The sequence below is a fragment of the Cydia amplana genome, chromosome 2, assembly GCF_948474715.1.
Source record: "Cydia amplana chromosome 2, ilCydAmpl1.1, whole genome shotgun sequence".
Lineage (NCBI taxonomy): Eukaryota > Metazoa > Arthropoda > Insecta > Lepidoptera > Tortricidae > Cydia > Cydia amplana.
The window spans coordinates 5,274,702-5,346,790 of record NC_086070.1 but is presented as its reverse complement, the minus strand read 5'-3'; the positions used below and the strand labels follow the sequence as shown (position 1 = coordinate 5,346,790).

The 72,089-nt window shown below is 36.6% G+C and overlaps 1 protein-coding gene across 1 annotated transcript; it reads right to left on the bottom strand.

Moving 5' to 3' along the window:
- Positions 1–33,698: 33,698 nt before the first annotated feature.
- On the bottom strand, positions 33,699–47,365 carry LOC134655235 (uncharacterized). Its single transcript, XM_063510688.1, has 12 exons — positions 47,308–47,365; positions 47,088–47,258; positions 46,603–46,790; positions 45,251–46,067; positions 42,632–42,832; positions 41,650–41,794; positions 41,354–41,510; positions 40,569–40,736; positions 39,317–39,515; positions 38,704–38,809; positions 37,405–38,357; positions 33,699–33,829 (listed from the first exon to the last, which is right to left on the bottom strand). Exons 1-12 carry the CDS (start codon positions 47,363–47,365, stop codon positions 33,699–33,701), a joined length of 3,294 nt encoding a protein of 1,097 aa, XP_063366758.1.
- Between the last annotated feature and the right edge of the window lie 24,724 nt (positions 47,366–72,089).

The following is a 72,089-nucleotide window of genomic DNA, read 5'->3' as shown; positions in this document are numbered from 1 at the left end:
TTCTAAACTTATTTATTATAGTAAACAATAACGACCAGAGATGGGTAAAAAAATTAAAATTGCTGTAGGTATCTGACGCTAAAAATACCTTCATAATAACTTTAAAAAATTTAGCTTGTTACAAGAAATTTTATGTTAATAACTAAGATTTTTGTTTTTTTTTTTTACTTTTTTTTTGGTTCAAAAATTGATTCCCTATTTTATGTTGTTTTATGGATAATACGATTACATTATTTTTTTAAAGTATAAGATTATGGATTAATATGTGTTTGATATCTTCATATATTAATTTTCTGTAGATAAAGTGAATAAATTAATGTAGATACTACCCTCGAAATATGACATTGCCGCTTAAAATCTTTTTACCAAGTGTCCCCAAATCTGGAAGACTTGATCCCTTCGGCTTAGACATCTGATTACCGGAAATACAACTTCAAAGCATGGAAGATGCAATATATATATGTTTGCTGTGTATTTTACAAATTATAGATGCATTGCTAATAGCGATCCTAGTTATATAATCAATGAGAATCTGGTATGGGGAGACATGGTAAAAATCTGTTTACCATGTGTCCCAAGAACCAGGGTCACTTGATCCCCCTAGGATCAAGGCTCCCGACCAGGGGTAAACAAGTCTCCCTTACATAGGGGACACATGGTAAAAGTCAACAGTATGGGTTTTCATTAAATAATGGTCTAATTTATTGCACAAATCTGTTCTAATTCAAACTATTAATGAAGAGATAAATTCTGAATCGTATGGTCTATAAAGTTTTTCAATACTACAAATAGTTAAGAAAATGTATGCTAAAAACAAAAGGGGTGATCAACCCTCCCCAGTTTCCCCTATATATAAATGCAAGTGTCCTGACTGACTGACTGACTGACTGATTCATCAACGCAGAGCCGAAACTACAAAAGCTAGAAAGTTGAAATTTGCACACTAGGTTGCATTTATAAAGTGTACAAGAGATAAGAAGCGATTTTGAAAAATTCAACCCCTAAGGGGGTTAAAAAGGGGATGAAAGGTTGTATGGGGTTCAAGTTTTATTTTAAGCTAGGAATTTAAAACTTTGGAAAAATGTATTATATTAAAAAGTAAGAAAACTAATTTCAGCGTTTTCGAAAATTCATCCCCCAAGGTGGTGAAAAAGGGGTTGAAAGTTTGTATGGAGATCAAATATTTTTGTGAGTGTGGGACTTGAAACTTTGTATATGGAGATATTATTATAAGACGGGAAAAGTAATTTCAGCGTTTTTGAAAATTCATCCTCTAACAGGGTTAAAAAGGGGTTGAAAGTTTGAATCCATTACAAATGCTTTGAAACTTCTTAGAAAGGCATAATAGCCGATTATAAAAAAAAAGTAATTGCAACGTTTTTGGAAATTCAACCCCTAAGAGGGTTAAAAAGGGGATGAAAATTCGTCTTAGGGTGCAAATTTTATTTTAAGCTAGGAACTTGAAACTTTGCAAAAAGGTATTAAATTAAGATACAAGAAAACTAAATTCAGCGTTTTTGAAAATTCATCCGGTGGTGAAAAGAGGGTTGAAAGTTTTTATGGATATCAAACATTTTTTCGAACGCGGGACTTGAATCTTTGTATTTGGGAATATTATTAAAAGACAGGAAAAGTAATTTCAGCGTTTTGTAATATTCATCCCCTAACAGGGTTAAAAAGGGGTTGTAAGTTTGAATCCGTTACTAATGCTTTGAAACTTCTTAGAAAGGCATAATAGCCGACTACAAAAAAAGTAATTGCAACTATTTTGAAAATTCAACCCCTAAGGGGGTAAAAAAGGGGATGAAAGTTCGTCTTGGGGTTCAAATTTTATTGTAAGCTAGGAACTTGAAACTTCGTAAAAAGGTATTATAATAAAACAGAAGAAAACAAATTTCAGCGTTTTTGAAAATTCATCCCCCAAGGTGGTGAAAAAGAGGTTGAAAGTTCGTACATCAAATATTTTTTGGAGTGCGGAACTTGAATCTTTGTATAAGGCCATATTATAAGAAAAGTAATTTCAGCGTTTTTGAAAATTCATCTCCTAAGGTGGTGAAAAAGAGGTTGAAAGTTTGTATGCACATCAAATATTTTTTTGAGTGCGGGACTTGAATCATTGTATAAAGTCATATTATAAGAATACAAGAAAAGTAATTTCAGCGTTTTGGAAAATTCATCCCCCAAGGTGGTGAAATAGCGGTTGAAAGTTTGTATGGAGATCAAACATTTTTTTGAGTGCGGGACTTGAATCTTTGCATAAAGATATATTATTAGAATACAAGAAAAGTAATTTCAGCGTTTTTGAAAATTCATCCCGCAAGGTGGTGAAAAAGGGGTTGAAAATTTGTATGCACATCAAATATTTTTTTTAGTGCGGGACTTGAATCTTTGTATAAAGGCATATTATAAGAATACAAGAAAAGTAATTTCAGCGCTTTTGAAAATTCATCCCCCAAGGTGGTGAAATAGCGGTTGAAAATTTGTATGGAGATCAAACATTTTTTTGAGTGCGGGACTTGAATCTTTGCAGAAAGACATATTATTAGAATACAAGAAAAGTAATTTGAGCGTTTTTGAAAATTCATCCCACAAGGTGGTGAAAAAGGGGTTGAAAATTTGTATGCACATTAAATATTTTTTTGAGTGCGGGACTTGAATCTTTGTATAAGGACATATTATAAGAATACAAGAAAAGTGATTTCAGTGTTTTTTAAAAATTCATCCCTTAAACGGGTTAAATAGGGGTTGAAAGTTTGTATGGAGATAAAACATTTTTTTGTGTGCGGGACTTGAATCTTTGTATAAAGGCATAATTATTATTAGAATACAAGAAAAGTAATTTCGGCATTTTTGAAAATTCATCCCTCAAGTTGGTAAAAAAGGGGTTGAAAATTTGTATGGAGGTCAAACGTTTATTTGAGTGCGGGACTTGAATCGTTGTGTTAAGGCATATTATTAGAATACATGAAAAGTAATTACAGCTTTTTAAAAAATTCATCCCCTAAAAGGTTTAAGAAGGGGTTGAAAGTTGATATAGAGTTCAAATTTTATTTAAAGCTAGGAACTTCAAACTTCGTAAATAGGTAGTTAGATAGTAGGTTTTACTAAATAGTGGACTTGAAAATATACTGGAGGTTGAGAGGGATTATATCGAGAACAATTTTATTCAGTTAGGGGCATTAAACTTCGTAGCCAGGTTGTGTATAATAATTAACAAATGATTAACAGTCCCTACTGCTATCTTTTGCTGCATAATATTCTAAGCTAATGTAGAATATATAACCACCAATATACAAATCCACGCGTACGAAGTCGCGGGCAACAGCTAGTTAATTATAAGAGGCAAAGTACGATCTACTTAATAGCCTGTTTGTCAAACAATCATTTCCAATAAATAGTTCACTACCTACCTAATATTAATGTAAGCAAAAATTCTCACACAAAAGAAGAATGGTTTACCTATATCTACTTGCTTTTGCAAATTTATTTGCGAAATTAAACAGGATATTTATCATAAATTATAAATATTATAATAGACCCTACTGGCAATCATTTTAATGAAATTTTGTGCTTATAAGCAATTACAATACGAGAACATTTAACAATATTTGTCCACTCAAATGATAACTGGTAGAAATCCCTTAAAGGAATAAGTTCGCCTTTATACTGCTTACCCTGTGCCATATATTTGTGTTTATTAATTACTATAAAGAGTTTATACATACATACATACATACATACATACATACATACATACATACATACATACATACATACATACATACATACATACATACATACATACATACAATGAATTAAGGGTGGCTTATCCCAATTTTAGATTCCAAATAGTTACATATATGTATATTGTTTGTTATTATTAAGCCTAGTTATAAATAAGAAATTGTTTATGCTTATATAGTTAAAATTAATTGCGTCATGTCATAGACCATAGTATTAATAAGTTTTTTTTTATTTGTATCACGTGTGGAACGTTATATAATAATATGAAGAAACCTTCGCTGTATTTCTGAGTGCCACCAAGCCAATTTCAAGACAAAATTTTCCGCCACCTCAAACGCGATAAGATGATGCAGTCAATTCGTGCGAGAACGAGGCAATTTCAGCACACGCGGGACTTGTTACAGAAATTACGGTTTAATTTATTCGAAAATGTGAATTCCATACTGAAATGAGATGTTTACATGTTTAAAAAATGTGACACATGTTTTTAAACCTCACAAAAGAGAGATTTAAGCTGACGAAATGTAATTTACTTATATGCTTAAAATTTTGGAGATGATGATTTCATCAACCGATCCATCACGATTAATAAAGATTAAAATGAGATTGTATACTTTAGCGGCTCGGCCTACACATATATTGCTTTAACAAGCAGATATTCGCTGATGCGTTTTATGACATTTATATGTAGACTTTTAAGATGTAAGCTTTAGGTATACAGACGGGCTTGGAATATCAATGCGATATTATCATGATAACTGCAGCGAGAGAAGCGCGAAATCAAAGCAACTCTCAGGTAGTGTAAGTTAGTGCAACACGGTTGGATATTTTGTCGCGCAAGATTATAAAGTTATCACGTCAGTAGCTTAAATAAGCATATTGTATTGCTAATAAATACCTCACTATACAACATAATCTGAATATTCTTTGACACAGGGCGTCCTGCTACGTTTTGATAGATTTGGATAGGTAGCTATAGTAAAATAAATTTAAACATGTTTAAAACTTTCAAGAAATTGCGTGCACGAATACCAGAGACACAATCAGTTATCGAAATACGTACTTGTAATGCAAAATTCAACGTTTATTCAAAGTTTATTCAAAATTCAAAGTTTTTACCGGAATCGCAAGCGGTTCTCAAACTCGTCATAAAATAACCATAAATGAAGTAAAAAGTTTCCTAATTTGTATCTCTACGCCATACTGTTTCGCGAAATTTGCAGCCAGTTAACGTTTAGCGGGTTCCGTTTGAGAGATAAATCAGGGGAAAAGGAAAATGTTGTACCCTGAGGCCAATTTGCGGCATCATTTAGATGGCTCTCTAGCGCCTACCAATTCTTACGCTGTAAGTAAACAATAGTAACATGTATTTATGCCGCATATAAAGTCCGAAATAGTATGATACCTAGTTTACTAATTAACAATAAATATATATTAATTTTATTGTTGTCATTTAAATTTAAATTAACTCAATTGGGCACTGAAATTATTTGCAAGATTTTATTTAAGGAAACTAATAGACATAGAAAGTATAAATAAATGCTAGTAACAATAATGAACTACTATTTTTTCACTATGTATTTTATGTGTCAGAAACGAAACGAAAACGACAATTCAAGAATGTACCTAAAATAAACGCGTTTATTATCGACGCTAAAAAAGAAATGTATTTTAACACGTCCTTTTATCCCAGAATACTTCACAATGATTACCTACACAGAAATCCAAGAAAAAAGCCTGAAAAATGTCCATTTGATATTTATAGAACAATCAAAGTTCCTTTTGCAATGTTTTGAAACATTTTTACAATGATCTCAATATATTTATTTTACGGCTTGACTGTCCATGGTTGCGTACGAGAGTTTTTTTTTATCTGAAGGGAATTGGTTGATAAAGTGTATGTATGGCTAAAGTCTCATTTAAGTACGGCACAGGGTCTTACGACTGCAATCTGTAAGATAACTTTGAATCAAGATATAAATCCGTCATTGTTTTATTGTAAACAAAAAAGTACATACCCTATATATTCTAAGTCGCTTGGTTCTATTTATGAACTATTGCATAATTTGGCCTTTAGACCAATGTTTTATAAAGATACAAAGCACTCGATCCTTTATGATTATAACAAATATTAATTTTATAATTCTTTCAATTTGGTGTACAGATAGTGTTTATTCTGGATTGACATTTTTTGCTAAACTTCTTTGCAACCGAAGTAGAGCGACCCAGTTGTTAATGATCCTTTAGGTACTTCACTCAATGGTAATTAAATCGGTGAGTCCACCTATTAAGTGCTTAACGCATTTGGCTGAGCATCGTGGTAGGTTAGACGTTGCATATAACTTAATCTAAGTTGCTGGCCCGACCGTGTTAAGCATCGTCAGTTCACTTAACTTTCCTTTAAATATTCATATCTTGCAATAAATCGACCCCATGCCGCCTTGCTCGCTCACATATTTCCTATGTGTACTGCTGTGTATGTTTGTGCTAATGTTGGACCGTAAGTAAACCTAGTCCAAGGAGTGGCTGTACGTCGTGACTACGAACTGCAAATGCTCGGGAACGCGAACTACCCAAGTAACGGCGCGGGTTGATTTGTACACAGTTAGAATTTTGCTCCGGCGCGGCGTCTGAGAGGTTACATTGTTGGGTTGAAGTTTGTTGAAATGTTTAACTTTTTTCAACAACTCAATTCGGAAGTACTTTCTGGATTGTGAATTTTACACAATCACGATGAAATACCAGTTTTAGGAGCCATATTGGTACTGATTTACTTTGTTTTAAAGGTTCTCAAGAACGAATTTCGTTAAAAATACATTTGGTATAAATCGTTTTATGAGGGATCCCGTTTTCCAACAAACCAAACAGCTCACCAGATGTTGAGTCCGTAATGCGTTTTAAAGGTATATTCATGCAAGTCTAAACTCTGAACATATTTTAGATAACAACTTCCGGAACTAAAGAGCATTAATATTGAGTTCGTGGGTTCCCAAACTTTGTCCGTACCGTGACACAAATCACCTCTTTGCCGGCGCTGTTGCCATGTCACGTCTATACTAATGTAATAAAGAAGGAAAGTTTGTATTGATGGATGTTCGTTGTATTTAGGTTAGGTCATCTTTTGAATTATTCGTCTGATTGGTTTTTCTTAAGTTTAAATTTTAAGCAAAAGTAAATTTTCTAATTTGAGATACTATCTTTCTAAATTGACGCAGCGCGTTATATCATATCTGTTACTTGCCTTTTCACAGTTAGAAATATTAACGCGATAACAGAAAAGGTATCGCATACAAAAACGATATGTATTGAACAGCACAGTACCTATAACGGTGCAGGCAGCTTTACAAAGGAGCTCACTCTAAATTGAAAACTGAGAATAGATAAAGTATTGAAGATACATACATCTCACTTGATAATCCTACACTATCTTTTGCACTGGATATTTTAGATTTTCAGACAGGGAAGTGGGAAGAATGAAAAGTTGTATTTGAAAGATTTATGTGTGACTGGAAGATATATTTGAAAAGAAATATTATATTGCTACATTCCGCACCAAATTAATACTAAAGATTCGACTCCTCGACGGAAAGTGACAAAACCACCGAAAATAAATTGAATTAGTATATACTTTTGTTTACAATGTAATGTTTTTTCAAATTGAACGTTTTTATTTTGGCAGTAATGCAGCAACTAATGTCAATAATTTTATAAATCAATGAAATTGTCAGTGACAATAACGACCCCGCGTCTACGACGCCACAACAGTAATGAAAAAAGCGGCCAAGTGCGAATCGGACTCTCCCATGAAGGGTTCCGTATTTAGGCGATTTATGACGTATAAAAAAAAAACTACTTACTAGATCTCGTTCAAACCAATTTTCGGTGGAAGTTTACATGGTAATGTACATCATATATTTTTTTTAGTTTTATCATTCTCTTATTTTAGAAGTTACGGGGGGGGGGGGGACACATTTTACCACTTTGGAAGTGTCTCTCGCGCAAACTATTCAGTTTAGAAAAAAATTATATTAGAAACCTCAATATCATTTTTGAAGACCTATCCATAGATACCCCACACGTATGGGTTTGATGAAAAAAAAATTTTTGAGTTTCAGTTCAAAGTATGGGGAACCCCAAAAATTTTTTGTTTTTTTTTCTATTTTTGTGTGAAAATCTTAATGCGGTTCACAGAATACATCTACTTACCAAGTTTCAACAGTATAGTTCTTATAGTTTCGGAGAAAAGTGGCTGTGACATACGGACGGACAGACAAACGGACAGACAGACAGACAGACAGACAGACATGACGAATCTATAAGGGTTCCGTTTTTTGCCATTTGGCTACGGAACCCTAAAAATGAATGTCGCAACAGTATGCAGTTGTAGTGGCCATCCGAATGTCACCTTTACGGTAAATCTGCTATGTGGAATGTACTAAGGTGTTGCGGATATTCATACAATCTTAATTACATACGTATTAAAGTAGATAAATAATTAAGTATGCCTTACCTACAGAATGACTGGCAATTCGACCTATTACCAGTCATCCTGTACTATGGAATATAGTTAATAATTTCTTAACAAATAATTTCGAACGAATGGTTTCATAATAGGTTACGTTTGACCCAGAGAGATTTCTTACGCAACATAAAATATTATGCCGCTTTTATTCTCCGAGAAGGAAAAATAAATAGGACGTAATTCGTTTGATCTACATTTCTTTGAAGCGAATGATGAAATTGAGATAATAAGGGCAAAGATAATTCGAAATGTAGATTGACTTTGCGAAGGCTGAACTACTATCATATATTTCGTGTGCAAATTACTCGCGTATTCAGCTTTCATTTGTCAGAGCAGTACGAGTTAGTAGTTTAAGTGACATTTGGGAGAGTTATAGTGTGCTTCTAGACTTCCTCCATCTCATTTGTACGGGGCGTTCCACAAACTTGGGTTTAAGACCCTGTATACATTACATCCCTCAAAAATGACAAGAGTTTAACCAACAATTAATTGAAAGTTATCGGTATCCTTATTAGGAATAACAAGACAATTCTAAGATATTACTGACCTGCGTTTTAGGGAATATTTAATTATACGTTGTGAACATTGGATAAATTATAACAAAAATATTATGAAAAAAAAAAACAATTTAATTACGGCGAAACATAAATAAAAAAGGTTGATACCATATTTTTGGAGTGGTGCTACTATTTTCCGAAAATCGTTTTTTCCTAGTTGCGATTTATGCCATTCGCAAATTTTACCACTTTTTAATTTCTCAATAAGTTCCTTTCCCGATAGCATCTCTAACCAATTCGCATATTTTCCTATATATTTATTTTTCAATAGATTATTTCCCTAACAGGATTTCTAACCATTCGCAAAATTTCCCGCTATATTTCATTAGTTTACAATCACTAAAGAGTGTTATTCGATAGAGCCTAGTTAGGTACGACGACGAGCGAAGCGAGGAGGAGTGTATTAGGTGAACTGCGGACAAAACAGTGCGCCAGAACCAACATATTTTATTGAACAATATTTATTTACATTACAGGTAATAAGAAAAGTTATCCAAACTATTCGAATGGTTTGGAAACGTATCAAGAAAATAAGCTATTGAAATATAATTATAATAGGAAAATATGCGAATTGGTTAAAAATGCTTCCGGGAAAGGAAGCTAGTGAGAAAGAATAAAATGGTAAATTTTGCGAATAGAAATATAGAAATATTCGATTTTCAGGAAATAATCGCTAAGTACTCTCTTATTTAGCCTTAATACGACTATTTTACCCGGAATATTTTTGTGTACATAAGATTACAGTAATGGCTGATGAATCTATTGAGACTAGTTGACTTATAATTTATAAAAGGTTTGCTATTATTTGGCTGTTTTTTTTGGGTTCCGTAGTCAACTAGGAACCCTTATAAATAGTTTCGCCATGTCCGTCTGTCTGCCTGTCTGCCCGAGGCTTTGCTCCGTGATCGTCGAATGCTAGAAAGCTACAATTTAGCATTGATATATAAATCTGACAAAGTGGTAATACAATTCATATCAAACAAAATTAAAAACAATTTAGGGTACCTCCCCTACCTACTATCCCCTAGGGATGTATTTTTTTGTTTCAACCTTTTGTGTAGGATATCGTTGAATAAGTCTTTTAAAACGAATACAGGGCTTAAATAAACATTTTTTGATAAAGTGAATATTTTCGGAAATAAACGCTCAGAAATAAAAAAAAATTGGCCTTCCCTTACTTTTGAACCATTTGAACCAACTCAAAGTGCAATGAAAGCATTTAACGCCATCTACCTACGTTTTACCTAATAAAAGACATCACTAGATTGTGCTAATAATCCATTTCTGCGCGAAATATATCCAATTGTCTAATCCCAATTTAACGTACACGTTTTTTTTAAACAGAGCCAAATGAAGCCAAATTTTGGCGCTCTCGTTCATATCGTGCTACCTAGAATCTCCCGACCTAAAACGTCTCCACTTACTTTGCCATCTAAACACTCTTGACCACTGCACTGTCATGTGCACTTTCCAAATGTTATTTACTTTAACATTTGCGGCATTTCCGTATGTAACTGAACTCTATACCGTAAAATGGGGTGAGTAGGGTCAAAACTGAAATTCAAACCTCGAAAACATTTTATTTTTACATATGAAAACTGAATGGTGTATATAATAAGTGTTCCGGACGTTTGTATTTTAGTATTTATTTTATTTTGGGTAGTTCCATTTCATAACTTTGACGATAAAGATGAAAACCCACCTCACCCAGTAGTGCCTCGTATTTGGGGTGAGAGGGGTTTTCATACAAAGGTGATTTTGGAAGATTGTTGGATCGATTTTAATTTTATTATGCGTATTAATATAGCTCCATTTTAAACTGGAATACATTATTTTTGTAGCAGTAGCCTTAAAATCCCTTCTCACCCCCCTCTCAAACCTTCTCTCCCCATTCATAACCCACCTCTCCCCGCAAAACCTACTCACCCCGTTTTACGGTACTCAGTTTGAAATGTGCAAAGTGATATTGCTCATGTTCTATTCCTTGTTGCATAACTTATATTAGAATATGTCAGAGATCTAGCGTGCAAGCAATATTGGTTGTGAGACATCACTTCCTTGTCGCAAACAGTGGCCTTTAAGTAACTTGAAGTTACATTTTTAAAGTTATTCACGAGAATATACATATATTATTAAATTGTACAACGGGACTTAATCGCGTATGTAAGTTTTAAGATAACCACACACACACAGATAGACTTAAGCCAGTCTTCTCCGAGACCACGGGGACAACGCCGTCCTCGAAATGTCGGAGGTAAATCTTAAAACTTACATTCGCGATTAAGTCCCGTTGTACAATTTAATAATGTGTAAAAATCGTGAAAGTTTAAATCAGTATACATATATGTCTAAATTGTCTATGTACAGAAGTCTCCCCATTTTAGTTTACCTTAAAATAAAAAGTAGTCAGGTTACTTCGAGTCAACAATTGGCGAGAGGTCACACAGGACCGAGAAAAGTGGCGCTGTCTTGTGTCGGAGGCCAAGCCCTGAGCCAAAGAAGGAGATAGATAGTTAAGTTAAATAACATCGCTTTTCTAATAACAAAACTTCCCTGAGACACAGACATATTAAATATATTAAAAACGACGCTCCTCGCTACGGACTGAAACATGTCGAGCGTTTTCAACTTAAAATACGTGAGTGACCTGTTTTAATATATTTAATACTAGCTGTGCCCGCGGCTCCGCCCGCGTGGAATTCGGTCTGTGTCAGTAAGCTAATTCATCCCTAATTTCTCTTTCTCTCCCCTGGAGGCGGAACTTGAAGTAAAGTTGACAGATGGATACGATTAGCGGGCTGAAGTCCAGATAAAATATTTTACAATTAGGTAGGTACCACTAAACAAAATTACACTCCAAACCCAATAGTTTTTTTCACCCTTCCCCAGCTTCGCCCAGGCTGTAAGTACCTAATCACAGAACAATAGTATAAGTGTTTAAGTGCGAAGGCCGAAGGCCGAGCTCCACGTAGGGCCGCAGGCCCGAAGCGTCCAGGCGGTCAGTGCTTAAACACAGAACATGAACAGTATAAGTGTCTAAATGCGAAGGCCGAAGGCCGAGCTTCGTGCAGGTTCAAAGGCCCGAAGCGTCCAGGATGTCAGTGCTTAAACACAGAACAATAGTATAAGTGTCTAAATGCGAAGGCCGAAGGCTGAGCATCGTGTAGGGTCGAAGGCTCGAAGCGTCCAGGATGTCAATGCTGAATCACAGAACAATGGTATGTGTTTAAATGCGAAGGCCGAAGGCCGAGCTCCGCGTAGGGCCGAAGGCCCGGAGCGTCCAGGATGTCAGTGCTTAAGTCGTAATAGTAGTCGCTCGGTAGGGGCAGTTTACGTGAAATTTTGGTGTGGATATCTAATGCGAAAGCCGAAGGCCGAGCTCCATGTAGGGCCGAAGGCCCGAAGCGTCCAGGATGTCCGTGCTTAAACATAGAACAATAGTATAAGTGTCTTAATGCGAAGGCCGAAGGCCGAGCTTCGTGTAGGGTCGAAGGCCCGAAGCGTCCAGGATGTCAATGCTTAATCACAGAACAATGGTATAAGTGTCTGATTGCGAAGGCCGAAGGCCGAGCTCCGCGTAGGGCCGAAGGCCCGAAGCGTCCAGGATGTCAGTGCTTAAGTCGTAGTAGTAGTCGCTCGGTAGGGTGCCCAGAATACCACCTTTATCAAAGTAGGCTTAGCTTTAAAAGTGAAAAACGCGAGCGTAGCGAGCGCGATTTTTTTTTTAATATAAAAAAATTGAGAGAGGCTATGTCAGGGGCACAGCCGCAATGGTTTACGTGAAATTTTGGTGTGGATATCTAATGCGAAAGCCGAAGGCCGAGCTCCAGGTAGGGCCGAAGGCCCGAAGCGTCCAGGCTGTCAGTGCTTAAACACAGAACTCACAGAACAATAGTATAAGTGTCTAAATGCGAAGGCCGAAGGCCGAGCTTCGTGTAGGGTCGAAGGCCCGAAGCGTCCAGGATGTCAATGCTTAATCACAGAACAATAGTATAAGTGTCTGATTGCGAGGGCCGAAGGCCGAGCTCCGCGTAGGGCCGAAGGCCCGAAGCGTCCAGGATGTCAGTGCGTAAGTCGTAGTAGTCGCTCGGTAGGGTTCCCAGAATGTCATCTTTATCAAAGTAGGCTTAACCTTAAAAGTGAAAAACGCGAGCGTAGCGAGCGCGAATTTTTTTGATAGAAAAAATTGAGAGAGGCTATGTCAGGGACACAGCCGCAATGGTTTACGTGAAATTTTGGTGTGGATATCTAATGTGAAAACCGAAGGCCGAGCTCCATGTAGGGCCGAAGGCCCGAAGCTTCCAGGCTGTCAGTGCTTAAACACAGAACAATAGTATAAGTGTCTAAATGCGAAGGCCGAAGGCCGAGCTCCGCGTAGGGCCGAAGGCCCGAAGCGTCCAGGCTGTCAGTGCTTAAACACAGAACAATAGTATAAATGTCTTAATGCGAAGGCCTGAAGGCCGAGCTCCGCGTAGGGCCGAAGGCCCGAAGCGTCCTGGATGTCAGTGCTTAATCACAGAACAATAGTGTAAGTGTGTAAGTGCGAAGGCCGAGCTCCGCGTAGGGCGTAAGGCCCGAAGCGTCCAGGCTGTTAGTGCTTTAACACAGAACAATAGTATTAATGTAGGTTAATGTGTGTGCTCAATGAGTTTAGGAACTCCAGAGGGTCTGTTGTAACGTTGCCATCATCCAAGACAGCGTTAATGGATTTAGGTATATACTGCCTGTTCACCTTCGATTTCCGCCAATATCCGCGCATGTGTAGGTAAGTATCCAGTACTCGCTGATGTACCACAGTACTTACCGTCGAGCGCGTCTGTCGTGCGAATCCGCTGAGCGGTCAACCGTTCTTCGCACTGCGTGAACGTCTCCGAGGCACGAGATTCTTCCTCAGATTCCTGAGACCGTGCTACCTTGTAACCTCAATACGTTGCGAAAATTTCGCGAAAAATTGTTTTTTTTTTGTCCGAAAGGTTATGGTAACGCGTTTAAAATGCAAGTCCCAAATTGTTTGACATTTACAAAGACATATACCTAATATTTAAAAACTTTCGCGTTTTGAACACATATTAACTCACATTTATAGACGGGCCTATCTCGAAATTTATTTTATTACCTTTATTTACCGACGTTTCGACACAGGTTTCACTGGTCGTGGTCAATCAATCAATCTTTGGGTGTTATGGCTCCATCGATATTGTCGATGATTCCGCCAACGTCAAGGTTTAGGAAGGCACGTGCTTTATGAAGACAATTGGCCGGTGAATATCCACGACGCAGTTCACTCAGATGAGAATCAAATGTAGATCTACCTACAACCAGGACAAAACAAACATACATTATTAAAACTAACTACTACAAATACAAGTTATTGTTTTTTATGTGTTTAGCTAAGACGTTCACAAAAGGGGAGGTAACTAATGTAAGGAGGAAATTAATGTTAACCGGACGGGGAATTTTAGGGGGGGCAGCCAACTGATGTCCCAACAAAATGTCAAAACAAAGATTTGTGCAACTACCCGACGAAAAGTGTATGAAAAAGTTTGGGGTAGACATCATATTTTCAAACCACCCACTTCAAATAATGTTAATTATTGTCAATAGAATATGATTTAATACTTATTTTCAAAGACGTTTGACATCGACTACGAAAAATGTTGTTTTTTTTACAAAGTACCTATACAAAAAAAAAAAGTTTACACCACTTTCTTAAGTTAGCGCCATAAGATTCAGGTGCAAACATAACTTAATTGAGTGTAGTGGCCACCCCCCCCCCCTTTTAGGGGTTGAATTTTTCTAGCCTAAAATGTGGCCAGGGATTTTCTTGACAGATTAGTAAAGTTTGCATCAAAATCCGTTCAGCCGTTTTCACGTGATGCGCGGTCAAATAAACAGATAAACAGACAAACAGACAAACAGACAAAAATTCTAAAAACTGTTGGAACGTGTTCTGTTATCGATTCTAAGTATCCCCAGCCAATTTTTTTTCAAATATCTTCCATGTACAGACTTTCGACCCTCTTCAGCTTTATTATATGTATAGATAACATCGCTTTTCAATATTCTATAGAAAATGCCATAAACTACGGTTGACGTTATGACAAACGCTTCCGCTTTGTAGCAAAAAGCTCTTACGAATTGAAAATCGTTAGCAGTGAATATGTTATCCACAAAAAGAAGAAATTGAACAGTCGTAGTTTCCGCCTTATCTACTTGAATAAGGTAAAAATATTGCAACTATTACAATCATGCTGACGCCATATGCATATACATTCTACTAATTGTTACATGCAAGCCCTAAATTAGCTCGAGCCTGCATTAGCCTTATTGGACACGCTACAATCAAGAGATTGAATCATAACCCCGAGCCCGATTCAGATTCAACCATTTGTTATTATTTTGAACTGATTATATGATACGAGCTTGACGATCGTCTTGGTGATTGGCGCGCATATCTCGCACGGCGCTCGCTTCATTCCATGCACCAATCAGCGTCAGCGACCTTTAACCTTTTGGACGCCAATGACCGATATATACGCACCGCAGGTCCAACGCCAAAGACGTATTAACGCAACTCGTGCACTGATCGCGCCGCCCGCCTCGTCGCTCGTTGCGCGCGCGCTGACAGGGCGGGGGCGGGGCCAATAGCGACTAAAAATTCGAGTGAGTGAAACCGTTGTCGTATAAACAGTTTAAAATATGTCTCACGAAAGTTTAATATCGATGACTTTGCACCTCTAAGTGAACTATAGGTAAGAGCAAAAATACCCCCAACAATGAGAATGTTGTGCCCCGTATTCAAAGCTTCGTTTTATATAAAACAACATTTCATAAAGTTGATTTACTGATGAAATACTTATGTCACATGAGATGTTCTTCTTCATATTCAATTTGTCTGAATATTTAAATGAGGAACAGTTTAAAAAATATTCAAGATTTCCTTAAAGTGAAGCCAATTTTGGAGCAAAGTAGGCACGTTTTACGGTTATCTTTTTTATGGCAAACATCTTTGAAGAAAAATTGCATGAAGCTCAATTCATGCCTTTATGATTCATTTTAGTGACTGAGGTTTGGTTGGTTTGGTAAAATTTTATTAGCAATCAGGGTTCTAAAAGTCTATCTTGTTGGGGCTTTTCCCACACTATATTTTCTGGCACATAGTTGGAATCAGGGATGTTGCGAATATCCGCATCCGCAACCGCGGAACTTCCGCATTATTTTCAACATCCGCATCCGCATCCGCATCCGCATAAAATCGATGCGGATTTAATGCGGATGCGGATGTGGAACAGGTCGGTACAGGAAGGTCTTAGCATCGGCGTAAGTGCTAGACTGCTAGGTAATTTAGTCATAGTCAAAACCTATTAGAAATGAGCAGTCAAGCGTGAGTGGGACTTAATGTACGGAGCCCTTGGAACGCGAGTCCGACTCGCACTTGGCTGGTTTTTGAAATAAAAATTACTAAAATGTAATATTTGTCGTTTTTTATGGTACTATCTTGACATCCGCATCCGCATCCGCATCCGCATCCGCATCCGCGGATGTGAGCCTTTAAAAATCCGCATCCGCATCCGCGGATGTGAGCCTTTAAAAATCCGCATCCGCATCCGCATCCGCGGATGTCAAAAAATCGGCATCCGCAACATCCCTGAAACGCTTTCTGCTCTAGCGTGAGACAGGTCATAGGTTCTACGAGCAATGAGCCTGCCACTGCACTAATTGGGTATCCACCAGAATGTATTGTGAGCCCTAAATACCAAGTCCTATGAATATAGAACAAGGCGTTTGCCTGCATTAGCGTTAATGGACGTGCTGTAATCAAGAGATTGAATCTTACGCCAGGCCGTGGTTTGCAATGCTAACCTAACTAGTCAAGCGGCGAGGATGGACGTTAGGATACAATGAGAGTAGATGCAACTGCAAAAGCAATATAACTTATACATGTTAAACTGAAATGGATGTCACATACTAAAGAAAAACTACTTCCTACTACTGGCTGAAACTGCCGGTTTGCACAGTAGTGTGATTACTTAGGAACACAAATCAAAATATGTAATAAAACAATTTGATTTGTTCTCTAAAATATTATATGATTAAATTACAGCAGATGATTGTGACAATTTTAATACTAGGTATTATTGTGTAATTTTTGTTAGAATCATTATCGATATATTTTAATTTCTATAGCTTTATTTACGAGGAAAATCATTTTAAGAACTTATTAGATCATTTCATGTTGGCTACAAAAAAATACTTTGGTACCCTAAATAAAAAAATCATGCTTACCAAAAAAAATTACTGAACACCAAAAAAATAAGGCCTAAAATTACAAAAGTACCACCGTTTTAATTACGACTGCACTTCAAATTGTATTCAAATACCAAATATATTGAACGATTACCAAAAATCATTAATGATCACCAAATCTTGAAGACCAAATTAATGCGATATTTTCACCTAATTAAACCGATTACCAAAAAATGTATACATATTACCAAATAAAGTAAAATGATGCCAAAATTACTAGCCCCTGTCTGTCTGTCTGGCTGTCTTGGTCTTACAGAAAAGAAATGCTACTAGAAAAGTGAGTTAGGTTAGGTTTGAACTGCGACCCTTACAGAAAAGAAATGCTACTAGAAAAGTGGGTTAGGTTAGGTTTGAACTGCGACCCTTACAGAAACGAAATGCTACAAGAAAAGTGGGTTAGGTTAGGTTTGAACTGCGACCCTTGCAGAAAAGAAATGCTACTAGAAAAGTAGGTTAGGTTAGGTTTGAACTGCGACCCTTACAGTAACGAAATGCTACAAGAAAAGTGGGTTAGGTTAGGTTTGAACTGCGACCCTTACAGAAAGAATTGATACTAGAAAAGTGGGTTAGGTTAGGTTTGAACTGCGACCCTTACAGAAAAGAAATGCTACTAGAAAAGTGAGTTAGGTTAGGTTTGAACTGCGACCCTTACAGAAAAGAATTGCTACTAGATAAGTGGGTTAGGTTAGGTTTGAACTGCGACCCATACAGAAACGAAATGCTACTGCAAAAGTTGGTTAGGTTAGGTTTGAACTGCGACCCTTGCAGAAAAGAAATGCTACTAGAAAAGTGGGTTAGGTTAGGTTTGAACTGCAACCCTTACAGAAACGAAATGCTACTAGAAAAGTGGGTTAGGTTAGATTGTTAGAACTACGTCTGTTATAGAAATAAAATGCTACTAGAAAAAGGTGACGAAGTGGATTCATTAATTTAATAGGATAACGATATATTAAATATTTGCACATTTTTAATTAAAATGTGGTTACAATTTTGGTGGTCATGTACTATTTTTGTGTTTACAATGATTATTTTGGAGTCATTTGCTTTAATAGGATAGCAAGATTTAAAAATTTGGTTATAATTTTACATTAAAATGGGGTTCTAATTTTGGTGGTCATTTAATAATTTTGGGTTTACAATGATTATTTTGGTGTCATTTTCTTTAATAGGATAGCAAGATGTAAAAATTTGGTTATCATTTCACATTAAAATGGGGTTTGAAATTTGGTAATCACTTACTATTTTTGGGTTAATAATGATTAGTTTGGTGTCATTTCCTTTAATAGGATAGTAAAATGTAATAAAATTGGTAATCATTTCACATAAAAATGGAGTTATAATTTTGGTGATCATTCATTATTTTAGGGTGGTAAAATACATTTTTTTGGTATCTGGGGGCACGGCAGTGCCCCCGCCAAGTCGAGCGCGAAGCAAACACTGCCGTACCATCCTTTACTGGAACCATTTCGCCGCATTTTCAGGCCCCTATTTGAGAACCTCTGGATAAGACCAGAACGCAGAAATTATCGTCATCCAGTAAGCTATAATCACATACTTAAAATCCAAAATTTCAAGTCTGTAGGTCATTTAGTTCCGAAGTTAAGCGAAAGCAAAGTTTCGCATTTATGACACTCACTCACTCACTCATGATCATCAGAATAGAGCTAGTACTTCCCATAAACTCAGAGAGCTGAAATTTGGTACAGAGTTAGGGTTTAATGGCCACATTAAGGGAAAACCTAAAAATATTGCAATATCAGTCACGTTTTAAAGATCTAAGAACTGCATAAGTAAGTTTGTAATCCCATATAAATATATGATATTACAAAGTTACTGTTGCAGTTCCTACAAATAGTAGGTAAAGTAAAGGTACACTACGATGTACGATGTGAGTATGAATGAAGATATGTTTAGTTATGATATGTGTATACATAGTATGGGTATGAGTACCCGAAAAGAAGGACTGCCTACAAAAAGAGATGAGATCCCATCAAAAACATTACATGTAAAAAGGTGCAAGTCTCGCAACGCTTTTACTACAAAAAAGTTTTGAGATGTAATGTGAAACCAAGTCGGTTATTTTAATCAGTGCCAGGGGGTGTTAAAACCGTATCAATAAGATATCTTTAATTTGTAATACATATAATGACTTGGCAATCGCACATAATGCTTTACTCGTACCGTACTCGTAAATATGTGTAATGCTCAAACTGCAATTAGCGCTAGCGTTATGTTAAATTAGAATTAATTTTAATAGGTGACGATGATCCTTTTGTCATTATGCAGCCGTGCGATGGCCAAGTCATTATATGTATTACAGATTAAAGATATCTTATTGATACGGTTTTAACACCCCCTGGCACTGATTAAAATAACCGACTTGGTTTCACATTACATCTCAAAACTTTTTTGTAGTAAAAGCGTTGCGAGACTTGCACCTTTTTACATGTAATGTTTTTGATGGTTAAATTTTACTAAATCTGGTGATCAGTTAAATAGCAGCCTTTTATGTTTTTATTTTTTGCTACATTTATGAGGTAACTAACCGATTTTAACGCTACCAAAATTTCGTGTAGGTTCACGATAAGACATCTTTGTCTTGCGATTATTTGGCGTAACACATTGGCGGTTATTAACAGCTCTTACTAGTGCCTCTCACTGTTGGAGCCGTGAAGACATGTTAATTAACCTCCGTTGATATTCAGATAGACACGACTCGCAGTCATCTTCAAATATTCTGCGTTCGATAATAGAATTACACTACATAGTCTCTCACTAGTTAGCAGTGGTATTTATGTTTGTAAAGCCAACCTTTGTAAATGTAAGTTTTGAGTTGTTTTACCAACTTTATTTGTATGTCTCTGTCGCGAACATCGCGAACCGGCTAATAGTTGCCAGCGATATGGAGTAGATGGCGCTCGCGGTCACGTTTAAGTTAAATAACCGCTTCTAGGTTATGGTGATTTTTAGGGGAGGACAAAGAGGGTAGACGCCGAACGATAGTTAGAAAAGGAGGTTATGTGCGAACATATCTACGGGGAGAGATTTGTGCTTTGGGGATTAATTCAACGACTTTCTTATGGTGTTATTAGAATAATGATGTGTCTCCTGTAAATTGTGACCAACGTATATCAGTATTCAGAGTGAATAGTGATCCAAGGGAATTGTTAGTGTGAGGAATGGGGTCGCTATAAGGGGAGGTTTTGGAGGCGACTATGAAGCTCAAGAAACCAGGTGAAACTAATTTTATATGTAGGTAATAAAGTAGGACACCAGCAATGAGTTAATCGTCATCTCACTAACGTCCAGGCCTCGTATAGGTATGTAGTATGATTACATATTGCTAACCAGTATCAGTAAAGGCATCAGCTCATTCGATTGGTTAACATGTATGGTGAGCTTGACGACAGTCTCACTAACATGAAAATATGTAAATGTGCTTGCTAGTTGCTACTCTATTGTAATCATAATCATAATAATCGACCTACGGCCAAGTTAAGTCTGGCTCAGTTAGTGCGACCGAGTGTCAAAAGCCTTGTACCTCTACTGCCGTCGATACTAGTGAATTGTGGGGCGTAACTCACTGTATAAATATGGTGACATTCAAGGCGTATATCGACCACATCGGTGCGAGTAAGATTTCAGCAGCATGTCAACTCTGCATGTGTTCTTATTAGCTAATACAGCCAAGATATATTGACCCGTTGGTATAAACATCCACACCTCTTATAGAACAAAAGGACTGATTTTTATTTTAAGACTTGTGATTGTATGAATCTAACACTATGTTCTCGCAATAAACATGTCATTTCATTTCATTTCAACCGGCTAAGTGCGGGCCAATTACACAAGTATGGTAACTTTCTAACCATATGTATATCGATCGACCACTTTGGTGCAAGTAAACTGTTGACAGCATTCTCAGCTCTAACTTTCCTAATTTGCTGTTAGAACCAAGATATGCTAATTGCCCGCAGATATAGACGGCCACGCCTCGCGGTCATCTTCAGTTTGTGTATTCCAAATGGTTGAGCAAGTGAGGCTGAGTTGATTTCTCCGAACACCAGTGTAACAGAAAGCCACAAACCGTAATAATTAACAACGGGCTGGATTCTACTCGAATAAAGCCCCCCTGCTTCTTAAGTTGTGACCTGACTAACTTTCATTTCTGCCTTTTGTCACCATTTGTGTCTCTGCGATGCTTTTGATCTTATATAAACTTTTAATTTGGCCCTCGTAAGATGGCTGATACCAAAAAAAATGTAGTCAATAATACGAAATTGTAACGAGCATTTACGTATAAGTATGACTCACGTTGGAACGGTCCAGTTCCGGTCCGTTCTATGATCTGAGGGTCCGAGGCATCCGACAATTCGTTTTTAGGGTTCCGTACCCAAAGGGTAAAAACGGGACCCTATTACTAAGACTCCGCTGTCCGTCCGTCCATCTGTCACCAGGCTGTATCTCACGAACCGTGATAGCTAGACAGTTGAAATTTTCACAGATGATGTATTTCTGTTGCCGCTATAACAACAAATACTAAAAACAGAATAAAATAAAGATTTAAGTGGGGCTCCCATACAACAAACGTTATTTTTGACCGAAGTTAAGCAACGTCGGGCGGGGTCAGTACTTGGATGAGTGACCGTTTTTTTGCTTGTTTTGCTCTATTTTTTGTTGATGGTGCGGAACCCTCCGTGCGCTAGTCCGACTCGCACTTGGCCGGTTTTTTATAACAGGTGATCGGTGATCAGTTGATCACGCTGGCTTACTTGAGATTTTAGACTCGCTTGTGGTTTTTAAGTGGAATAACAGTCCAGACGTCCTGCGTTTGACGGCCTCGCTAATTACTATTGTTTGAGACCCGCACCATGCATGCTATTGTTCTTGATTAAGATTATTGCATAGATTAATGTCTGGAAGATGAAAATAGAATTCATAACATAAACCATTGAATTATGAAAATATAGAACACTGATTAACACTAAATATCACTAGATACCTACACTATTTTTACACATTCTTAATCATTTACGAATATGGCACTTAATCGCTTATAGAAGTAATGAAACGCATCATCTGACTTATTACGACTAAATTACTCGATTTTATTTGCCACACGATATAGACGTGTGCTATTATCTGATATCCTTATTTCATATATTATACAGACTGATTCATAATAATTTTCATCGCAAGTGTATTCGATGTCTTAGATTAACTGCCACACTGATAAAATACTTATATACTTATACACTGATAAAAATTGAGTTTTATCGTTTTTCCCTAGACTCCATATTGTACCTATGCTTATTATTAGAGTGTCAGCTTTCAGTTTTATCATTTTTCCCTAGACTCCATATTGTACCTATGCTTATTATTAGGGTGTCAGCTTTTTCATTTTTATAACCGGTTTATTTATATCTCCTGCTGCTTTGTAAAAGCCACTTCCTGTCTTCCCAATATCCCTTTTGACGCTTCTTCAAATATCAATCTTGTTTTATCTCCTGAAAGCTTTATTAACCAAGAACAACCTTTTTCAGAATCGAGGTTACCAATTTTGCGCGCATCATGCAATCATGGTTCTGCTCAAAGGCTTTATTGAGAGGTGGATGAGGCGATGAGGCCAATACATCGAATAACGATTCTAATGAGAGAGCTGTTGGTTTGGTGAAATTGTTTTTTCGAACAAACATCTAGGTACCTAAGTGTTTCTTTATTTTGAATTTACAATGTGATTCAGTAAAATAACACGCACTTACTAAAAATGAATTTAAAAAGTGATAATAATTATCTTGACATATGAATGGCATAGGTGATCTTATATTTATTATAACTTTCCTCTTTCTTCTAATTTTGGTTAAGCACTCTAAAAAGTAACAGATTGAGAATCAAGACAGACTGGTAGTAACCTACTTACTGATTATCGACATAAATAAATCTAAAATAAACTATGGCAATAGGTTGGTAATAGCTAATAAACTTCGAACAACCACTTTAATTTATTCATTAATGCCTGCGCTGGAAACTTCACTCAAAAATAAGAATATAACAGCGGTATTCAAACAATAACATACGTCAAATATTAGATATTGAAACATGTCGGTGTCAAAAGTAACGGTTTTGTTTGAAGAAGCGGCTGTGAAATATTATCACTTCGCGAAGTGACTGTAATTAAGCACTATAATTCTGTAGAACTAGTGAAAAAAGGGTACAAGTCTCGCGCAGCTTAGGTGTAAAAGCGCATAAGTGTTACGTGGAACTTACACTCTTTTACAACTCCGAAACATGTCGCGCGAGTGACTTAAAACAAGTGAGTCTATAAAGTGAGTAAAATTATTCAATGTTAGTATGTCTCACAACAGTTTAAATTCGACCCTTTTACATTTGCGAAGCCCGTGACTTGTACTTGTAGCCTTATTCACTAGGGCCACTGAATTATTAATACAAGTCACTTCAAAACTATTAATGAATCAGTTTATTTACACTAGTTACCCAGATCGGTTACCCTAGAAACGTGCGCTCAAAGTTCTTCATCACAGAACACTTAATCACAAGACGGAACACTTACACATTCGTTTTAGAGCCAATAATCATGAAGTTCTTCCATAGCCTTGCCCATAGTTACTTTAATTAATATCAAAGTGTGACTGCTCAATTCAGTTGTATTCCCTTTTACTGTAGGTAGCAAATTACTACAAAATACTCAAGTAAATTTCAAAAATCTATTGTTCTGATAATGATTGAGTACGAGTAAACATCGGCTGCATGGTTCAATATAAAAATGGTGCAATATGTTACTGTGTGTTGTTGCAGTACCTAGTTACGCGGCATAATGCTTCAGAATATGAATATGGGTAAACTTAACAAGTGCGAAGCTGATTCTTCAAAAGAAACTAAGTTTACTTACACTATTTACTTGGATCACTTGCTTGGCTGCAACTCTATCACCGCGCACAGGGTTATTAAATATAATGTAGTTTGATAGCATATTTCACTAACATCCACTTTTATGACCTGTAGTTGTAGACACGCATTAATTTACAAATATCAAAAAACACTGTGTTTGCGTTGCGTGCTACAGTGCTCCAGCAGTGTCCATATATAAGACCTTGAGTATTCATTAAAACTTCCGACCCTATCTGCGGATGCGATGCGGAGCCTATATGCGGCAGTCTATTTCTTAATAGATACCGCGTTAATCACTTTCCTAACTTCAGTCTGTGAATTATATACCGAGGCACCTGAGTTAAGTGCCCGAAGTTTCTTCAAGGCAATCCGTCTTAGCTACGTTTCATATTAGAGACGTAATAAATATCAATTACGTACTTGAAAACAGAGTGGCAAATTGGCTTTTAATTACATGTGAGTAAGGTAATTTATAAATTGGAGAACATTTGCATGCCATGTTATAATCAAGAAAATTACAAAACAAATAAAAACTTTACTCCTTGCCATGCAGTGATAACAAGGTAGAATCAGACCGAGAAAAGTCTGCAGCGATTTTAATAGCCCACGCAGTGCAAGGGTCATTTCAAACATCAAAGTTCTATGAATTTATGACGTGTAAATAACACTTGCACTGCGGGGGCTGTCAAAATCGCTGCAGACTTTTCTTGGTCTAACCAAGGACCGGAAAACCCCTCTTTACGCTTAATCCTATCAATTCGGTAACCCAATCGATTCGGTTACCTTATCATTCGGTAACCCTATCATACTGTTACCTGATTGTAATGGTAAGCTTATTGAAACGGTAACCCTAACCTTTAACCGAGTTAATCTCAAAACCCCATCGCGATAGGGTTTTTGTTAAGGGTTTTTAACAGGTTTTCATTCAGTTATGGTAACCTTTATTATCGGTTGCTTACTGGTTTGCTACATTTAAAGTAGTTTTAGTGATGTGCCATCAGAACTAAAAAAATAATAAAAAATAGTTTATTTTATTTATATTTTGTTGATTTTATTGACTTTATTTTTTTAATTACTAATTATTAAATTTATTTCATTGATTTAATTATTTTTTTTTATTACTTTAATTATTTTATTTATTTTATTTTATTTATTTTAATTAATGTATTTATTTTATTTATTTCGTTTATTTCATTTACTAAAATCATTTATTTTATTTATTTCATTTACTTTATATACTTTATTTATTTTAATTGATTTATTTATTTTATTCACTTTATTTATTTTAGTTATTTCATTTATTTAATTATTTTATTTATAATATAATAAGATTTATAATAAGAACACACCACACAGGTAGGTATAAAGATAAACAAAGGAACGGCAAAAAAACTTGTTTGTGCTGGAGGCTTCATAGACCGCCCATGCCAACCTCGGTTATTCAATAATACTTTAGTTGAATTTAAGTGTTCGTAAAGATTACAATCGTTTGAACTGGTCAAAAACCTTATAATGAGGTAACTGAATAGACTGGGTTTTTATTTCGGTTACCGGTAACAGAGGTTAACTCGATCTGATACGGTTACCGAATCAAAGTATTACCTTATCAGACGGTTACCGTTATGGTAGGGGCTTTTATTAACCACGTCTTCTAAAATAACCCTTTGAAAAACCCCGGTGAAGGTAACTGGTTCCGGTCCCTGGGTCTAACTCTACGTCTTACGTTTTTAAGTACCTAGGTCTCATACTAACGCACAAAGTTCCTCGTAGAGCAATCAAGCGAGTTATGCTCGGAGTTTTCCTGCGAGACCAAATCAGAGATTGAGTTGAGGTTCCTCGGAAGAACAAAGGTCGTTGACATAGATTAGAGAGTTGTCAGACTTACCAAAGTGGCAATAATGGGGCTCAATGCTCAATCTTTTATAACCGGAAGCCGCAGGGGCAGAAAGCATTTTTGATAGTGTCACAACATATGACATTCAAAGATTGCAGAGACAACATTGCCGATAAAAGAGTAAGGTACATGATTTTGGTAAGGTAGGTACCTATGTAGGTGGATGTGTTATACACAAACAGTGAGGTTAAAACCCCATAGATTATAGTTAATGTTTCTAATCAGGCCGCGTAGCCAACATGCCAATCGCTTACTCTCCATAGCGATCGAAACGCAACTGTCACTCTGCCGTATTCGAACTTCAAGATATTCACAAGAGACGACACGTACTAGATCCATCCTAGATACGTTATAGTTTAGATTTCAACTAGTTCTCTTTTGCAGCGCAATTCGGGCAACCAATGTCACTTTTACGATAGATCGTGTTAGATATCTATTAGATGTGAATTAGATCTCTGGAGATACTTTTGAACGATTTCCACAAGATATTACTTTATCTTGTGGAAATCGTTCAAAAGTATCTCCAGAATCGCGGAAATGTCAAATTTGACAGGTTAGATCTTAAACATATCGTTATCGTATCTTGGCGATGTCTAATAGATATCTATTACAAAATCCGAATCGGGCCCACTGTCGCACTAATATGGAATCTAGAGTGATGGAGAGACACAAAGCGTTTCGTTGTCGTGTCGTAGCGATAGCGATTGTCACCTTGGCTAGGCCGGCTGAAACGCAGGTAAAGTCAGTCGTCGTCTTGAGCCTTTTGATCTCCGTTAAATTGTTTGATATTATTATTGGATGATATCACAAATTTTGAATTCTGTTAACTTCATAAATAAGAAATTGGTCATTTTGATCGTTTATCCTCATTTTTCCAAAGGCTGTTGTACGTAGGTAGTGAGGTAGTATAACAAAACTACCGCAGATGCTACAATGTTACGTAATCCGCCCATGGATGTTCACTCACTGCACAGACAGCGTCACGTGTAGCGTCGTTCACGCTAATGGCGTGGTCGAGGTGACTTGATAAGGAATAGATAGAGTTAGCGACAGACATAAAGCTAGCCACACACCAAACGTGCCAAATGGAAGCACTTAGTATTGAGCAACAGCGATCATCCGTCCGACTGTCTGTCCTTTAAATTAGGTGGATTGTTAAAAGTACAAAATATATATTTCTATTGCTTATATCTTAATTAACCGAGTGTAAGCGAAGGTTTCCATTTCAGCTTAGACGAAAAGGTTCGGATGGTTCTCCTCTACAGGTCGCATTTTTCAATCGATCCTTGTTATATTTTGTGAGCTGGTTCAAGAATGAAATATACCTACTTTTTTGTCGAATCAGTCTTCGTATTTGTTTTTTTTTTTTTTTCAAAATGACGGAGCCATGGGCTTCATGGGGTGGGGCGGCCAAGCCTCAATACGTTACTAATCGTTTGTCTTTATCTGTCATTTTGACTAATGTATGTAAAAGAAAGGAATCAAACTTAAATTAACTAATTGAGGCTTCTAAAGTTTTATTAATAACCCCCTAATTTTCAGGAAAGTTTTAGACATTTACAAGCCTAAAGCTGAGAAACATATCGTGTGACGCAAGCTTTAACTGCCGCAGTCCAGCCGCACTAGCTTAGTACATGGACACGAGCCGAGAAAGATCCCGAGTTGTAGGTATGTATTTGTAAATATAGGTAATATATGCAGATGTAGTGTAACGTAGGCAAAAGCCACTAGTTGAAAGGAGCAGAGGGCCTACCGCGAACCACGTTCGACGTGTAGCCTCTCTGTCGCACGTGTAAATTCGTACGTAAGTGTGACAGGGAGGCAGCATTTCGAACGTGGTTCGCGGTAGGCGCTCAGATACGAATGGTCATTACAGAGTGATTTCGACGTTCCCACGAGATCATAAGAGGGTATTTATTTAGGTCAATCATGTTGTTAACATACTTTCTCCGTTCCCTATTATTACTGGTTACTTTTTCTGAGATTATTAAATATAAGTCGTTGTTTATATACGTACGTCTTATAAGCCTCAAATAGCTATCACTCGTTTGTCCCTACGCTGTTTCGTGATTTGTGTTTGTAACATTGAAAGGATTTATAAATCACAAATTACCTAAATGGAGGCTTTGAAATTCAGTACTTTGAACAATAACTTACCCCTTTATTCATAAAACTTTACAAACTTCACAAGTCTCAGTTAGTTAATATATATTGTATCCTTTTCTTACAAATACATAAGTAAGTCAATATTAATTTCTAATTGAAGCTAAAATATAGCGCGAATGACGTCACTCATCCGTAAAAAATAAATTCATTGGAATTTGTTGTTGTTCGTCCCACGCTTTCACACATCGATGAAAAAACGACGAAGCGTCCAAAGGATCGGTTTCTACCTAAGAAATTAGTTTGGTCAGGGTGTTAATTGACAATTACACCTAATGGCTCGGCCGAAAATACCGTGGTGCAAGCCAGTATCGGGAGCGAGAGGTAAATAGATTATGCTAATATTAAGCCGAAATCGATACGCTCTCGTGATGGTCAATTTAGCTTCATTTGTTTCTGGCAATATTAAAGCGCCTGTTACAATTAAATTGTGTGCAAATCGAATGTAATCGGATATCTCAAATAGATACAGGTTTTGGTAATGCAATTTTAAACTTTTTACATTGTCAAATTCACAAGCAATATCCAGAATGCCAGTGAAAATATGTTTCTGTATTATAAAACTGGTTTTTATAAAATATTACTCAAGATCAAAAACAGTAATAGTCAATCAGAAAATTATAACTCTTCCGCTAGTTATTTAGGACGTGTTTAAAAGTAAGTATTCCCAGTAAGTCACGGCCACACGTGACATGGGCCGTAATCGATCACTTTCTTATTAGCAGGGGCTGTTATGAGGTACATTTATACTGCCTTTTTTATTCTCGCGAAAGAATAAAAAACTTGATGTTACTGTCACAGTGTCATATTAGGTGATCTCAAAGTATGAACCCGGCAAAAAATAAAATATATTAACTCACTCGAACTGTAATATTTAACATAAACTCTTCTTCTTCTACCTAACGTTATCCCGGCCTTTGCCAGGGTCCGCTTTCCTACTTGCTTTCCTCCACTTTGCGCGATCCTGGGCGTCGTCTCGTGTGAGCCCGATTTAACATAAACTATAGAAAATAATTAAATAAATATCACATGAATAAATGAAATAGTTTTATATCATTCGGGAGTAACCAGAGTGCAAAAGTGTATTATACCTTTGTAATTATAACTATGCAAAACAATAATATTAGTTACTTTCATTTAAAAATATAGAACCTAAGTTTCGGGATATTTAGGTACTAGAGAATACGCCTGTATCAAGGATATAAAGTTATATATTAGTAAGACAAAAAGGCCATCCTATTAGCTTGTTAATCCAGTTCTCTAGTACAGTCAATCTATAAATTCTCAGTACCGAAGTTCGCCTAACCGATTTTTATCCAAAGCTGCATTTGATGTATGACACCCCGCCGCGAATCGACATCACAAACGGCTGCGGTCGCACCGCCACGGACAACACGGAGCTCAATTTAAACTTCGACGTCATTCGATTCCAACACGGCTTTGTGGACCGTGTATCTTAATATATTTGGGAACTCAAGACAAACTGCATGGAAAATTGAGCTTACTCGTATTTGAATACTGAATAAAACACAAATGCGATTTTGAAATACTACGCGTTCCTATTTTAATTAATCCCGCAGTCCGTTTGTATCCTGAACGACTGACAATGGATTTTTGGAGTTCATACTTTTTCGGCAATTGATATGGGTTTTCTTCATTTAAGCTGGTTGACAACAGGAAATCTTTTTTCATATAGTTACAGTCCCGGGGCTATCGAAAAGAAAAAACAGATTTCAGTCTGATTTTTTTATAGTAATGGTAGGATAAAATAATCAAGGTAGGTGTAACAATTGATTTCAAGGTTGTAAACGAACTGAGCAAGAGCGAGGTATGTGAGTGATCATTTTCCTTTTGCATTTTTAACTGCAAACGGGGTTTAATGTCAATTTTCTAAGTATCAACATTACCATTTTAATTATCGGTAAAAACTAAGCTTTCGTGCTCTAATTTTGTCGCGGAAACCCTTTTTGAAGTGGAAATTTCATCCGACGTTTTATTTTCTAGCACAGTTGCAACGAGAAGGCAGTCATAAAACACGTTTACTATTCATCAACTAATTAGCAAAATTAAAGCCATAAATAAAATGAAAAGCTGGCGTTCGCGTTGCTAACTACTTTATAACGCCGGTACTACCTTTTAGAAAATGTTTGCTTTTTCACAGTCCATACAAAACCGTTGAAAGGAATATTTTCCTTCAAGTTGTAGTATGCGGATACAGTGTCTACATTCGTTAGGTGACGGTTATTCAACGAACTCGTAAAATACGGTTAGGTACAGAGTTCTTCGTCAATAGCGAAGCAGTCTCTTTCATTAGCAAAGGGGAGAGCGGATTATGTAAAAAGCCGGTGAAGTGAGAGTTGGATACGGTTGTTATAATGCCGTGGCACGTGATAGAATATTTGCATATTTGGGCTGGGTGAGTTTTTTCAAAGCTATTTGAGGAAAGTCGGGGAAAACCAGGTACCTAAATAAAGTTATACGATGCAAAGCCCGGATTTAACCTTTTAGACGCCAATGACCGATATATCCGCACCGTAGGTTCAACGCCAAAGACCGTTTAATCGGTCACATACCACAAAGCAACATAGACCTACGTGCACACGCATAAAGTTAAATTTTAGTTTTGACACTTCGGTGACGTTGCGTCAGCGTGACAGCTTTTGTGTTTGACACGGCGTCGAAATGGTTAATCTTTCCTCCCAACGACCCCAAAAAAATAAATTGTAACAACGCTCTTAAAAATGTCATTGACGTTCATTTCGTCTGTACTTAAAATTCCCGCAGTGTTCTCGCAGACAATATAAGCCAACGCGGAGTAAATGTCTTTTATTTTTCGCTATCGCTAAAAGATAGACGTTTACCTTGTTGGAGTGTCGATTATATTCGCCTCAATGTGAACGTTTTTATGATACTACAGATAATCTCTTAGTCAGCAATAGCATTGGGACAGTGCACTACCGTACCAGTATAATAACTTAGCACGATATTGGTATCAAAACGTATCATAACATACGAAATATTAATAAGCATAAAACTGATGTCAAAAACAAAATAAACTATATATATATAATATCACGAATTTGTATATCATATATACCTATGTAGGTATATGTATAGGTACTGGTTCATTCATTAATTTCAATAACACTATTATAAAAGCATTATAAAAATTTTACCTAGTACGCAAATCCTAAAAGCTGAAGGAGATATTTAGTCAGATGAGGAAGAGAATAGACGAAATTAAAATTAAAAAAGATATTATATATTATAATTTATAAAAGGCAATGCAAATGTTGAAAATATAGCAACGTCAAAATTACAGATTGTTCGTTCCCAGAGGGCTGTGTTTTAAATGCCCCGGCAGCCGGCTCATTATGTAGCAAGCCTGCTCCTGAAGCCATTCACTCGAAGCGGATGGGAATGGAAATTTCAGGTCTGCCAAATTATACGTCAAATGTAAAGGATTATGGGCACGTCTATAAATACACTGAGAGCAAATGTGCATTTCGGGTTTTGTAGAGGTGATAGCAATTTAAAAGGTACGGCGTTGAATTAAGTGTTCTCTTAAGTTCAAAAGGTACAACAAAGTTAGGTACTTTTCTGTGGTTTGCTCATGCCACTTAATGTAACGTTAAATCGTATTGCTATAATATCTAATCTAACTACTAACTTAGCTTATAATATGTATGGGCTACTGCAATTGTATTTATGTTATTCGCAAATAAATATACCTATTTTACCATATACAGCACATACCTACCTGTATGTATGTGCCCATTTAGTCACGCAGTCGTAAGCCTATATTTCTGTGAACAACACGTTTTCCCTCATAATTTCAGTTAAGTTAATTTGAGTTACTGTAGTTATTGAAACTGTGGCGCAACAGAGGCAATACCGATGCGGATCACGTATTTGTTTGCGTTTGCCTTCGCCATACATGGCATAGAAATGAATATTTCTGTGAAAACTACTGCTCAACATGGTTTTTCATGTCATTTGTTTTTGGCAATTTCTTTTTATACGTATGAACCGGTAGTCATGCGAATGATGGGTCTGTTTATATAACGTTGCGTTTTGTACTACAGGCAAAATGAATAAATAGTGGTAGTGTGGATCAATAATTACTTACCAATTCTACGAGTAAGAGACTTGCCGAGATATGATAAAGTATAGACACAGAATAAATAATAGTACTAAAAGAAGACTCACTCTCTAACAAAACGCGTCTGTTACGATCAGCACAGATATGGCCGCTAGGCCAAAATTGGGGCCGAACGGATGTACCTGTAGCAAAGCGACGAAATCGCGGAGTGAGACACGCCTGGTATAGATACCTTATCGAATTCATACTTCTTAATGAAATAGCACGCTAAATTATTCAAAATTTACAGAGAAAAATAATATCCGTTACATTGAAATTACACAAATCAATGGCACTCACGGGTATATACAATGTCCATTGTTTGACAAAAAGATAATGTTAAAATTTTTTCTTCAGAATAAAAACGACTACTAATATTTTATTAAGCGGTGGTGGCCGAGTGGATATGACGTCCGACTTTCAATCCGGAGGTCGCGGGTTCAAATCCTGGCTCGTACCAATGAGTTTTTCGGAACTTATGTACGAAATATCATTTGATATTTACCACTAGCTTTTCGGTGAAGGAAAACATCGTGAGGAAACCTGCATACATCTGCGAAGAAATTCAAAGGTGTATGTGAAGTCCCCAATCCGCATTGGGCTAGCGTGGGGACTATAGCCCAAGCCCTCTCGCGCATGAGAGGAGGCCTGTGCCCAGCAGTGGGACGTATATAGGCTCAAATTATTATTATTATTATTTTAATATTTTATTCACATTTACCTTAGGCGTTAAAGGTAATGTGCGTAATCAACATTCCAATAATTCTGGCTTCGAGGAGACCGGTGGTAAATCGACTCCTCCGCAGTTCACGACCCCAATAACGTCCGGCTCGTACGGAAATGCGGCCCTCAAATGTACCAATTTACCCTTTCTCCAAGCCCGGGGCATCTTGGGGTAAAAGAGGCCATTCCATCTCCGGTATTATGCGAGGGTCGCGGTGTTTTTTAACAAAATACTTCAATGGCGTGGGTGCTATTTTTCGATTTCCGAAAATAATACCTACGAAGAACGGAAGTCTGGTTGCGGGCTGAAAACGTCTTCTAAAATAATATTTTCCATCGACTAATAGGCCTATAAAAAGCTCTTTTTATATTTAATTCAAACTGCCGCCGCAAACTTTAGTTTAGTTTCTTTATTGGTAAAAAATGTTTTACAGGTCACACAGGTACAAACCTTGCGCATTCAACTGGTCGAGTCACTTGTACTATCAAAACTGAACTATATGGATATTGTAACTGGGCCTAGGCTTCTTGCTAAAACAAAAAGACTCATACAACGTGTTCAGAATGCCTGTGCTCGCTTCTGTTTTAATATTCCGTTGAGAGCTCACGTCACTCCGTTTCTTAACAGTCATAAGATCCTCAAAATGCAGCACCGGCGTAAACTCCATTTGGCCTGTTTGCTCTTCGGAGTTCTGAAGTATAAAACCCCTGCATATCTTTTTAACAAGTTATCTTGTATTAGGCTCCGCGACCGCCGTAAATGTGGAATTCAATTGTTGACGCCACGCCACGCTTCGGCAGCTTTCCGGGGCAGCTATAGCTATACGGCCTCAAAATGTTGGAATAACGTGCCGCCGCCAATGAGGAACCTGCAAAGTATTTATAGTTTTAAAACGAAGCTTAAACAGTACATGCTTAGCCACCAACTTAGCCAGGAAACCTGCTTACACGATACAAGCTGCCTGTAGTTTCTGCTTGTACTTACCACTTAGATTACGTTCCCTTTGCATTGCCATGGCAAATTACGTTAGAAATTGCCATCAGTTGTCTGTTTGTACGTAGTTAAATCTGTGAGATCGATAAAATATTGATGTTGCTCATGAAATCGACCTGTCTTCTTCATTTAGTTTTTAGTTTAGTCTGCATAATTGCCGCATGGCGCTAGCTGTCAGGCGTAATGTACGGCCAAGACGGGTTCGACCCAACATTGTACATAGTAATTTATTGTAATGTATTTTAATCTTTTTGCTGTCTTTGTCTTTTGTATGTTATATATTAATTTTGTTTTGTATTCATGTTACCTGTCGTGATTGTTTCACCGGATGGTCTCATCGGAAGATCAGCGCTGGAAGTCGCCAGCAACATGCTGAGATGAGACCATTTCGTGGCACTTTATCCTTTTATTCTCTGTTATATCTCTTGTCATCTCTTGTTATATCTCTGTTATATCTGTTATATCTGTTTCTATTTTGTGTTTGTGCTCACGAATAAAATTATTTCTATTCTATTCTATTCTATTCTATTCTACAATTGAAATAAGATAGTTATTTTACAATTCTAGATAAAAAATAATACATTGGTCAAAGTTTACAAATCTCTAAATAATGAATAATGATCGTGCAATAATTGTTAAACTGCTAGAGGATATAATATATGTATATCATAATCCTATTAGTCGTCGTTGTACCCAATCAAATATGGCGTTTCGTGAACATCAGATTTCCTTTGAAATTTTAAGGAGGGGGGGGGGCTTTCATTTTTATCTTGATACCTACATCAATTAAGGTACTAGGCCAAGTTTGGTATCCTTTTTGTATAAATTGTGAACACCAAATTCATTTATCATGATAAATGAATGTCCACATTGACACCGTTCCGGAGTAAAAACATATAAAATATAGAATAGAATAGAACTGAAATAATTTTAATGTTGTTGGACTTCCAGCGCTGAGCGCTGATATAATTCACGTTTAACCGCTGGACCGATTTCGTTGAATTTAGTAGGTATAGAAAACTTAATTAGACCAACCGTCTGTCTAGCTGTCAAGATTCGCAATTGACTAAGACAATCACTTTAATTCGTTATTCAGGCGCTAAACGGAAAATAATGCAATCAGTATTCGCTTTTATTGTTAATTAAACTTGACGTTTACGTCCGTCTACTCTGCATCTGACAAGGGTGAATGACGTTTATAGTCGTCGTTTTATTGTTCTTTTGCATGGGTTTTAAGGGTGGTAGGGCAACGGGTGCCTCTAAAAGCCTGTCAAGGTTACTTTAGCATCGGAACTTCTAAGGACACATGTGTTACTCACCTCGTACCAATTCATAACACAACGTTTCATTTAATAATAACCTCCAAAAATATTTTTACTCTACCGATTTGTTCATCTACATCGCTTGTAGGGTAGAGCTTCTATAGTTTATATTCTTGTTGTAGACAGCAATGTATGTTAAACGCGGCTAGCGATCATATTGAGGGTTGAACATCATTCTGGTCGTTAGGCTTTCTTCATATGAATATTATTTTCGGTATGGTGACCCGAAACATTTTATCGTGCCCATATGTTGCTGATGACGCGGCTATGAAGTGAATTGTTTGAGACAGATTCTACGTCGTTTTTTGCGAGATTTTTTATGGTGTTTTATGACGGAATTTTATCGAAGAACTTCAATAGTCGAAACAAGGAATGAAAGGCATATATTCGCAACGATTCGATTCGATCTGGAATTGGAGCAGCTTAAAGGATGACTCACGTTAGACCGGGCAGGAGCTTCCGGAGCTTCGTTTTCTATGGAAAGCATCACGTGATCACCGGTCATCTGTCATAGAAAAGTAAGCGCCTGAAGCTCCGGCCCGGGCACGGCCCGGTCTAACGTGAGTCATCCTTAACACGATCTATTTTTAAAGCAACATCTGATACGAATCAACTTCGACTCACAAAAGAAACTTGCCGAATTCCTAGGGCTTACATAATAAGTAGGCAAACAGTCGTAAATTTTATGTGCCTTAGTTCAGCCTTTTACTGTGTACTGATGAGTCAGAAAGGTCAGGTCGGCATGCGGTCATCTTACTTGCCCGTGGAATTTATGTGTACTCTTGAACGAAAGGTGAGAAGGGTGCTTTAATTGGGTATGTTTGGCCCTAGTTTCGTATATGGCAAGTAATAAGGAGTCAAAGTTTAATCGTATTTTAGACAATATAATATGGTTAAATTTATAAGTATACACTTACCTAAACCTTATGCTTAAACCTGGATTGAGGTGCATCCACACCGCAGTTAACTTTTGTAAAGGTAAGTTAGGTACCTAACGGTCAAAATCAGGCCTATGGCCACCAAAACCGTTTCCTCTTCTCGGGTAACCAAAATCGGATCAGTAGTTCTGAAGCCAAGGTGGAACACATAACATGAGATACCCACACACATAGACTGCTAAAATCATAACCCTTCCTTTTGGTTTTGCTCTAGAGAGATAAAAAACAAACAGTGCATATTTGAAGAAATCCTAGTTTGCATCTCACCCGTATTTTCACCTTATTTTGGCGGAACATAAAAACTGAAGTATCAACTCAAGGTAAAAAAGGAACTAAACTTGTTTAGCCTCGCTGTAATTGCGCCGAGGGTTCGCCAAGATAAGCTCGTTTCTTTTTAATTTTCCTTCTGGAAATTACTTTAGGTCTTTCCGTGTTGAATAAATGAGCACCGTTGCACTAGCCAGTAGCTTTTTTAATTTATTTCATTACCGCGGAAGAGATCTCGGGCTGCAGCCGAGAAATGCTCGGGTTAAAGTGGACTCCTTAATTTGAAAGACTATAGGCACGGTGCAAATGCAATGGGGTACCCAAAATTCTTTTTAAACATGTAATCAACACATTTCATCTTAACCACTGAAATCTGAAATTATAGTTGCTTTCGAAATGTACACGCTGTAATATGTATTGTAGTGGTCGTGCAATCCTTTGTGCAATCAAAATGAAATTCATTAAGTATTTCACTTTCGAGTTCATTGGATATTTTGACGAATGCTTGCTTTACAACGAAACCCGCTGCTTATAACGAAACGGTATAATATGCAACCGAAATAACTACCTACAGTATAAATAAATATAAATAATTCAAAAAATTCTCACCCATCCTAGGCCATCAAATCTACGCGACTGTCGAATATATACGAATATATAAAAACAGGTATTTATTCTGTCCATTAAGTCACAGTCATTTTACAAGAAAACTATAGGCTATATTTTTTTTTATTTGGAAGATAGGTGTATATTGTGAGCCGCCATACCTACTTTGTTAATAAGTTAAAATTTACATGTAGGTAAAAGTGAAAAAAGCTTTTTATAACCATTATTGCACATTACAACACAATTTTCAGGTTGGGATATGTTGTATATTTAGATTTAATGAACAGGTATAAAACTTGGTAATAATGGCGAAATACCCGCGGAATTCGATTGATATGCTTGATGACCAGCACTAGCAAATAGCTGACCATTGACATTATGAGGAATCAGAGGCAGCTGATGTCTATTTATCCATGCATTATTATCGACTTGGACGTTTTTGGCGAGCTTATCATTATCATATTTCATTGTATGGCGATTATTTTCTTCTTTATGACTACCGTCATCAATAGTTTTCTCACCATAGTTACGATTGTTATCATTTGTAGAATGCTTTAATGCCAAATAATTGAATTCGCTTTGATGACTAGGCAGAATCGGGCCATTAACATTGTCATGTTTGTTTTTGACGGGCCAATCAGTATTATCGTCATATTTACCATCCTCTTGCATTTTATGGTTGTTGTTGTGGTGGTTGTCTTCGTCATTGTCACCCAAAGAATATTTTAATGCCAAAAATTCAGATTCCTGATTTTTTTTATTGGGGCCGTAGACCGTACCTTCAAATTTTCCGTATTTATTAATAGTCCAATGATCAGAATTAGGCCCAGGTTTACTTACAAGAAGTGTCATTTCTTCTTTTTGTTGACCGGTATTATCAAATGAAGTAGGACGCAAGGTTTCTTTATGTTCTTTTATATTATTTTGCCTCTCATTATTATTTCCATTATTTAAATTCATAGACCACTGTAGAACTTGTTCATTCATGCTATCTTTTTTTGTATTCTCAATCATTGGCCAAGCAACTCCGCCGTCGATTTTGACTTGTTTTGGAAAAGGCTGAATATTTTTATTTTCGATGTTACTAACTTTATGTACAGCCCATTCCATTTGGTTTTGTTCTTTATTATTTAATAAATTGTTTCCGTTGTAAAGTCCTTGCTTATTCTCTTCATTAGTAGAGTAATGATGTTTATCGTTATAACAACTATTGTCTTTCCACTTGTTGATATCCAAACCAGGAATATGAGTACATGGTATGTGTTGATTGCTGAAAAATATAGGAATACAAAAACTCATTACTTAAATCACAAAGGCTAGCTAAGCAATAATATTACGTCTATTAAGATATATACATATATTATTAATAAACAATTCTATTAAGTTTTAAGACGTAATTACGTTTTCAGTAATCTGGTACCTTTAATTGCGAAAGATTGTAGGTACCTACACAGTCATAGGAACGCGCAATCATAGGTACGTTCGTAATTAGCGGTAGAATGTAGTAGCGAAGACAAATATTAATCCGACCAACTAAATTCATGATAATTGTAATAATAATGACGTTTTGATGATATTAGTTGAATTATTCATTGATTATGTAAATGTATACTCACTGAGGCCCGACAAGTCCGAACGCATGCGGCTGAATGAACTTGATTGCATCCGCGTTGTCACACGCGAAACGAGCAATGTTAGTCTTCCTGACCTCGTGCAATTGAGCTGTGAATAAATGTAACGTTTTTTATTACCAATACTAACAATGCACCGGTGAAATAGTTCGATTCGAATAAATTGGTGTCAGTTACGAATTGGGTTTAAACTGTAATCAAGCTTTGCCATCGCGCAAATGTACAGTTTCAACGTTTCTTTTGCTAGTAACGTACGTTTGACGACGAGTTAGGTATATTTATATTGTTTATGAGCATAAAGTATGTACAGCAAAAAAGTTCTCTACTTAGAATAGAAATCGTAATTATCATTCAAAATCATTTCCCCGTGTCTATATTCAGTAACTATGCATTTATTAATGAGTGATAATGTTTTCCATAAAGTATATTATATATGTCTATCTAAATGTAATTACGTTTTAGCATATGAAAATAACAGAATTGCCAATCGTTTCCGCCGTCTAATTCTACTCCTTTTTTTCTCATACCTACTCGATCATAAACCAAGCATTACGTATCTAACAACCGGTAGTATTACCTTAAATGTACTAGTACTTACGTAAAGTAAAACTGTGGAATTGATGGCCCCTCTCGAACCAGAAGCGATCAGCGTATCTATACAGCTGCAGCTGTTTCGTCATGATACAGAAGAGTGTAGGGCCGACGTACGTATCAGCCAGATGGTTCTCGCTCATTATACCAGCTAACAGGTCAATGTCCTCTATTTGCACGTAAAGCCTCTTTAGAGCTTCTATTTTCTAGAAAAAAAAGTTGAGTTTGAAAACGCTGCATAAAACTGCATCTAACATTCTTCATGTCAATTACCTATAGGACAATCAAATTAGATCCATTAATAAAAAGCGTTTTGAGGAGCTAATTTTCAGTAAGCTGGAAATCGTTTTAATACCTTCATTTGGTCCTAAATGCGTGTAATCCGAGTTTGCTCAATCCCGGGAGGTGTGCATACATTTTTCCCTCTTTTTCAGTTTTTTGCTTCTAGCTCGAAAATAGTACGTCAATAACAAATTTAAATATTTTTATTGCTAAACAACCGCCTTTTTTGAGAAGTTGGTACGAGAAAATATGTTATTTATGTATGTATTCCATTCTAGGACCAACGCTACGCTAACTACCAATGACAACCAATGATACGTAACCATGGGGTCAAATAAGTTAAAGCTGAAGCTATTAGCAATAACACTAACTCAATTAAGTTTATCAGGAAAAAAACGTAAACCCAAGAAAAGAAACTGTGAAAAAGTTTCTTCATTTAGAAGAGAGTCTGAGAAAAAACGACTAATGATTTTTTTACACCTAGGTATCATTATTTAAAATTCGCCCTGACCTCAGACAGTCTGGGTTGTATTTAGCTACCGCCCACTTACTTTCTAAATATAGAAGCATAATAAGCTTTATATTTCATTGTTTAGCGAATTACTATGATAAAATAAATCGTATGAATTGAAGCTACCTGTAGATTTATGTGCCTATTTTTACTACCTTCCAAACATCTTAACTAAGTAATAAACGAAATGTTTGTGGTTACGAGTGCCAGAACCAGGTTTACAGCATAACGAACTGACAACTTTATTTAAACCTAGTAATTCTTGTAGTAAATACTTACCTTGCTTAGTAATTTAAAATATGTAACCTAAACTACAGTCTGTGATAATGAGAAATTACATGGGTGCACGGTGCATCCCATGCTTCGCCTTTGGTGCAAAGTTGGATGCCCATTTTCCCGCATGCTTAGGTAAAATGTTAAGAACTTGTGTGCATAATCTAGGTGGCACAGAATCCAATAAAAATACCTCATGATCCATAACGTCTTCAAAATCTTCAAATTTCCTCGCTGGCTTCATACCGCAGATATGTCTGTAATCATTGTATCCTCTTATACCTAAATCTCTTCCCCGTTGTATGTCCAAAGTTGGTAGGTCTGCAGCTCGTTGCAAATCTCCGTAGTATTTTTCTGAGACCTTGAGTAACAAATAATTACCAAATCAAACTTTAAATTACTAAGAAATGTCGAATATACTTTGAAATGAAGATAACGGAGTTCTTTTAAACACTGACCCTCCAGTTTGAGTAGGATTGAGTAGATAGTAGGACCTATGTATTTTTTGTTAGAAAAGTTGCACAATTTTTTTTTCTAGGATACATAATTTAGATTAGGTACTTTATATAAGAAGACATACTTTACATACAATACATTTTAATGTTCTATAATGTATCTTTTATTGTGTTGTTTGAGTGAATTTCATCATTACTGCAAGCAATAGTGACTTAACTATATTTAAGTATTTAGAGACACTTCATGTAGGATTAGCAGTAGCTTGAATGGCTTTTTATAGGTTCCTACTTAAATTAGATTATCAATGAGTTAGTGATTTCGTCCAGAAGGTTAAATTCCTTAAAGACACATTTCGATAGCAAGCGAACTCGCATTCAATTTTAGTTACATTACGGACTATGTTACTTCCAATTCAACTGACTGATCGAATTGGTACCGCAATGTAATGTATGCGAGATCTCGTACCATCTAAATGAGTCCAAGTAAAATACCTAGTAAATATTTATGATAAAATTATCTCACCTCGGGATCCTGGATGTCGTCTATTCTGGCTGCGTGTTGGTAGAATGTACCCCTGTTTATTTTCTCAAAATTCTTATCTTGCTCGATAAGACTTTGTCTGAAGGTCGTGTTGCTGATGGAGAACTCCCTGTCATAGTGATATTTTTCATCGTACAACCTACAAATTAATGTTTTTTTCTAGTAAAGTTGTTAATATTTATCATAAAAAGCAACCAAACAACCAAGAATTTTATGCATAGTAAATAGAGGCCTTTGGGTTAAAAATTTTGCTCTTTATCGATATTGTTATGATTTACTTGATTCTGCCATCCAGCATGGTATGGAAGTATCTGACGGCGATCTCAAACTCGGCGTAGACCAGCGGCACAGCGCTCTCGTCGTACGCCGTCACATATCGCACGTGTTCCGATATTAGCCCATATTTTAACATGTTCTTATAGCCTAGGGAATAAAAAAAAATTAGACTACATGCACCTATTACGTGCTTAGATTTCCTAACAATACGATTTAACCTTATAGGTTTAGACAATTTTGCAATATAACCCATATTTATGAATGAAAAATTGTGTAGGTATTGATAGGATATTAGGTTACGGGTCATCCATTAATTACATCACACGTTTAGGGGGAGGAAGGGGGTCAAGAAAATGTGACATATTGTGACATGGGGGAGGGGGGAGACACAAACTTTGTGACGTCACTTTAACTTCATCAGTAACCGAAAATTTATTTAAATTATTTTATTCGCTGTACATTTAAATAACAAGTTTTTAAAACGATAATCGTTTTTATTCGTTTAATTTTCTTTCCTAATTAAGCAGTTTTGGATTATAATATTACTAATATTTATATAGTCAAAAATATTTTGATAAAATATTAATAGTACTTAGGTACTCGTACTTAATTCGATTTGGCGATTTCGTAGAAAAAATGTGACGTCAGACTAGGGGGGAGGGGTTTGCCAAATGTGACCAAGTGTGACAAGGAGGGGGGGAGGTGTCAAAAAACCTAGAAATTCGTGTGACGTAATTAATGGATGACCCCTTATTCTATACGTTTCGCAATCGCACCGATAAATAAGCGGAAGCGAAATGCATCGAAATGAGTAGGTATCATATGTATAAATATCAAATAAATAAATGTTTAAAAAAATCTAGTAGGTATTGGCTATAGTTAGTGGCATACACCAAAAATGTCAAAAAACATATTTTAAGACCGAATGTGACATTTTAATTTAATGTTGGAACTATGACACAAATGCTAATTTCGATAACTAACCTAATATTTTTGGTAGTAGTTCATACATTAGAATATTTTGCGCTGTGGCAATATTAATTTGTCTCGCTACTTTGAAGAGGCGGTCGTCCTTCCAGCAAGGGTTCAGCTTATACAGGGCTCGTGCCAACCGGTTGTGCTCCCTCATGAAGAAAATTGCGAACGTTGTCGTTCGCAAGTCAAAGTTACCTGCTTCGGGAACTCCTGCATACATAAAAATTATAATAATACTAGTAGTTCGCCCCGAACTGAGAACTCGCGGTTCGTCAAAAAGATCAATTGAATGCAGTGCTACTTAGTCCGAGATGGGCATTTCGCGATATTTCTCCTCCTGATTCCACGATTACTTGAAATTACTTTTTAATCTGATTACCGATTCCCAGATTAGGTACTTTGTAATGTAACAATACCGAATTACTAAGTACAATTCCATTTGAGGAATCAGGAATCAATTTCTCGAATATTACAATTAATAGTAATTGGAATCAATGTCGATTCCTCATTACAGGAATGCATTACTTGATTCCTTTCAGATTACATTTCGTACTACTACTATCAAAAGTACATTTCAATAGTAGATATAGATGTTGTTGACTTACTAGGATGCATCTATATCTTATTTGAAACAGGTGCGCAGATTTCGAAAATGATGACCATGACCTATAAAACGACATCCATGACGACTTTTATGACATACTGCATGGCCGTCATTTTGGATTCCAAAATAGTCATCATTTTCGAAACCTACGCCCCCTAAAACCTACAAAACGACATCCATGACGACTTTTATGACATACTGCATGGCCGTCATTTTGGATTCCAAAATGGTCATCATTTTCGAAATCGGGGCCCCCTAAAACCTATAAAACGACATCCATGACGACTTTCATGTCATAGTGCAAGTCCGCCATTTTGGAATCCAAAATGGTCATCATTTTCGAAATCTGCGCCCCCTATAATCTATAAAACGACATACATGACGACTTTTATGACATACTGCATGGCCGTCATTTTGGATTCCAAAATGGTCATCATTTTCGAAATCGGGGCCCCCTAAAACCTATAAAACGACATCCATGACGACTTTTATGACATACTGCATGGCCGCCATTTTGGATTCCAAAATGGTCATCATTTTCGAAACCTGCGCCCCCTAAAACCTATAAAACGACATCCATGACGACTTTTGAGACATAATGCATGGCCGCCATTTTGGATTCCAAAATGGTCATCATTTTCGAAATCTGCGCCCCCTAAAACCTATAAAACGACATCCATGACGACTTTTATGACATAGTGCATGGCCGCCATCTTGGATTCCAAAATAGTCATCATTTTCGAAATCTGAGCCCCCTATAACCTATAAAACGACATCCATGACGACTTTTATGACATAGTGCATGGCCGCCATCTTGGATTCCAAAATAGTCATCATTTTCGAAATCTGCGCCCCCTATAATCTATAAAACGACATACATGACGACTTTTATGACATACTGCATGGCCGTCATTTTGGATTCCAAAATGGTCATCATTTTCGAAATCGGGGCCCCCTAAAACCTATAAAACGACATCCATGACGACTTTTATGACATAGTGCATGGCCGCCATTTTGGAATCCAAAATGGTCATCATTTTCGAAATCTGCGCCCCCCAAAACCTATAAAACGACATCCATGACGACTTTAATGACATACTGCATGGCCGCCATCTTGGAATCTAAAATGGTCATCATTTTCGAAATCTGTGCCCCCTAAAACATATAAAACGACATCCATGACGACTTTTATGACATAGTGCATGGCCGCCATTTTGGAATCCAAAATGGTCATCATTTTCGAAATCTGCGCCCCCCAAAACCTATAAAACGACATCCATGACGACTTTAATGACATACTGCATGGCCGCCATCTTGGAATCCAAAATGGTCATCATTTTCGAAATCTGCGCCTCCTAAAACCTATAAAACGATATCCATGACGACTTTTATGACATACTGCATGGAGTGCATGGCCGCCATTTTGGAATCCAAAATGATCATCATTTTCGAAATCTGCGCCCCCTAAAACCTATAAAATGATATCCATTACGATTTAATGACAGTGCATGGCCGCCATCTTGGATTCCAAAATTGTCATAATTAAAAAAAATCTTTAAAAAAAAAACAATATTATAAATGTGTAAACCGAGCACTTTCATTTGATACCAAACTCGACCATACTTTCTTGCAATTAAAATGACCAGAATAGCAAGACCCCTCACAAATGGCTTTTTAGCATTTTAAGCTCTTCTAGCTCAATAACCTCTTGTTCAAGCCAGCTCAAAATTTAATGACTAAAATATAATGCCCTCGACTATACGTTCACCCAATTTCATTTAAATTAGAACAAATTTACTTAAGTTATTGAGTATCAAACTATCCTCTGAAAGTTCAGCTTAAAAACATTGAAATGCCGGGACGTGCCCCTAGCCAGCCGTGTGTTCAAAGTCGAATGTAAGAACTTCGCTTCGCTTCGCTCGCTCGTTCGATAAGAATTTTTGGAGCTGAATTTAAAGTAACTCTCAGAAAAGTGAAAAAGTCGTATAAACAAAACAAAGAATCATATCCTATTAGGCTCTTACCAAACACGTAACATCTACTTTCGTTGTTCATGTTTTGCAGACATATAGTATTGTTCAGGTTGGTCATGTTGATAAGTTTCATCAAAGTTGGGATGTAATTATTCAGTTGTTCTTCCACTGGAGATGTTACAGCGTCAACGAGTCCGCCTGTTGTGGGTAAACTTATAGGTACCACTCCCTGGCGGCGGCGACGGTTTGTAGGTGGCATGTTTCCAAAGGTGCCTAGATTTCCTAACAATTGAGGATTTAAACTTATCAAGCTCGCAAGCATTTCCGGATTTAGCTTGGAAAGATTTTCAAGCATTTGCTGGTTTGTCAAATTTAGGTTGCCTAATCTTTCAGGATTAAGCACTGCAAGATTATTCAACATTTGAGAATTTAACATAGTTAAATTCTGTAGCATTGATAAAACTCCTTGCATATTCTCCAAAGTAAACATGCTTCCTAGCATTCCTCTATTACTAGTCAAGGTAGAATTTTGCCACATTGGGGAGTTATTAAACATTGGTCCATTCAGCATCATAAAATTAAATAACATATTTTGCCGACTTTGCATTGTCATATTTTGCCACATAGAAGAATTTGACATTTGCTGGTTTAACATCGTAAGATTCGCTAAGACTGCGGGATCCATCAAGGAGAGCAAGGTGTCTAAATCTGTTGTGTTGATTGCCGTTAGATTAGCTAAGGGCACATATCGGAAGCCTCTGTATTCTAGTTTTAACAAACCATGCTCATACACTCTGACTGCATTTTCACTTCTATCATCGACACCGTATATTGTAGAAAGATCTATAAGCGGTGTTTGAAAATTTATCTAAAATAAGAAAATTGTGTTATAAGTAGGTAAACATTGTTAGATGTTTAATTAAAATTTGTAAAAATATTAGCCAATATTGCTCTTTCGTACTGGTAACCTAAGCTAGCATTTTTATAACTCTGAAACGAGTAGTTACGTCGAATTACTATAAGCCTAAAAGCCAAAAAAGGTGCGCAGACTCATTTTGCGAAGTTGGTATAAGGATAAGGCATTAACAGCAACACTCTTATATGGTCAGTTAAGGGTACATGTGGTCTGTAGACTTTAATAGCGTTATTCATAAACGCTTGTCTAGTCTAACAACCCTTGTTAACAAATCTGTAATCGTTTATTTTTATCCGTAATTTTGACATTTCTATTTAGGTATTAGAAAGGGACAAAATTTTACAGAGGTTTGCCAAATTTTACGAATAAATCTTTGCAATAAGTTTCACTTATTTTCAATCGATGAGATGTTTTCATCATAAATAATGTGCAATGTGTTTCAACACTACAGCTATTTATGTTTATATTCCGCACATTTTTTTGTTACCTGTTCAGGTGTATACGTATCGTTGATACAGCCATCATCCTGGAAGGTCTCCGCTCTCGAAAAATTTAAACAGCGTATATCAGTCACCCTGAGATAAGGATCATCATTAGGAACTAGTATAGGCTTACATCGAGGGTCCAAGCGACCTTCAGGCTGGCAACAGTACGGTCGAGATCGTAGGTAATCATCTGAAACAGGAGAAAATGATGAACTTATTATGTACCATAAACCATAACCTTGCCTGCGGGCTAATAAGCAAAGTCTGAATCCAACACTTCAATATAAATAATCATGAAAAAAACTCCTATCAACACTCCAATAAAAATATTATGAAAAAACTGTCATAAAGATATAGTCTCATAGGTTTTTGTCGACCTATCATCTATCAGTCTCCAGCACATCGGGGAATCACTAAGTCCACTAAGAGGACGGCAGATCTTCGCCATTCTTGCCTTTTGTATATATGTAGTTAAGCGTTCACTTACAAGGTCCATTAAGTAAACTGACATCAAGATGGATGAACTCCAAATAATGGTAGGCGCCTATGGTGAACTCGTGTTTGTCGACCACTCGTCCATCGGTCTGCAGCGTCGTGCGGACTCGCCGAGCGGAAGGCAAATCACCACCGTTCCTATCTCTGCGGATATCTCGTTTGTCTGAAAATATTTTTTGTTTTCTTAGTTTGACGCGACACCTTATACCTACTTAATTTTCTATCTGTAAAATCATTAAGGTTATAATCGGATGGCAACTGCAGCTGCATTACTGTTGCGACATTATTGAAGCGAGAGATGTAGTTGTCAATTCCCTTGATAAAATGAATGATGTTTGCTGCCGCAATGCTATCGCGATTAATTGTTAAACGTCACGTCCATTAAATCCTTGGGATACAGAGCAAAGTAAAGTTTATCAAATTAAATATTTCTAGAAACTTGACAAGTACTCTATAATTTTATTTATTGTAAAAAATCATATTAAAATTCACCATTGGCATAATCCGGATTCATTAATCTTAAATACGGGCCCCTAGCAGATCCTCTCGTGGGAAAGTGGTAATTGTTGCAGGTCCCGTCGATCCGACTGCCTTCATGGGGTGTGCAATGCCTTACCAATATCGTGCAGTTTCTGTACATACAAAAGTTTAAAGTATTATTCGTATTTTTATATTCATTATATCTTGTTAGTTTTTAAATACCTAAGTTTCTTTGATTAGTGGATTTGCTACATTGTGCGCTGAGGTTTAGTCTCTTATTAGTTGGTCTTATTAACCAATTCAAATATTACCAGGGGGGTGTCACTCCGCAGTTTAGGTATATTTGGCCGGCGCGCCCATCAGTCAGGCGTATGGCAGTGGGCTGCCGCTCGGCGTGCACGATAGTCGTGTCACGTGGCGCTCGCGCAAAATTGAAAATACACAATGGCTTCGAAACTTACTTCTGTGAGAATCAGACATACTATCTCCGGATAAAAAATGTATGTTTACATAATCAACGTTTGTAATTCCTACATATTTATCTTAAAAATAATAAATCAGTGGGTATAAAGTCAATTTTTTTATTCGGTGACTGAAATGACAGTTCATAGTATGAAATGACATTTTATGTTCATACTATGAACTGTCATTTCAGTCTACCGAATAAAAAAATAGTCTTTAGGTATAAAAACTTGTCAAGTGATAACCCCGTGCCGACACTCACAGCTCGGTCATAAAACTGCGGCGCGCAAAGGAGATTCACGGTTCATGCGCGGTTATAAGTTTCAATTTTGCTTGCAGGCGGCGATATAGGTGTAATTTTATACCTAAATCTGACTTTTATGAAGGAGTGAATTTTCTGTACGGTAGTACTATTAGTTATTCTGTGATATTACTTGGGTTCATATTTTTTAAAGCAGAATTATTCTGCTTTACAGTAAAACATCCATGAGAGAAATTATTGGTTACTTGGTCTTAATGAGGTTAAATATTTTAAGTTATGGAGATTTTGTACCTGAAATGAAAGGTAATGCATTTCATTTTTCGTTAACTCAAGTTTTAACAACACAAATAAAACAGACAACACACGAAATGCTATTTTAATGACTAAGATTCTAGGATACAGAAACCGAAACATACGTGTCAAAAACAAGTCATTTGACACAGGATGAGGATTGATTATTAATTATTAAGAATCAAAGAAGATAAGGAGTAATTAGTAATTCTTACGAGTACGTAGTGTTTCCTCCATTATAAACTTCCGGATTGGTCGCGTTTCCACTATATCTATCGTAACGAAAGTCCGTTGAGCGTGAAAGCGCTATGAATGAAACAAATATAACCGAAGCCACAAACTTCATTTTACAACTAGTGTGACCACTTCACTGGCCCGTTTCGGTGTGTTGACTAACTGCAGTTAAACGTCGAAGTTTGTTCCACATGCAATCGACCAAATTACGACAAAGATAAGTAATATCCTTTTCAGCAATAGTGTGGATATAGTTTTTGCCAAATCATACATAAGTCAATCAATACACAAGAGCTGTCTCGAGAAATTTTACGCCAACTCTTATGAATTAACCAAAAGCCCATGTGACTCGCCAAATTAACAAAACTGAAGACTTTTGAAGAAGTTTGTATCGTATGTGTGTGTCGTTCTGCTATTGTCTCATATCCAATATATGTATTAGTATGATTTGTTTTTAGTATATATGTAATATATTATATGTATACCTACTGGATGAATTTTATACTAAACAGATTTCCCCATGGGACTAACCACATAATCCTAAAAAATTCAAATGTACACATTAAGGGCCCGAAGTCGATGCGACCCCAAAATCACGTTTCATTTTCGTTATGTACCAACTCGTTATTTTTCTTATTACGTCAAATAAAATTAGTCGGAAAGCCGTGCGTCAAAGTTTCTTATCCATTTATTTGTTACCTTGAATGTCAGCTGTATTTCAGTTATTTTCTTTCAAATTGTATTTTACAAGTACTAATGGATATTGCCTACATGATACTACAAAACCATCAAGTAACCAAAATGTTCTTATTTTAGTTCCTGTTAGATAACAAATGTTTAAATATTTTGTCTTTTTTTGTGCGAATAATCCACAAAAATTTCTTGTTAGCCTAGATAATAAATAATAACATCATTTAATTTGTTCCCTAGTTGATTTTTTATGGAACTAAAATTTAACCCCTAGGAAGACCCCAGTGTTACAGATATGCTACATGAAAGTTAAATAAATACACTCACATGTTTGTATTATTGGGGAATAAATTAAAAGTAAGCCATCTTTTCAATACTCTATTGAGTTTGAACTTTATTACAAAGGAACAAAGACTCAGGTTCTAAATATGTATGTGATCGCTGAATCGCTTCTGCCTTTATAATGGGTTAATGGGTAATATTAAAAGAAGCGCCCTGGAAAAACTGACAAAATTTATTTCATGAGTAAATAATTTTCTCTAAAAAGGATTGCCTTACATTCTATCTCCAGTCTATTTTTAAGCGTCTTTGTTTGAATTATCCTTGATTATCTATTTAAACGTGTAATAGGTATAATCGTATAGTAATTTAATTACCATATTTTTAAACTTTCAGCAATACGTGAGCTAACTCTGGGCACGAACACTAACATGATGTTTAGATATTATTAAAGCTTATTGATGTATATTTTTGCATTTGCTCATTGAAAATTTATGTTTTTATTATTTAAAACAAGGAGTTATTCACCTGGCTCATCTTGGTGGGGACACTACTATTCCCCCAAGATTTTCATATCATTCATATCATGCTTAATAGCGAGCCTCTTTAAGTAACAAACTATAATAATTTATTATCTATTGCACCTGACTGCGACTTGTTTGCCGACCAAAATCATAAACTTTTTAAAGATTTTTTACATTTTTTCGAATCAAACATGCAATAGGTAGCTTATTAATCGCTTTATTACCTATTACTTACTTAATTTTACTACTTAATTGTACAGTGCATTGGTATTAACTGTAATGCTGTAAAATTTGATTTCGATAAATATCAAATATCAATATCAATCACTTCGGACGAATACGAAGTTGCGGGCAGAAGCTAGTAGCTAATATTAAAACAACAAAAACGAGTAAATAAATTCAACATGAACCTGACCGGCTTACTTTATTCGGCTATTCCGCTATTCGAACAAAACACGCTATCCTTTGAACGCGAACACAACTCCCATAATTCAAACCTCGTTAGGCGACAAAAAAGGTAAACTTCACCAAAAACCATATAAAACGGACGTATAATCAGGTTGGAAAGCACACAGAGTTTCGGTTGTATAAAAATACAGTTATTTCTGCCTTAAAATGGATAAAGTTTTATTTACATTACGAGCGTCACGGATTCAACCGCAGTGTCTCGTTTTGAGAAAAAAGTTTTAATGAGTTTTTTTCTGATTCCAAGTAGAAGTAGCTCTCAGAGGTAATGAGACAGCACGTGGACATTGAAATGTAAATATATCCAGGTGGGAATTTGGACGTTTGTAATGTTGAAGAGCTGTTCACTGCTACTGCTGCAAAAGAGGTGGCTAAATTTTATAAAATAAAGAATACACATAACACATAATATTTTTGGTCAGTAATAACTTTTTAGTAATAAGCACATCGATACCTCCCAAGTATCGCTCGTAATTTGTCTAAAACACACTGAAAACATTACTGAACTTGAAAAACACAACTACCCAAATTCATGACCTACAGACGTCAATCGCCAATCGTTTTCACATTTCGATAAAGTAACTGTAAGTTTCGAGTAGGTCACTGATTTCACCTACCAGTCCGATCCCCTATTGAAAAAGTTTTATATTGCAACATTTAATTTATTCGTGGGTCAGAGTTAACTTCTATGGTTGAATATTAGCCTACCAGAACGTAGGTAGGGAAGCAATATCAAAGGTAGGCACTAAAAGCTACCCGATTTACGCACGTTCAAACAAAATTATTTTTAGGATTTAGTAGATTAATATGGAAAAAACCCTTATAGGATCACTCGTGCGGGTCTGTCTGCCCGTCTGTCAAGACCCTTTTTGGAGGAACACTTGGATATAATAATACCAAGCTGAAATTAATATGAAACTCGGTCTGCTACCCTTTGGAGCAGTGTAAATATCAAACTTCTAAGTCTATAGATAAGGCCGTTTATCGCATATTTACGCTCCCGCAATGGAATCAAACTGTGTGATTACGGAACTCTTAATTAGGTAAATGAGTAACTTATAAGTCAGTCAAATGTTGAATTTTATTATTTTTAGGGTTCCGTTGCCAAAATGGCAAAATACGTCACTTTAATGTTGTCATGTCCATCCGATCATCTTGGCACAGCATTTAACATGTCGGTGGCAAACAAACATACGGCTAGCCTGATGGTAAGCGGTCACCGTATCCTACGGACATTTGCAACTATACATACATGCGCGTTGTCGATTCTTTAAAAACCTGGTACACCCATTTATAAAGAATCCCATACTGTAGTCCCACGACATTCTCGCCATCACGGAGCTCAATCCACAGCTGGGGCGTCCGTGGGAAGAAATATATATTTTTTTTGTTAATCTGTCAGCTCCAACGGCTCATATATGAGCCAGAACGCTGATCTGCGCATATCGTGGGTTTCGACAGGTTAACCTGGTGGTCAAAAATCGTGGATACCTCAGTTATCCTGTATTGTATAGGGTAAAAAATTGTTATCGAAAAAAATGCATAAAGATGAGTATAGCATTTCGATCGGGGTTATCATACACAGGTAAGGGACCATTTATATAATGGCATTTCATCAGAAACTATTTTTCCAATGGTCCCCTTTCCGTGCGGCGCGGGGTACATACCTGTGTGTGTATGTGCCGTAGGTATGAAAGGTGTGTGGTAAGTATACCGGTTAATTTTGTCATAATTTGTCTAAAACTAATTCTTCGTAATACTTAATATGCTACCAACTATCAATGTTTACTTGCCGCATTACAATAATTGTTTGCTTGTATGCATGTGTAGCTATGTACACATACAGGGCCGGATTAACCCTAAGGCAGAGTAGGCAACTGCCTATGGGCCCCGCCTCGGCTAGGGGGCCCCGCCTCTGCTAGGGGGCCCCGGCGGCCCCGCGCGCGCCAAAAAAAAATGTGTTTGCCAAGTTTGGCATATGGCCAAAATTCATCAATATTTTTTTATGTTACCTACTTATACCTAATGTCCAATATCAGTTTCTCAGACACACAATCATCAAATGATTATGTAAATTATGTTATTTTATAGCTTTAAAAGTCTGTAAATCGAGCTCGAATTTCAGGCTCCCGTGGGCCTAAAACCTCATTAATGAAACTTCGGCCCTCCGAGTAACTTTTGTATTGTATGACACATATATTATTGTTGAGTAACATTTGACGATTGGTTCGTATCAGAGCGCTGCTTTGATTCATTGATTTCAGAAGCTTAGCCTTTTGCCTCGCATGAAAGCTCACCTCGCTGGTTATAAGTACGCTTCGGGCTTGTTAAGTATGTGGAGATTGCTGAGCTCGACCTTCAGCCTCACTTTTTACCTCAATTTTTGGTTCGCCTACCAAATCTCTTCTTCAGCTTAGCCTTTGGCCTCGCTGCGCCAAGCTCGGCCTGCGGTCTCGCTTTTTAATACAATGGACATTGGTTGTCGTCTGTGATCTAGCTGAGCTTATCCTGAAGCACGGCTTTGACCTCGCATGAAAGCTCACCTCACTGGGTAACTTCGGATTTTTAGGCCTTTTTAACACGCTTTCACAAATTTTTCACAAAAAAATTCGCATCTCATCACATTTAAACACATCTAAAATACACACACACACGTAAAATCTTTATTATTAGGTTAATTTTAATCATGTGGCTCATATGGTCGGACAATCGCTGTTCAGCCTCGCAAAATATTTAACTACTTATTGAGAAAAAAGAGCTCTCCCCACACTGGACGCAAGGAGGAATCGGCAAAAACTATTATAAAAAACCTTTATGTCCACGCAAGAGCGAAAAAAACATTCGGCATGTTCGGATCGGCTCAACCGACACCTGAAGGTTGAAATTAAAACCGCAAACTTACTTGCCTGTACTGAACAACTGAACTTATGTATGCAGAATTAACTGTACGGGGGCCCCGAGCATTGCACTGCCTAGGGGCCCCGACATGCTTAATCCGGCCCTGTACACATATTGTGTATTAGTTGCGTGTATTGTTTGCCTGGAAGGATATGAGGTAATGAACCAATGGAGCGATATGCAAGTGATGTATGTAATCAATTAGTGGAGCGCACACTATATTTTAGGCAATTATTATACATTGAACGAAGTGCGGTTTAATAAACTGTGAAATTATTTCGTTTTTATACCATGAAACATACTAGGGGTAGTAAAAATAGTGGAGATCTGTTGAAGGGCATATTCGGTACTTATCGTGTTCTGATTGGTAAAAGTGTTTTTTTTATACATACAATGTTTTCTTCAAATTTTTCTTATAGATCGTTTTTTTTAGCATTAGGTAGAAGATAAGCGATCTTGACGTGTATTTTAATTGAAAAACGCTTTTTTTTAATCAGTAACTATTATTATCATTAAATCAGTTACATTATTTGCCGTGACTTATTTTTCACATGTGTTTTTCAATAAAAAGGCACGTCAAGATTGTTTACCGTTTTTCTAATGCCAAAAAAATTAATTATAATAAGAATACGATACCGAATATGCCTTTAAACGGATCCCCACTATTTATGTTACACCTTGTAGTATACAACTTCTTATAATTGTTACAAATAAAAACTGAAATAAATTACTTGGATTACATAAACGAAAGAGAAAGTCACAAAGGCCTATATAGTGCCTAGGGCTGAAATCCTCTGCATTCATCGGATCATCACGGCGGCATGTGTCGAATTTTCCCAAGTAAATACAGGGTTAATTTTTAGTCAGCTTACAAAAAAAAACCCTGAATTCAGTATCGTTAATAGAACCCATTTCAATAAAAAAACATGTACTTTTTATTTTTACGATTTATTATTTTTATCCCTAATAATTTTTACAATTTACGCACACCCTACACCACACAGCTGGTCATGGACGGCGCATGGCGCATGAGTGTGTGCGAGGGGGGAGTGCGCGCGGCGGGGGAGCGCGCGCGCCGCCTCATGCCGCGCGCGCCGCTCAGTCTCACCATAAAGTAAGTATAGTATAGAGTAATCGGCCCATACAAGCCTCGCTTAGTTCCACAAAAATCCAAGAGATGTCACTCAGAGCAACATTGGGCCTAAATATATATTTGTGTTATTTCAAATCTTGCCAATTTTTAAATTAACATGTATAGTTCTAATTTATTTAGCATATTACAACAAAAACCTTTTAAAACATCCATTTACACATAGTAAATCGACGCAGAAAAAAATAAATAAATAATGGCATGAACTATTCTAAGCGCCATCTATCGCATTACTAGACAGTTAGTTTCTTGCCGTTGTAACACACTAAATAGCTCGATTGTTTGAGAAAGACTATCAATAGATGTCACTGTAGTAAATCCTCATACTTTATGATCATATCACAGACAACATATCAACATTATTAAGTAATAAATAATATAATTTTTCTCAAAAATGGACGGCAAAGTCGACGTTGCCGGTTAAAAAATAGGTCGCGAAGTGTGTAGTTTATGGTCATTCTAAAAATTAAAAAGTTAAAAACATTGCTGTCTCGATTTCGGGACTGCAATGTTGCATACAAATTCCATTATTAAACGAGTTCCAAACTTTTTAAAACTTTAAATGGCCATATCAAATGAAGGCATAGGTCCATTAAACAGCCGAACAGATGATCAGCACTTATTATTAATATAATGTTGGTACCGCGACTATTTAGGTGTCTCAAATACGTTGGCGTATTTTCAGCAGAAAAATACACTTCTATTTTTTTTAAAGGCGGCAAGCAAATCTTTTTAATGGTTTTACTTTTCTCTGTGAAATTAGAACGTTGCTTCTGTAAAATATCTCTTGCACCATTTTTGAGAAAAGCACTATATATGACTCGGCTGGAAGGCTACTTGCTGGCTTCGGATTCAATTAAACGGACTCCCAAGGTCGTCCGTTTAAAACGAATCCTCAGCTTGCAAGTAGCTACTTCCGAACCTCGACAATAATGTACTATTGTTCTTAGAAACGTGATAATAATTAAAATATATTAAACCTACATGGTATCATCAGCCACACTGTTAAGTGTTAACTGTACCGATGTACAGTTAGGAGTGTTGCTGTTTGTATATTAATTTACTTAACCTTACGCATTACAAAATTGTCCTCATATAGCTATACATATATTTTAGGACAGTCTTACACTAATCGACCTACTTGGTAACAAAACATTGTAAATTCTTGAGTAGTTTGAATAGCAGGGCAGGTGACAAAAACTTGCTCAAAAGCATAGAAGGTAGCATCCTATAGAAGTGGTGTACGCGTGCCTCCGTGAGGGACAAAACATGTAAATTCGACCAATCATAGCGTCGCATTGCGCCGCTATGATTGGTCGAATTTATTTGTTATGGTGGGCAACAAATGAATTCGACCAATCACGGTGGTCAATTTACGGTGGGGAATAAAACAAGATGTGAGACTGTGACAAGGACAAACAATAATAGCGCTTTCGCTGCTACTCCTACTGAAAGATACATAAGACTATCCCGTTCTGTCAGTTATCCCCTGCTTCTATTCATGCTCAAAAGAGAAGAGACATCCGACATTTAAAAAAATATCCCTATATGTATGAGAGCAATAATACAATGTGTAAATGTAAATACATACATATCTTATATTTTATGATCATATCAAAGCTGGAAGTCCTAGGTTCGGATCCCCCTAAAAGTGTATTAATATGGTGTCCCATGGTGGTGGCCCATTTGTCCCCGCCGCCATACAAGAGGTGTGGACAGATGGGAATAGATATAGACCATTAATATATACACACACAATTAAAAAACAAATAAATGTCCTATGAGGATTTGAACCCAGGACCTCCTACTTCATAGCACATAGCAGAGCAGGGTCACTGTCACTACTGACTAGCTAGGAGGCCGTAGAAATAATATACAATTTATATATATTTAAATTAAGTACAGTCAGCGTCATATAGTAGGTCGCATCCAAAGTATTCAAATAGTTCAGTACGCCATACAAATAATATGGTGTACCGAACTATTTGAATACTTTGGATGCTACCTACTATATGACGCTGACTGTACTTATATAACAATTAACAAATCAGACTGGTAGCCACAGTTTAATGGCTAATCTAGGATTAAAACTTTTTAGTGGCTTGCCATTATGTTCAAAACATTTAGCTTCATACCACATCAAATATTTAAGTTTACCGCCATTGCCCGCCAGCATTGAACAAATTGGTTGTTAGTGGGTAGACAAAATAAAGTCACTATCATGTTAAACATTGAATTTATTAATTGTATTTTATTATTTTTAAGAGAATCTTCATAGCATGTGTCTGTCCGTTGAAACAGGAATCAATCTCAACCATCTTCCACTCAAAATATTTTACTTGTGGTACAGTCGCCATCAGATATATCGGAGCGGCCAAGGCGCTCACAAATATCTGAACACGCCTCTATTGTCAGGGCGTTAGAGTGCGTGTTCAGATATTGTGAACACCTTGGCCGTTCCGATATATCTGATGGCGACTGTACAGAGATGCATTGACTATTTCATCTTCACTCTCTTGTTGCATACATTGTAACTTCTAGTGGCTAGAGGCTGGGTCCTGAAATCAGAAACATATTTTTTATATATAAAATGTAATAATATCACAATAAAGTTTAATACACATTGCCTTCACATTGGAGTCTGTTTGCAAACACTAACCATTGTATAGATTTAGACCAAGAAAAGTATGCAGCGATATTGATCGCCTGCGCAGTACATGTGTTATTTTAAATGTCAAACATCTTTGAAATTATGACGTACCTTTCTTCTTTCTTGCTCTAACTCTAAATACTTTGGAATCTTTTGCTTGCTCGGGTATCAATATTAGCATGGGGGGTTAAAATAAAACTTGACAATAGTTATTAGTGGGCAAGGGGGCAAAGCAGTTGTTTAACCGCTCATGCTAATGTTGATTCCAGGGCAAGCAGAAGATTTGAACTATGAGCGTAGCGAGTGGTTCGAGAAGTGGAATCTTGAGCGTTGTGAGAATTCAAGGCACGAGGGTTAAACAAACATTGCCACCTAATGAAACACAGAATTTATCACCATGCCAATGCAGGGAAAATACCAACTATAAAATACCAAAAAAATCAAATCCACATGAACATTATAAAGAATTTATAATTCAAAATCATCATTTAAAAGTAAATTCTACCAGCTAACATAAGGAAACTCAAAATTTAGATCTGATTACTTTGCCCCACATGTGGGATAAATGCAATTTTCTCATTAGTATTTGAACAATCAAGGGGGCCTTTACCAGTTGGTGTGGTGATAAATTATTTAATTAACCTTTGTATTCAAAACAAACTTACCTGAAGTGTTAATTTTTTATCAATTTTATCATTTATTGGCAAACAGTAGACACTGTCAGATTAATATGTAGGTTTTACCATTAGTAGTGTTCCGTTACTACATCGGTAATTCACGTCATCATCACAGGTCTTTTCGTCTATTGCAGACGATTTATGCATTGCTGTTTAGACAACGGGTTTGGTGATTGTGGAGGCCGATGCGTGAGCGGCACGACCTCCCACATTTTGGGCACATGTCACGCTTAGCACAGTCTTTAAAGCGCCACATCGGTCTTCCAACTTTCCTTTTAGCATACCTACGCAACTGCACCAAGCAAGACACGTCTAGGTATTCTATTCACGTACTTGTACTATAGTTCAAATGAAGCTATAATATGAAATTAATAAGGCAACAAACGCGGTGCCGCTTTGTGGCGACTTGACTATTTGACAGTTTATTTTTAGTGTTGCCGTTGAAAGTTCTTTCTTGTCCCTAAATAGAGCTTTTATGATTTATTATTATACAATATTATTAGTTCAAATAAAATATGATATTCCAAAAGACTACAAATAATATTATATAGTACTTAAATTCCAAAATAATGATAATTATGCCTCAGTGTCCATTTCTGAGGGCCTACCGCGAACCACGTTCGACGTGTTGCCTCTCTGTCGCACTTGTAAATTCGTACGTAAGTGTGACAGGGAGGCAACACGTCGAACGTGGTTCGCGGTAGGCCCTCAGCTTTTTTAAGGAACAGGCGTATAACATTACCCTGAAGTAGGGGACTAATTTTAAAATAGCAATAATCATTACTTGATGCCGTTTTTGACGTTTCTGTGCACGCTGTTGTCTGTCTATACTTATAGGTCACATAATTAGTGATACAAACACCTGCCTGGTCAATATACGCAAAATTAGATATATTTATTCTAATTATAACAGAAAAAGTTTATTAAAACAAACATTAAATGCTTTTGTATAATAATTTCAGGTTTGATAGGTACGGGTTTTGCCATGGGAGAAGTTGAAAAGGAACGTTATGAAAACATATCTTTGTATGTATAGGTACTAAGATGGTACAAATCATGTACAAATCTGTTGCTTAAAAATAAAAGCACGACGCGACGTTGCCAAACTGCTATGAGTTACTGCGAAGCGAGTCCAGTTTAACTCGACAACGTCGCATCGTATTGTTACAATAGGGTATTTTCGTACTAGTCAAATCAGTTACTTTTTTATAGTTATTGCAATGCAACTTGTATCGTAAATTTTTAGAAGGCACGATAAGAGTGAATTGAGCATGAATTGAGGTATTTTATCTCATTAGGATCGAAAGAGCTCGTGAATTTGAGTACAAATAACACAAAAGTGGCAAAAAAGATCACAATATAAAAAATGGCAAAAAATAGTAGTTTTCGATATAAGTGCGAGAAGTATGTCATTTTGCACGAGTACCGAGCTTTCGATTTTTCCGGAAATATACTGAGGGGCTACCGCCAAAACCGAAATTCGCAAATTGCGGGGATCTTTCTCTTTTACTCCAATGCAGGCGTAATTAGAGTGACAGAGAAAAATGCCCGCAATTTGCAAAATTCGATTTTCGCGGTTATAGCCCTGTCACTTACAACGGATGCCTTTGCTTTGATATCTGGTGGCGTTAAATTAACTCCAAAATCGTCTGAATCACTCATTTTTATTTAATAACTTATGCTTTCTTGGCAATTACTTACAAACATAAATCACTTTAAATGTTGAATAAAAAAGGCGGGAAGGGAATAAAAAAAGTTTTACTTTTAATTGCCATTTTTTTCAATGTGGATTCTGTTGTCACTGTTGTCAGCATTATGCCAATTGAAGAGAAATTGTATTATTAAAATTAATAAAATTAATTTTCAGAACATATAATTATACATGGTCAACCAGATCTTGACAGTAGAAAAAGGCGGCAAATTTGAAAAATGTAGGCGCGAAAGGATATCGTCCCATAGAAAATTTGAATTTCGCGCCTTTATTTTACTGACAAGATTTGGTTGACCAGCTATATGTAAAAAAACATGAATCTTTTGTTATTTCATTATATTGATATATATCTAATTAATTACATTTATATTAAGTGTATAAAGTGTATTGTACGAACGTCAGCTTCATTCTGTCGCGCGTTGTTCAAGTAATACTATTGGGTCTCGAATAATACTCCTTTATGCCCAATCGCGCGTTGTTCAGGTGGGTCATTTATAAGCGGGTCTCGCATAATACTCATTTATTTAAAATGTATCAATCAGATTACTTTTTAGCACTAGTGTAAAAAAATCAAACTTTACGCACGATTTGCAGCTACAAAAACTAAACTTTTTGAGCAATTGGATTAAAAAAATATAAAGAAACGCTCAAGTACCAGTGGCATGGTGGCATATAGACGGACTTACGCCAGTAGTAATGTCTAATCCTTTTGCCATGCACCAATGGTAGCATGCGCAAAATTATTATGACAGGTATTTATTTTCAGCCGGTTTAAATAGTTTCGGCAAGACTTATGTAGCATTCTTATAATATATAAATATTATCATCACCACAGTATCGTTTTCCGAAATTACTTTATGGTTATACCGTTTGGCTACGCTATTTCTCTGTACCCTGCCTCTCCCTTCCCTCCCTGTACTCCTTAAGTGCCCGAACTCTCTTTACTCATACTGAAAGATACATAAGACTATCCTGTTCGGTCATTTCCTTCCACCCCTCATGCTTGATCCAGTTTTAAACTAGATTCATGATTTATTCAATACGCTATAAAGCGACATCTGTTGATTACTTCTAATCGTTGGCAACGACATATGTCTACTAACTTTCAATGAAGACGTATAGATGTCGTTAGGAATTCTATGATTTGGATGTGACACAGCGCCATCTTGTATCCATGATAGGCAACAGTGCTTTTTCAGTGACGCCATCTGGTAATGGTGCGCTTTTAGGCGGTCACATTTGAATGTATGGGATAGCAGCGTCTGTATATATGTAGTCTGTGGTCTCACGCCGCGCTCTCTGACGAACAGTCGTTTCATGTTCTCCTCGCTCGCCGCTGAGCTAAAGCGAAACGATGTACTCAAACCGCGAGTTTTATGAAATGGTGAGAGTGTACGCCAGGGCCGATAACAATCTGCGAGCGGCTCGTAGGTTGTACGAGGCAGAGATTCTGCCTATGTTAAGAAATACCGGTTGGCCTAATGCTCGTCTCCCATGTCTGCAAACAATTTTGTCGGCGAGTCAGAATCTACTCGATTATGGACAGTTTGCAGTAGGATAGGGCGCGGTGGACCGGTGCCCTGGCCAGCTAGATCACCTGACCTAACTCCTTGTGACTTTTTTTTGTGGGGTGAAGTGAAACGTAGAGTTTACGTCGAAGAAGCTCAGAATATCGATGATTTGAAAAACAAAATAATTTTAGCATTTGATCAAGTGAAAAATGAACAACGCGTGTTAAGGAACATTAGTGGAAATGTCCTAAAACGTGCTAGACTGTGCTTGCAGCAAAATGGACTGCATTTTGAACAATTATTAAAATACAATTAGTGTGAGTAAAGTGAGGAGAAATGGACTCCATTTGTAAGTAAATTAAACAATTATTGTAAATAGCTGCCAGCCTATTATGGATAGCTTTATCCATCTTTATCCACGTGATAAAATAACTGTCACTGTTTAACACCGTGGGAAAGAAAGTGACGGACACCGTTTTATCACGCTGTCACGTAGACAAGAACGACCATCATATCCGTACTGATTCCAATTTTTAAATACGCCTAAGCACATGTCGTTTTTCACTTTATCGTCTTCGTATCATCTGAGAATTAATTTGTCTTAAAATGTTAAATGTTTGTTTTTTATTGACTATCGACATGGGTTTTGACGGTCCTAAGCCCGTGAAAGTATGAAGGAAGATTTGGAATCAATTTAAAACCGCCGGGCATCGACCCGTCAAGGACAGGGGGGACCCTCCGCCTGCGCGGCGAAGAACAAAAGCGGCCATCTTTGAACTCTGCCCACACCGCACAGCTCCCCGCCCGCCCACCACTCTTACCCTCTGCGCAAGCGCTGCCACTGGCCGCGAGCGGGTGCCCCGCTCACTCCTCGCCTCCGCCACTCCGTCAGAAAGTAGGGTGACCAAGTCTTCTACTGTTTCTGTGGAATCATTTGGGTGCACTTTTCTTTTTTTTCATTTGAGAAGGGATAAAAATAAAACAAAACGTATATTTTATTTACCTTAGCGATCATTTATACGAAATTTGTTAACTGACTAAAAAGTAACCCTGTATATGCAATCTCTTAAGGGCTTCTAAAGGTAACATTCCATTTCTGCCGCAGCTGCACTACTGGTACTGAACGCGTCGCTGTTACTGTCAATTTCTATAGTAAAATGAATAGTAGTGCAGCTACAGTTGGAAATGGACTATCACCTTAAGTGTGACTAATTGCCGACTGCAAAACCATTTCAGTATAAATAATGAATAGGTATTCATCTCGAAACGGTCCGTAGGCTGCGGTGCGCCGCGCCGCCTAACTGTTCACATCAATCGTGCCTAATTGTTAACAGCACATAGGACCTTAATGAACAAGCTACATAAATGAGCCTAATTATAATTTATTTCAGTTTTTTAGTTTAATTACTAGGTATTTCTATTGCGCTATGACATGAGGTTCTTCAAGCAAGAGCGAGTACTCAGGGTTCTCAAGGGTTGGCAACGCATACGTGGGTCCACCGATGTTCCTTTATGTCCATTAGCGACTTGTCAGAGTCGGTACGTTCGAATTGGCTTGTATCACATAAAAAAGAGCAGTAGTTATTTGTCATACGCACATAGCTTAACTGGGCGTTTTTTTTAAGTTATCCCCTACACTTTTTTTTCAAATTTGGGATATTTTTATGTTATTTCTATTCAGAATCACGAGCTCTTTCTATCCTAATTTTCAATTTCAATCATTTATTTCAGACATAAAAGCCCATATCATTTGTTAGTAATACAATAGAAATTAATCTTAATATGCTAATGTTAGTAAGTACACATTCAATTAGAAATAATAATAATAATTACACAAAAATATCTTATTTAATATTCCAAACACTACCGCTGTACGTGCATCAGCATCCAGTGGTGTTGGAACGGGCAGTCTAGCCTCTCGGCCACCACACGTAGCAAACTGTTGGAGCTCCCGCGCAGCCGCCGCATCAGTGAGGCAGTACGCTTACGCATTATAGCGTGAAATAATAGGAGAAAAAAAGTATCCCAAAATTTCCATACATTTTTCGATCTTTCCATTCCGCGACCGCCATACAAAGTCTATGAAAAATGGTGACGGAATGGAAATAAAAACCTTAGGACACTTTTTTTCTCCTATTAGGATAGAAAGAGCTCGTGATTCTGAGTAGAAATAACAGAAAAAATCCCAAATTTGAAAAAAAAGTGTAGGGGACAACTTAAAATAATCTTTAATAAAAAAAAAACCGACTTCTCTAACTACTAGCCTGGACCCACTTGACGGCGCTTATACTTTATTTGGTAATATGTATACATTTTATGGTAATCATAGTGGTTTATTTAGTTTAGGTATCATAGTGGTTTTCCGGGTCAAGGTCCGTGTCCGGATCCGAGTCCGGGTCCGAGTCCGAGTACGGGTCCGAGTCCGGAGTCTGGGGCCCAGTCCAAGTCAAAATCGAAATTCAAAATCACAAAACGTGTACTATGCGTCGTTGAAGAGTTCTATTCTGATCATCATCAGCAGTTCCACTTCATCAAATGCGACAGTTTTTAATGAAAATGCTCGATTTTCTGATGAAAATACAAAAATCTCTATACGCATGCCTTTAAGATTGGAGGAGTTCCCTCGATTCCTCGTGGATCCCATCATCAGAACTCGAGCTTAACAAAAATGTGGCTTAAATACTTAACTTGCTTAACAAACATAACGAAGACGACAAATCGCCAAACGTGAACTATGAGTCGTTGAAGAGTTCTGTTCTGATCATCATCAGCAGTTCCACTGCATCGAATGCGACAGTTTTTAATGAAAATGCTTAATTTTTTTATGACAATATAAAAATCTCTATATGCATGCCTTTAAGATTTGAGGAGTTCACTCGATTCCTCATGGATCCCATCATCAGAACTGGGTTTTGACAAAAACGGGACCAATCTGTATGCATATACATACAATCAAAAAAAAAATTTTCGATGTCCAGTAATGACGGAGATATGGAGTAACAAACATAAAAAAAAATAAAAAAAAATTACATACAACCGAATTGATAACCTCCTCCTTTTAGATTTGGAAGTCGGTTAAAAAAACTCCCAACTGCAATTGATATAGCTTACATTGACAAGATTGGTGACGAAGATAGGTGCGCGTGAAATGCACTGCGAGTAGTGTCAAGGTCGTATTATAAGAATATGTATGTATAACAAAAGTAGGTATTACAAAATTATAAAATCTGATGGTTCCCTGAGCAGTTTTCTTATTTTAAAACTCCAACTTATATGTTATATCAATAAAATTGTTTAATCTGAATACCGCTTCCGCTACTTGTTCACTCATGTGTCTGACATGCGTGGAGTCCGATTCTCATTTAAAAACTAGTTATGGGTTTGATCTTATTTTAATTCGACCTTGAAAGCGCTCTCGGCCTCACGCTGATTGGTGCATGCGAGATGAAGTGAAAGTCGTGCGTGATGAGCTAAGCGCCATTCACCAAAAGGATTATCATGCACAGTCGTATCAAAACCATAACAAATTATAAACTGAAATAGATGTCATATATTAAAGAAAAAGTGACGAAGCCCTCCAGTGGTGAAGGCCTGATTCGAACCGGCGTCTTTAGCAATCCGGACTAACACCTTGAACCCCTTGGCCACCCCGCCACGGTGGAACCCGTCCCAATTTCTCGACTATATGCCATCTTACTAAGACTAGGCGTCTTTGACCAACTCTAAGGGCAAGCAATATGCGCTTGCACCTCTTATACGAATTCCTTACGGCATTACGATATAGCGAGAGAGACTGGTGCTGCCATCTATCTATATACACAACTTTTGGGAACAAATCAAATTATTTTATTAAATATTTTGATTTGTGTTTTCAAGTAGTCACACTACTATATATAAATTATAAACTATAGTTATAATTAGTTTATAAACTATATATAAATAATAAACTATAGTAATAATTAGTTTATAATTTATATATAGTAGTGTGACTACTTAAAAACAAATCAAAATATTTAATAAAATAATTTGATTTGATCCCAAAAGTTGGCCATAACAAATTGTTAAATTAGAGTCGGCCTCCCGAACACGGTAAATAATTGGGAACGGCCTTAGCTGAAGTTTCATTTAAATTGCCGGCGATCAATCAGCTTTAATCAAACAATTTCAATGTAGAACCGCTACAAACACTTTAGTGTCGATATTAATCAGCTCAAAATTAAATGTGATTAATTATGTGTCATGGTATCCGGGAACAATTGGGAGTCTGATCTTTCAATCATTTTAATCATCGATCGTGTTAATTTACGTGCTTATAATATTGAGATTTTAGGTTTATGCCGGTTACTTGAAATTAATTACCAAATAAAATCTCGATTAAAATAATTATAATAAGCAAAGTAACATTTAATAACGAACTATTTATAGGTGAATATAATATGTATATGTATAATAACCAATGCTTTATAACTTTTTCTCGGTAAATTTGAAAAACTTTGAGATCTGTTTAACAATAATTAAAATATAGAAAAAACAGAATAAAGAATAGTTTTTTTATTATTTATGTAAAAAATAATTCAAGAAAATATTCTTAACTTAAGTTTTCTTTTCAGTTAAATTATTCTGTCTTATTATGGGTTACCTATAGGTTACAATGAATAGGTGCGGTATTTAATTAAAGCATAGGTATAAAGCGGTTGCAATACGAGATACCTAAAAAAAAACATCCAAAGCGGAAAATATATAACAAGTTACAGGAATTCTCATTAACGTAAATGTATTTAATGTGTAGAAAGAAACCTCGACTCGAATGGCTTATTTTATAATTAAAAATGTTATTTATTGTTTCATTCTACATTATTCATTAAGTTAACTATTTTAGTACCTAAATTGAAGTGAAATCCATGAAAGCAGTTAATATTTAAGGTTTTAAAATGAAAACAATTATTTGCATCCTGTCCATTAACTTTGTCAAAACAAAGTATCAAAAATGAAATACGTTTCTAAAATGACAACATTATTAAGAGCCCTGTTGATCGTTATAAGGGTCAAATTGGTCTACAAATTGCACGAAACACGTTTTCCTCTTGATTAACCACTCGGTTACGACCGAAACCTCCTAAAGGAGCCCTTTTCCGTGCAAACATTACGGCTGTCGGCAGTTTTCGAAAGAAATTTTCTGATGAGCTAACTCTTGGGAGCTTAATAAAATAAAATTGGGTTCTTTCAATATGATTTGTATTTTTTAATCCAGGAAAGTTAATGGTAGTCCCATCAAAATTTTCTTTAGGATTATCTTTAGTGGTGGAATAAATAAACAACGTGGTTAGGTTACAAACATATAAAATATTTGCTTACAAAGGTACTTATTGATTTCTAGTTTTAATCCTCGTACGAACAAACAGAATGTGAGCGGTTTAGAAAAAAAAACCGGCCAAGTGCGAGTCAGACTCGCGTTCCAAGGGTTCCCGTACATTACTCAATTTTTAACAATATGTTTTTTTTTTTAATGAAAAGTGAGTAAAATGTATTTAAAAAACCCGTAAGGGTCGGATCAAAAACTAAGTAGGTACTTATGTCCGACTCACGCTTGACTGCACATTTCTAATAGATTTTCCTGTCATCTATACTCTATAGGTAAAGAACTATTTTGTGTATTTTTTTTTTTCAAAATTTTAGACCCAGTAGTTTCAGAGATAAAGGAGGGGAATGGTCATTTTTTGCCTATTTTCATAAATGACTGCTAAACTATTTATCTTAAAATTATTAAAAAAAAAATATTTGAGATTCTTACAAAGAACTCTTTCATTTGATATGTAACACGATATAGTTTGAAATCTTTTTTTTTTATATTGCTTATTTACTCCCAAAAGTGGCCTACATATTTAAAATTCATTTGTTAACGTTGCATGTCCGTCTTTGGGTCACAAACTTAATTACATATGTGTGCCAAATTTCAACTTAATTGGTCCAGTAGTTTCGGAGAAAATAGGCTGTGACAGACGGACAGGCAGACGCGGGTTCCGTTTTTTCCTTTTGAGGTACGGAACCCTAAAAAGTACTACAATTATTAATATATGCGTATCGGGGACTTCAGATTCACCCTTGAATTTCTTTGCAGATGTATGCAGGTTTACTCACGGTATTTTCCTTCACCGAAAAGCTAGTGGTATAGTTTGTAGCTTTCTAATAGACCCCGAAGGCTAATCCTATTGTCTATTGTTAAGAAAAACCGCTCGTGCCACGTGCCACAACCACCTGCATAAAAAATCGGTACTTCGGTTACTGAGTGCTGGCGAGTCGGACGCTACAGAACCAGTCTAAAATGTGTCATCGAGATGCGTAACAAAGGCACGTTATCGGAGAGCGCACCTACACTGGTTTTTTGAGCGTTGGACTAGCCCGCGCTCAGGTGCCAAATAGAATAATGAAGACCCTTTTTTGCAGGTAAGTAGCACGTGCGGTTTTACTGAACAATAGACAATAGGATAAGCCTTCGGGCTCTACTAGAAAGCTACAAACTATAAACATAAAATGATATTCCGTGCATGACTCCGAAAAACTCACTGGTACGAGCCAGAACTTGAACCAACGACCTCGGGATTGAAAGTCGGGCGTCATATGCACTCGACCACCACCGTTTTTATAAGCGTACTTAACTGTGCAAATAATGTGAAAACTGAAAATGTTTTTCGAAGTATTCATGTTTGTTACAAAAACTACCGACCATAATCCCTTGTTAGCCAAACAGGTGTTAGCGAAGCGGTAATCTCGTCCCCGATCAGATATTGAGTTTCAGGCGATGAGCTTGGCAATTTTACAAAGCTGTTATCATAATCGTTTGCCTCAAGATTTTGGCTTTACTCCACCGAAAGCTTTTTAAGGTAGATTTTATTAGTTCAGCGACTCCAGGTATTTGTCGTTTCTATAAATGTTTGTGGTAAAATGTTTGCTAGTAAGTAACAAAACTACGCATTATATATAACGTGGTGAGCATGAATTTCCATGCTACCTATAGTACCGTAAATGGGGTGAGTAGGGTCAAAACTGAAATTCAAACCTCGATAACATTTTATTTTTACATACGAAAACTGAATGGTGTATATAATAAGTGTTCCGGACGTTTGTATTTTAGTTTTTATTTTATTTTGGGTAGTTCCATTTCATAACTTTGACGATAAAGAGGAAAACCCACCTCACCCCGTAGTGCCTCGTATTTGGGGTGAGAGGGGTTTTCATACAAAGGTGATTTTGGAAGATTGTTGGATCGATTTTTTTTTTATTATGCGTATTACTATAGCTGCATTTTAAATTGGAATACATTATTTTTGTAGCAGTAGCCTTAAAATCCCTTCTTAACCCCCTCTCTCTCTCAAACCTTCTCTCCTCATTCATAACCCTCCTCTCCCCGCGAAACCTACTCACCCCGTTTTCCGTAATAAAATAATAGAATATTTATTTCATAATTAATCTGACTAAATATATTAAAAAGTACACAAACAAAAAATATAGGTACATAGAAAGAAATTATATCTATACATAGTTAAGGATCAACTTACACAGTTAATGACAGTGACAGCGGTGTTACTCAATTGTATTAAAATCTTAATTAACATTTTAATTAAGTTTCGTATCAAAATGTTCATACTTATTACCAATAGTAAAGATAAAGTACTGATAATGATATTTCTGCCGCGGTAACATCAAGATTAGGGTTTGGAGGGAAGAAAAAATTAACCAGATAACATTGAGTTTTATTGCCCGCCGTCCGTCTCCGACAGAACTCCGGGGTGACGTAAATGGGCGTACCGACGTGCTCCTTTTTATCGCGTCGGTAAAAAGCCTGGCCGTACTCCTGATAATTTGACGATGCCTGATCTCCGCCTCACCAGCCTTATGTACCCTTGTTATCTGGTTAACCACACTTAGTCGAAGAACGCTTTTATACCAGTTCCCCCATACGATCAGCTTCATTCGCTTGGCAAGCGATCGGAATGTCACCATCGGAATGGAGGTTTCTTTTTGAGTCTGGACGTTGGAACTGGGTTTCATTAGTGCGGTTTATTTTTTGTAATTGAAAACGACGGACATATCTAACTTTAGAATCGGCGATAGCGTCAAAATTCTTGTAAGTAAAATGTATGTGTCAATGATATGAATAAAGATTTTTCAATGTAAAATCAAACGTAAGTAAAAAGTAGCCACGCACACAAAATCGCACACAAATTTAGCCTGAGCTTCACGTATACAGTGGCTTTTACATACTTAATACAACTCTATGTTGTTCAAGAGTGTACCTACATGTAATAAATGATGAGAAGAAATGACAGATCATATTCATACCAAAAATAACTATGAATAGGCCTCACAAGCGGTGTGTGATTACTTTATTCATTCCATTCCATTCCATATACCGTACCTGTCAATTTTATTTTATTAAACTTATCAAGAATATCTTAGTCCTAAAGCTCATCCCATTCGGTCAATTCATTAAAAGAGGGCAAACATTGTAAAATCCTTTAACGACTGGTTGTGGTTTTATAACAGCAGGATGCGGTTAATGTTCGGTCTTACGAAAGCGTTTTGTTTCCGATTTGGAAATGCCATTAAAATTTTTGCTCCAAATAAAATATAATGCCTTTATGGATGTATGGTTGGCAACGTTAATAAATATTTTACACGCAACCTGGCTAGCATATCCAAATTAAATTGTTTCGGTCTTATATTTGAGTATTTTGTTAATAAGTTGTTTATAAGGATTATAGAAATTGAAATCTTTATAGTCGTAGATAGGTAGCAATGTCATCTATTATCTGGACTATCAGGAGTAAATAGGAATTTTTGTTGGTAACTAAATTATATTCGATCTGAAATACTTAACAATAGATTACATTATCTATGCAAAATTACAGTAGAAATGAATACCTACCTTTATTACTTTTTGATGTTTGATTTTTTCTTATAGTACCTAACTTCTTACTACCGAGTAAGTTTCCGATTTTTGAAGATTTATAATTAGCCTCAGATCATAGAAGTAAGGAGATTTATAACGAAGCATAATTTCAACGAGACTCGGTGTCTCCAACTGTGCCCCACCACATCATTGAGGGCGTGGCCAGACAACCAACTCACGCGCTCTGATTGGCCGAACCGCGCGGGGTAAAGGACAAGAGCGGCGACGCTAGAGAGTAGGACAAGTCGATAAATTTACAACAGCTATCGATATTTTGTATTATGTTCTAAACATGACTTTATTGTTTTGGCATTAAAATATTTCAAGTAATAATTGCCATTGACTTAATTTATATACCTTTAAACATTTGACCTTATTTGCGAGCTAAGATTTTTAAGGTACGATTAAGGTAAGTACCTATAATATTATTCGGTCCATAAAGTTCTGTCACAAAGGTTTCTACTGATAGAATGTAATACAAAGCTTTTAATAAAAAAATAGCAATGATTCGAAAGCTTGTTATATGTTTATCAAAACGTACCTAACATAATTGGTATAAAATTTAGTTACGATTTTATTTACTGTTTGTTTATATTGTTTACTTTGGGATTGTCGTTAGACGCGAGCAGTCGCCTGGATTGTGAAAAATTAAACTCCACAAAAAGGAGTAAAAATCAGTGTTAAATTAATAAAATAGTTACAATTGTATTTTTTAATGAACATCATTTATTATAGCATATTTCGTCACCCGAATCCGAATATTAGGTACATAGAGCTATGAAGAACTGAGAAAGAAAATATGTTAAATTATATTGTAAGTTAGGTATGCACCATTAAATAAGCTTTAAAATCATATACGAATAATAATAAACACTCTATACCTATAATTTTTATCGATAACGCTTAAACCTCAATTATGTACGAGCGCCACTCTAGTTCCTTGCGGAAAGAAGGGAACCGGTTAGCGGTCGTACCAAGAAACAATAATGCCGTTGTGGATATCGTTAGCGGCTTAATGCATTGCGCCGTTGCCTAGCACACTACAAATAGTTTTCCATGCTAAGCCGTCAATGTAGAATGCATATTCAAATCGCCACGCGTTTGTTTGGCAAAATGGTCCGACTCAGTAAAATCATATGTCACTGGATTTATTTGTTAAAATGTGTTGTTTTATTGACTAATACGTAAAAAAAATGTACTCACATGTGGTATGTAACTCCATGGTCCCTAAGCACTCCTATTTCTACACGAAACAACGCTACAAACCGGCATTTTACGTAAATTGACGAGCACATTTTTCTACGACAGCTAAATTGCGACTGTCTTACGGTCTTACGGCGGAAAGAAAAATGGTCAGCCTGACCATGTTGCGGCGACACGCGCCACGCCTCCGTCAGATATCTAGTACCTTCTATGATCTGAGTAATTAGCATAAACGTAATTATACCTTCTCGTAAACCTTCTCGTAGAAGGCCAATTATGCTCACTGGCTTGATACATTTTTCGTCACTGCAAGCAATACTTGATTGTTGTTGAGCTTTGTCAACCTTTAAATAGGCTTACATTGTAAGTTGAAATATTTCATAATATCATTAATTTTTTTTACAAAACAGTAGGTAAAATACACCAACGTGAGTAAACGTCAGTGTTCACTGCTTTCTCAACACCCCCTTTGCTACGGCAAACTGTTTAGAACAGTACGCGTTTGAACAAAGAGAGCAAGGGGCCGGCACACCGCACTAATTGCCAATCACGAAAAC

Bases quoted from the DNA above. Each gene is read 5' to 3' on its own strand.
- LOC134655235 (XM_063510688.1), bottom strand. From the start codon at position 47,365: ATGCAGCTGCAGTTGCCATCCGATTATAACCTTAATGATTTTACAGAT. The intron at 46,791-47,087 runs GTAAGTGAACGC...CTCCTGTTTCAG, and splicing joins CAGTTTACTTAATGGACCTT to ATGATTACCTACGATCTCGA. The intron at 38,358-38,703 runs GTGAGTATACAT...TATATTTTTCAG, and splicing joins TTCGGACTTGTCGGGCCTCA to CAATCAACACATACCATGTA.